Source organism: Cucumis melo, chromosome 4 (assembly GCF_025177605.1).
Source record: "Cucumis melo cultivar AY chromosome 4, USDA_Cmelo_AY_1.0, whole genome shotgun sequence".
Lineage (NCBI taxonomy): Eukaryota > Viridiplantae > Streptophyta > Magnoliopsida > Cucurbitales > Cucurbitaceae > Cucumis > Cucumis melo.
The window spans coordinates 1473646-1536518 of record NC_066860.1 but is presented as its reverse complement, the minus strand read 5'-3'; the positions used below and the strand labels follow the sequence as shown (position 1 = coordinate 1536518).

The window sequence follows — 62873 nt, the reverse complement described above, 5'->3', positions numbered from 1 at the left end:
TGTCTATGGACGCGGTTTTTCGGTCTTAAAAATAGATGGTCGAGGGAGATTTATGTGCGTTCAAGTATCTTAACGTTACATTTACTCTCCGGATAATATTTATTTTTATTTATCGGACATTTTGACATATTTCAAGTTCATAAAACTCAAATGGGGTTTCCGGTCCAATAAAACGAAATTGGTTTTAAGATGAACTCTACGTACGTAATCTTCTATATATATATATATATATATATATATATATATATCATACCAAAATGTCGATTGTCGATCACGTATTTTGTGGTTTTGTTTTAATTTGTGTACTCACTTTTAATTTTCACATTTTTTAAAAGGGAGAGGAAGTTAATTATTAGAAATTAGTTTAATTTAATGAAATGAATGAATTTAATTTAGATTAAAACTAAGAATAATCAATAAGGGGACGTAGAAGAAGTTTGAACAAAAGTAATCAAAATGGAATCTAAAACTGATCTTATCATTTAATTGGTCAAATTTGTCAATCCTTTCTTCTCTCCTTTCATTTTCTGGTGCACGAGTGAAACAATCACTTCAATTTCAATACTCTCTAATAACTTCAATTTTAATTCCTTCTACTTCACAACAAATTAATTAAATAAAACCACCAAAATTAAACTCTCTTTTTTATTCTTCAATTTTCCCTTTTTTCTTTTTCTTTATATAATAATTCGATGATTTCATTTCTCTTGACTACTGAATTTAATCAAATAATGCTCAATCTATGAAAGTACTATTTCAACAAAATTAATTTGATTAATTGGACATGTGGAGGAGATTTAAAATATGCTTAATATATCTGAGAAAAAAAAAACATTGAACATATATCAAAATTTGAATAATACATACATACATATATATATATCCATTACTAGCTTGGGTTATATAATATATAGGCTCGTGAATCCCCTCACGAGGACCTATTTGATTAAATACTTTGGAATACAATATAATATATATATATATATATATTCAGTATATTAATTAATTGAAATTTGGGAGTAACGAAGCCTGGAAATAAATTAATAAATAGAAACTGATATGGTCCCTAGCCTATGTTCATTAATATCCAAATTGCAATCCAAATTCATTGCCTAATCCGATTGATGCTAGTGGTGCAATTTGATCATTAATTACACTAAAAGAAAAGAAAAATCCTAAATAATGTGGGTTTTAATTACTATCACCATCAACCCACACTCCCATGTGTGTATATATATATATGTATGTATGCAAACTTTAGGACAAGGTTTCTAAAAGTTTCCCTTTTGTTTTTCATATTGACATTCAAAAAGGGTTGTTCTTCTAATTTTGATATCAATAGTATATATATATATATTCATATTCATATTCATATATTTCAAAGTACAAGGGTTCCTGATGTTAGCTCGAGGAAGAGAAGATTCTTCATTTTCACTCATGCAGGTATTATAAAATTTCAAATTCATACTTCCATTTCTAGTTTAATATAATTCTTGTCACTAAAAAAAAGAAAAAGAAATAAGAGATATCTTCCGAGGTATATATAATCGTTGGGAGATATATGAAAACATGAAAACTTGTCAAGAGTTAAAACTCCGATGCGTGCAAAACACTGTCAATAGTATAGTTGGGGTTGGAAAACTCGGTGAGAGACCATGGTTTTCGATTCATTATTTTTACTTTTCTAAGAACTAATTAACTAATACTGTCATCAGTACTATTAATAAGGTTGTTTATAATCACACACATCCTCTAATTTTCAAGTTTTTAGAAGATTGTTGCTATCAAAACTCAAATTCTTGAGATGAATTATTTTATGTTTTTATAAATATCAATATATATGATTTTCAACTTTAATAATGCTTTTAAAAAAAATAAAGTTAATTAAATAATTATTGTATTAATTCTAGGGTTTGGCTGGAATAATACTGTAACAAATCCTGATCATCATCCCATTTCTCCTATTTAGTTTCTTGTTGAAAAAAAAGAAGTATATAATAACAATTCTACCAACATCACCATATATTACAAACATGTCCATAACCTAAAAAGGTTTTAGTGACTTGCATTTTACTATATTTAAGGGTGGTTTAGTTATAAAATTGGGTAAGATTAAACAACCATCGAGAGATGAGAGACGGAGATTATATCAATTACCACTTAGCTAAGCTTAATTTGACGATCAATTAACTAAATTATACAATAATTAACCCAAGTAAGAAACATTTTGTTGTAAACTTAAAAAATGTCATGTACTCCATATGATATTTGGCAGAGAAGGTCAGGAAAGAGTTAGGGCTAGAGGTGCAGTCTAAGTTATTGATTGTTGAATTGATCACAAGGCCTATTGACTTGGTAAGAAGGGGTGCCTTAATTAAGTTCCATGTCAGGACTAAGGACAGACACCTCCATTTTTTCTTTTTCTTTTAAAGTAATATATGATAATATTTATTCCCGTCGAAAAATATTGTATCGATTTATACTTTCCACTATGTTTTGTTTGAAAAAACGTTCGTAAGACTTATAATTATACCGATGAGTTGATGTATAACGGTGATTCTTACTTAGCTTGTAAAATTTAGAAGCTTATAAACTAACGTAGGATTAATTTAAATAGAAAAAGAAGCTTTTCCCTAGCTTTGCTTCTTGTATTCATGATCTTGTGTGCGCGCTTAATCTTTTTGATCTCTTTTGTGGTGATGAATATACAATTCGACTTGGGGTTCTATGAGAGTGATATAGAATGTGTCAATTTAGGTTTAGATGTCTGAGTGCGCCCTCCTGATTCCTCTTTATTATCGTAAAATTGATAAAAACTACTGTAAGTTTTATTCGAAGTTGTAAATTATTGATACCCACTTTTTTATTATTATTATATATCTTTTTATACTTCTCATGAACATTGTGTACTTGATTTTTATCCACAAAGCTCCCTATGATCATAAAAATCCAATAGTTTCTTCAAAACTAATAACTAATAGATGTACGTTGGTTTAATTAAACAGAAGACTAAGGAGCAAAGGGTTGTGATGATTCGAAAAGCAGTATCATCAGATTTAAGCAAGGAGATTGAGAAGTACAAAGTAAGAATAATCAAGAACAACAACAACAATGAAGTAGAAGAAATGATGAGAATGATGAACAGATCATCATTAGTAGTTAAAGAAGAAGAAGAAGAAGAAGAAGAAGAAGAAGAAGAAGAAGAAGAAGAAGAAGAAGAAGAAGAAGAAGAAGAAGAAGAAGAAGAAGAAGAAGAAGAAGAAGAAGAAGAAGAAGAAGAAGAAGAAGAAGAAGAAGAAGAAGAAGAAGAAGAATTGGAAGAAGCAAAATGCAGTTGCTGTGGACTAAAAGAAGAGTGCACAAAATCCTACATTTTAGAGGTCCAGAAATCCTTCTCAGGGAATAAATGGGTTTGTGGGCTTTGCTCTGAAGCTGTTAAAGAAAGAGTATTGAAATTTCCAAATACAACCATTGACAAAGCTTTGGAGCTTCATAGAGAGTTTTGTGATAGTTTTAATACTACCACAAGGTTAAACCCTAAACTTTCTTTAACCACTTCCATGAGAAAGATTGCTAGAAAAAGTTTTGAGAGTCGAACCAATAATGATAATTATAATCGTAATTATCATAATAAGCTTTCTCGAAGTGTTAGTTGTGATCCAAGAATTGGTCTCCAAGATTGACGACTAATTTAATTTGTTATTATTATTAATCATTGGTAATTAAGAACTAGCTTTGTTTCGTTTGTAATCAAGAGGTCTACATAGTTAGAGTATGTATTTTGTATGTATTTTAGTTAGATCTTTTGGACTAGTTTTAATTATGAAACAATTGTATTGTTTGTGTTGTAAGTGTATATGTCTATATATATATATGAATGTATATTTTGGTTTTAATAAATAGACGTACACATTGTAAGGATCAAATCTTTATGATTCTAAGATATCTTTTTGTTTGATTTAATTAGGTTAAATATTGTAAATTTAATCTTAATACTTTGAAAATATAATATCTTTAATGCAACAATAATCGAAACTTCCAATCGTTGGATGGGCTTGAAAATAGTTAGAGTTCAGTCTCTTTATATAGTTTTAAACATTTGAATTTAATTCTAAGTTTCCACAACCGTTCAAATTCTTATGAATTGTTTTACAGGTTGACTTATTGACTTTTTTTTCCTTTCAAACCATGCATATTATACTATAAAGCTATAAGCCACATTGGGAAAAGACTGTATTATAGAGAAGTTTTTACTCTTTGATCATAACGCAACAAATAAAAGAAAGTGTGAGAAGACAAAGTCATTGCATGCATCATTGTGACAGAACATGGGTTGGACAAAATGAAACCTCACACCATGCACTAATTGTTTGATAACATCTTGATGAAAAGTTCATTGAAAAACTTCGTCCATTGCACCAATCACCTCCCAAGTTCTACAGTCGAAAGTTAAGAATTTGTTAAAGTGGAATCGTTCTCCAGCCAACCTCGACCATCTCTGTAAGAATCATTCTCCAGCCAACCCAAGTTCTATCGTAACGATTTGACTTGAAAGGAACAATAGAATTTTTAAGGACTCGAGTCGAAATTTGAGATAATATTCTTGCTGGTTTCTGGAGCCGTAGATCTAAGCATTTCTTTAATTATGGTGCTAGCTCTTTAACTTTAAACATTTTAGCATTTGTTTAAATTTTTCGCTAGACTTCTCTCTAACCCTTTTTCTCCTTACTTCTTGTATTATCTTCGTTATTTATTAATGAAGCGAGAGTGATGAGGGTGTTATGATGTCTAAATGCACCCAACTTATCCAAAGTATCTTTTTTTAAAAAAGAAAATCAGTGAAAAGCTTAAATATTTATCTTTAAGCTTATGTTAAGTTTAATTAATTATTTCCTCACTTTCTTAATTTCTTTTGAATACTTCTCTTATTAACTCAAAAACTTAGTGATGGGTTGTAGTAAATATATTTAATGCTATACCCTTCTTGCTTTGCTTAGAGATCAAGGATAAAGTATTGGCATTTTAATTGAATAATATGCATCAGTATATATAGTTTATTTTAGCATACTTTAATCAACAATACTAATCCTAATGGATTAAATTTGATTGATTAAGGGTGTCTTTTCAAATACATTTTCTAAGTATTTGGTTTAAAAATTAAGTCATTTCAAAAAATTGGAGCCTGTATTTTAAACAATTTTAATAAAAAAGATTCAAATAAAAATGATTTTTTTTTCAAGTCAATCAAAAGCTCATAAATTTACAAAATTATTCTAACCCAAAATAGATTTATAAATTTGACTTTGATTTTGAAAACATTCGGTGATTTCATATTCAAAAATTTTCTAGTGAAAGCAGTATTCATGTTGTTGTCTTTGGAAGTTAAGAAAAGAAACTAAATGATTATCAAACGAGACTAATTATATGTTTGGATTACATTTTTAGTTTTCTGAAAAACAGTTTTTTCTTAAAGTCAATCTAAACAGACCCTAACTGTTTCAATTCTAACTTACTCGTTGTCACGAAAAGCCAAGAGCTTATAATAAGTGTAAATATATGAGACAAAAAGAATCCCTTTTATCATCCCTTCCAAAACCAATAATGGTGAGTTAGTTATAGGTTTCTGAGGAAAGTTAATGGGCTGGATATGGGCTTTCTGATGGATTTATTAATAAAAGCCCACTAAAAGAATGGGCCTAAGTGATTAAGAGTGGTCCAATGGCCACTATAACCTATATATAAAGAAAAAAAGAAAAGCACATGATGATTCAAGTTTTAATAGAGAGATATGGTAATAATAATAATTGCAAAGGGTCCCAAACAAAGTTAATGCGAATCTCAAAGTCCTCTTTTTTGTAGCACTTTAACCAAAGTTACTCCCAATTGGTCTCCAATTCCCATTTACCTTGTGAGTTCCACACGTGCAATGCAACCAAAAAAAAAAAAAAAAAGAAAAGAAAAGAAAAAAAAGCACTTTTAGGGTTAAGAAAATTTAAAAAAAAAAGATATATATTCAAGACCCCTTTGTAAATAATGGTCCATGATATATTGCCTCGGACTTGGACTTGGACTTGGACTCGGATTCGGACTTGAATTTGGACCTATATGTCTCTTCTTAAGAAAGAAAAATTATTTGCATGTGAAATGGTGGGGCTATTCACCATGATATTGACATTTTATTTTGAAATATTTATATTTACGTTTCTTTATTTGTTCAATTGTTTAACGTCAAATCTAATGTGTTGGAAGTTATTAATCTCCTATAGAGAAATAAGTTGTCTTTTTTTACTTAAAACATTATTCTTTTATTGTTGAAAATCTTGTCTTTAGAGAACAGAACAAATCTGCTCATGTTATTGTAGCTTTGATGCATTACATCAATCCTTTTATTGGTTGTTTTTTTGGTTTAATTTGAAAGGTCTTTTACGACAATATTCTCTTCTCATTTTCGATGAGGTCGGAAGTGAGGAAGTAGTTGGGTTGGTTGTTTTGTATCATAACTTTTAGTTTTAAGATCTTAAAAAATAAATAGAATAATCTCCTATAGAAAAATAAGTCGTCTTTTTCATGTAAAACGTTATTTTTTGTTCTTGAAAATCTTGCTTTTAAAGAAGAGAACAAATCTACTCATGCTATTGCAGTTTTGATGCATGACATCCTCTTATTTATTGTTCTTTGGTTTGAAAGGTATTTCATAACGGTACCCTCTACTCATTTTTGATGAAGAAGGTGAGGAGATAATCGGGTTGGTTGTTTTGTATCATAACTTTAGTCTTAACATCTTAAAAAAAAAAAAGTTAATTATATATGTTGGCTTTATACTTATCCATTGACACATTGGGTTTTCTAGATTTGGGAATATTAACCTAAATTGAAAAGAAATTTTATCTCCAATTATAATATTAACTAATTAATATGATATTGCATTAGTTTAATTTCTAATATTATCATAAGTTTAGAGTGGAAAAAGCCACTAGTTAATGTCTCTTTTCCTCATATAGTTTTTATTCTATCTATAATCAATTATTGTACTTTGCCACACCAATGAGTTTATAATACACATTGCCACTATATCATAAAATCCCAATTATATATGACTAGATTTGCACTATAATTAATATCAATGGTTTTCGTCATATATATAATTTGTCACTAATTAATTACATTTTAAACTTTGGTTTATATTTATTTCAATGATTATATCGTCATGCATGTTACTAGAAGAGTTTAATGTGTGACATGTGACATATGCCATTTCAATGAATATATAATGGGTTTAATAAGAGTTAGTGACAAATAATCTTGGTAGGGTCTTAAACTAAAGTGACCGACATTGATATATATAGAACTGTGGAATATTAGAATTAAAAATGGCATGGGGTTGTAAAAGGAGAGAGGGAAAAAAAGGGGGGAAAAAAATCATGCAAAGAAGTGCATAAAACCAAAGTTGTTGTCTTTTGTTGATTAAATATTTAAAACCAAAGTGATTATGATAAATCTCCATTATTAATTATTATTTATATGGTAGTTAAAGTGTGTTTAATGGATGATTAACTTAGTTTAATTAATATTTTATATGAAATGGGAGCACTAATTTAGGAACATGAAGCCCTAAATGAGAGAGAAGGGGAGACCCTTAATCAAGGGATTTGGGTTTGCTTAATTAGCCTCACCTCATGCTTACGCCATACCTCACTCTCTTAACATATATATATATATATATATATATATATATATATATATATAGACACTATGAATTTTGGGGTTTGTATTAATTTAGGTTCTTAATTTGGAGAGTTGTTATACCTCAAACTCCCACAAATGTATCAATTTAAGCCATGAACATTCATACATGTATCAATTTAAACCATCGACATTCTAGTAGAAAAATGACCAACGATGACAGTTAAACGCTGTCATGTTTAAAATTCATGACAGTTATTTTCGATCATTGTTCTAAAAGTTGTGGAAAGTCTACTATGATAGTTTGAAAAAATAACTGTCATGTATAAGTGAAATAAAAAAAAAACGTCGGTTTTTTTTTTCCGTAAAAAGCGCGTATTTTGACATTTTATGATATTTTTTTCTTCACTCCAATTTGGGATGGAGTGAACTGTCATAATATATCCCTTTTCTTGTAGTGAGTTATGAGTGTTCCCAAGTAAAACATAACTTGGTTTAAATTGATACATTTATATAAGTTCATGGTCTAAAATTGATAGACTTGTAAGAGTTTAGGGTTTAAATTGATAAGATTATTAGTTTGAGATTCAAATTGATTCAATTCTCGAAGTTTTTGGTTGATATAATTATTATTTTAGTTAAGATCTAAGTTAATACAAACCCCAAAGTTCTAGAGTATAAATTGAAATTTCCTTAGAAAATATTGCTAACAAGAGTCTAACTCAATTGATAGTAAGTACATGCACGAGACATATGTAGAAACCTTCATCTCATATTTGATATCAAAATATTGTAATGATCAAGAGAAAGATTACACCCGAGATCAACTAGAGAAAAGTTTAAATATTAAAATACCATTTAAAGAGAATGATTAGAGATTTTTTTTTAATTAAGCAAAACAATAGTTATATAGGTGATAACATTACAATTGACAACATTGGAAATATGCTAAAATGTTGAAATATTTCCATGGGAATTGAAGTACAATTACAAATAATGGAGCACTAAAACCCTAATTTTGTTTGTATTTGCCATGTAATAATTAATTAGGTACTAGTGGGCTGCTCTAAAGTTTGACACAAAATGATGTTTTCAAATATGTTTAACCTAAGAAGAGGATCAAAAAAAAAAAAAAAAATCACCATTTTCATTACATTATATATTTTATATATTTCTTAAGAAATTTAAAAACAAATCGGGCTATTAGTATCTATTATTATTAATTTTTAATGTTTTACTAGATCGATCTTATAAATACATTGGTCTATTAAATTATATTTGAAAACAACTCGATTAAAAACGTTAATTATAACTTTTTTTTAGGGTTATTAATTATATAATTTATACTTATGATAATAATAAATGAAAAAAAAAAAGCTAATGAATTGTGCATTTGACTAGACATTGAATTGATTAATTCTATAATTCTCTCAAAGCCTCTTCTACACTTTTATAAAAGTTTTGGGGATGAAGAAACTAAAATTGGACGTAAAGAATATAAACTTATAAAATGGAGAAATCTTACCTTAGAAAAGTGGAGATTTTAATTTTGTTGATATATTGACCAATGTGGAAAATAAAATATATATTTTTCATACTACTAAGTACTTGGTAATTATTTGTTTATAGCTTATATTTTGAAATTAATTAAATACTAATTGTAACTAAGCATTAATGAAAGCTGTTATATCATTGATAAATGATTGTTTACTTTTTTTTTTTTTTCAATTTTCTTACGTTCAAGGTTTTAACGATTAATAGCTACTATCAACTATGAGAGCTAAAATTAATGAATATCACTTATAACTACTAATAAATAACTTTTGATTTTTTTGCTGTTACGAGCATTTTCTTTAGTTTTCTCATATTGAAATCCATATCGTTGGTAGCTATTATTGGTCGTAGTTTTCAATTTGAGAAATGTGCTATCAGTTGCTATCATTAATAGCTTCTATCAGTAGTGATAATCACTAGAGTACAAATGTGACATTTAAAAAAGAAAACTACCCGTTGATTTATCAACCTTTGCTATTTTTGTACATATTTTATTCATATGCTATATTCTTATTTTATTTTCTAAATTTTACTATCTGCTATAATTTTTCAATAGTATAATAGACATATTTATATCACATTTTCAGGACTATATTTATTTCATTAAAAAGACTATATATATAGACTTTAAAAGAAACTATATGAACCAAATTGATCTATAACTTTATTCAAACTATTGAGGAACCAATTTTACAACTTAACAAATTCTTTTTTTTTTTTTTCATTCTTTCCTCGTTGAGTTCTGAAAAGTAGAAAGACGCCATTTTCTTTTATTGCAAAAGGACAATCTATACATCAATTATCACTATAGCTATGATCTCCAATTCCACAAAACAATGAGAATAGAAACAAAAGAACAAAAGGGTAAAAATAAATGTCAGAAAAAAGAATTTCATGTTGGTGTTAGTCCAAGCTTTCATTAATTATTTGATTGAATATAGAGAAATTCATTAAACTCCTCCCTAGGTAGCTCACTGATGAGACACTTTTATTCATTCCTCTGAAGAAATACAATATATGTATTCTTCTTTTTAAATAAGTGTGATAGCTACCGAAAAAACTAGAGTTGGATAGAAGCAAAAGAAGTATATCGGTTGGATATCTCAATTAGGGTTGAATCATATGTAACACTCTCATCATACTTTGGATCTAATAAACGATGTATTCAATAAAGAAGAATAATGAAGATTCATATAAGAAAGCTAGAAAGGGGTTCCGATGAATTTTTTCTTTGAGTCAAATGCACCGAAGTGATGTAGTGATGACCGATGAGAATTATTCGCTAAAACATCCAACAAAAATATGTTATTTTAAAATATGATTATGATTGAAAATTAATTTAATTAGTAGAAAAATTAGTAAATATAAAAAAAATGTAATAAAATGAAGAAGAAAAGAGGATGGATGATTGGGTTTGTAAAACCCTAGAAAATGGAGATTATTAAATTAGAAAAGAAAAGAGAGAGAGAAAAAAGAGAAAGAAAAAGGATGCTGGGAATGACAAAGACCATACACTGTATATTCCTTCGAGAAAAGGTCCCATTGTTTAAAAAAAGAAAAAGAAAGGATAGTGCACGACCACTCCCTCTCGCTAAACTTTAGACTATACAAATACCGACGTGTAGATATCTTAAATAGGTCGACACATTCTTAAGTACATTTTCATCACGTTTCATTCTAAAACCATATCATTAATAAATTTAATACACAAGATTAATATAAACTAAATACTTGAATATATATATATATATACATCTCGAACAATATTCATCTTTGTGTCTTCTTTCTCGACGAAAGATACATAAAAGATAATGAAGTATTTGTCTTTCATTTCCTAAGTAAAAGACAACCCACTTTTTCTTTTCTTTCTTTCTGCTTCTCCTTCTCTCCCCACTTTTTCACTTTTTTTTTAAAGGATAATAATAATAAAAAGAACAGTCATATTTTCGTTTCATTCCTCTAATTTTACCATCTGCTCTCTACTGCCCTCTGCAGTGTGTGTACAATATTCTCTGTGAAATCCTCCCTTTTCTCTCTTTTTTTTTTTTTCTTTTTCATCCATCCAATTTCATACATATATTTATAACTTTTTGGTGTGTGGGTATGACTTATGAGAAATGAAATAGCTTAAAGACAATATTGGGACTGTGCATAATATCAGTATATATATGTGAGTATAGGTCAATGTTTTGGATGTATATCTTATTATTTTACTTTTATCGTACATACGTATGTGTGTGTGTGTGTGTATATATATATATATATATATATATAAGAATTCAAGTATTTGAAGAAATATGTGAGAAGAACATGCCATGTGTATCAAATTGAGATCCAACGATTGATATATAAAAATATAGAGAAGTAGGTTTAGATCATACAGTATATAATCTATAAGGTGGTTTTTGGGAACAGTATATAACCTTTTGGTTGTGAGAAGTTTTGTATGTCTTCATCTCAATAAATGGGGTATTGGGTTGAACTCCTACCTGAAATGATTTATATATATATACATACATATATATATATATATATATATATATGTATATATATATATATATATATTACATTTATTATTAATATTAAACTTTTTGTATATATATATATATATATATATAATATTTTGTATTTATATAGTATTATAAATCTGTCGATGTATATTATTTTATATATTATTTCAATTGTGAAATTTGAAATCTAATGGTTAGTACACTTATAACTATATAGGTTAGGGCTTTGTAGAGAAGAAACAAATTTTGTTTTGTTTAGAGTTTATTTAATATTTTATTACTACAAAATTTATAAAGTAATATAATAGAGTTGGATCTAAGTTGAGATTATTCAATATGAATGGATTTGATCAAAATACATGAAAAGAAGGGAGGAAAAAAAAAATTAGTAGAAAGAAAATCACATACACAAGAATCCACAAGAGCAGGAAACATAAAAACAAAAAAAGAAAAAAAGAGTTTGAAAGGACTAAAAAAATTAGGATCGAAACGAGATATTATATTAAACTTACCTTAACTTATTAACTTAAATTTTTTTTTTGTTGAATAAGTGGTATAAAATAGTATCATACTAGGTGGTTTAGAGAGCTTCGACGTTTTAAAGACTCTCCAAATATTATTTCTTTTCAAATTAATAATATTTATTTTCATTGGTAGAGTAAAAAGAATAGGAGTATATGTCGGTTAAAGTCGGTTTTTCGATTAAACCAATTATAATCGATTTACAAACTAAGTCGATCGCTTCTTAATTCGATTTGGTTTTTCGGTCTATCGTGCTTACCCGTAGAAAGGATGAATCCATTTGTAAATAGATGAGAAATGGAGCTGCAAATACGTAAACTTAAAAAGAAAGGGTTGAAGCTTTTCGAATTCGGACCCCTCCCTCCCTCCCTCCCTCCCTCCAATGTTGAGTCAAAAGAAAAGAGAGAAAAATAAATGTGTAATTAAGCCGACAAAATCAGAGCCTTTTTTCCAACATCTGTCCCTGTTTCCCTTTCCTGTTCGCTCCCGTCAACTTTCCAACTAAGACCCTTTTTCGTAATTTTCTACCCCTTTCTTTTTCAAAAACCCTAAACTCTTTCTCTACGACTCGATATATATACATACACACACAAACACACTCTTCCATTCTTACCCAACCAACGCTCTCTCTCTCTCTCTCTCTCTTTAATTCGGTAATTATATCAAATCCTTCAATTATATGTTTTTATCTTTTAGCTACAAACATTATAACCTAAAGTTTTAATTTCTTGTTTGGTTTCTTTACTGTAATTATAATGCGATGCAGGCCGTGTAGAAAGAAGCTTCATTTTCATCACTGTTTTCTTCTCCCAAAGGTCATTCATTCATTCATTCCTCTCCACTCTCTCTTTTTCTTTCCTTTTATTTTTTCTCCCTTTATTAGTTTAATTATTATTCAACATTATTATTGGTTTTTTTTTTCATGCTAATCCAAATTTTGCTTTATTTTTTTACTCCACTATTTTCCATACACATTTTTTAAGTTTGAGATGGGGTTAAATGGATATTGTTTTTATGATATTTTAAGAGTTGTAAATAGATGTAAAATAGAAGGAAAAAAAAAAAAAGTCGTGAGTATAATATAAATAATAATACATTTCAACTTATTTTAGAAATAATGTATATTTTTATTTTTATAATTTTTTTAGAAATTTTTATTTACCTTTACATTTTGATGATATTTTCATTTCTTTTATGGCAATCTCAACATTAATTTTAAATCTTGCCATTTGATAGTATTGTGTCTACTCATATCTTTATATAATTTATTCTAGGAAAAAAAAAACTAAAAAATAATTGTTAGTAAGAAATTAGATGGACTATATAAAGATAATTCTAAAATCCAAAATGCATGTAAGTAAGTGTTAAATCACTCTCAATGATAGGTTAAATCACCGTGTATTATAATTTAAAGCGATAAGTAAAAGTTAATTTTGATATCATATTATTTATTTTTTTAGTAAAATTATTTAAAATATTTATAAATATAACTAAATTTTATTGTTAATTGATAAAGCTAAGATGGAAGATAGTATTGATATTTTGCTATATTTATAAATATTTTTATTTATTTTACTTTATTTGAAAAACTTTTGAACGAAAATTATTATATTACAAAACCTAGATTGATGAACTGGATTGGCCTACTTTATCCTATAAGCAAGGTAGGAAATATTTGTAGGAAATGATAGACTTCTAATGGCCTTTAGATTTGAATTAATCGATATAATTTGAAATTTTGTAATATTCTTTTAAAAATTGGATTTATGATAATTTTTCATTGTTTTAATATTATTATTACTATTATTTAAAAAAAGTTGATTTTAGAAAAAGAAAAAAAAAGTTAAAAATTGGGCGTTTTATATAAGAGTAATTTGGTTGCAGGGCTTGGAAAGATGAGCTTAAAGGTTGAAGAAACTGAAAGCTGATCGGTGGAAACTCAAAAACCCCTGAGCTTCTTCTTCTTCTTCTTCTGCTACTCCCTACTTAATTCTCATGGGGAACACAATACCCAAAAGCTGTCATAATCCCATCTTCTTCTTTCTCTATCTCTTTCTGTTGATACAACATTCATCGTCCTCTCTGCAGCAACGACAACACGACGACCTCCATGAAACCCACCTTCTCTTATCCTTCAAATCCTCCATTTCTAAACAATCAACCTTTATCTCCAACTGGAATCCCTCTCTTCCCACCTGCTTATGGAATGGGGTCACATGCAACAACCCCACCATCTCTAATTTCACTAACATCACTGCCATTAACCTCTCTGCTCAGAATATCACCGGTGTACTTCCCGATTCTCTTTTTCGATTACCTTACATACAATCTCTCGATCTCTCCGACAATCAACTCGTCGGAGAACTCCCTCCGACTATGTTCGCTCTCGCCTCTTCTTCGCTTCTGCATTTGAATTTGAGTAATAATAATTTCACCGGCACACTTCCCACCGGCGGTGTTTCTAGGCTCCGAACATTAGACCTATCCAATAACATGATTTCGGGTTCGATTCCGGAAGATTTTGGATTGTTTTTTGATCGTCTTCAGTTTCTCGATCTGGGTGGGAATGGTTTAATGGGGGAGATTCCGAATTCTGTTGTGAATCTTAGTTCGTTGGAGTTTCTAACGTTGGCGTCTAATAAATTGAGTGGGGAAATTCCGCGGGGATTGGGAGGAATGAAGAAATTGAAGTGGATTTATTTGGGTTATAATAATCTTTCAGGGGAAATTCCTGAAGAACTTGGTGGATTGATTTCTTTGAATCATCTTGATCTTGTGTACAACAAGTTAACAGGGGAAATTCCAGAGTCTTTTGGGAATCTTACTCGACTTCAGTATCTGTTTCTTTATCAAAATGGTCTCACAGGTACAATTCCTCCTTCGATTTTCAGTCTTGTGAATCTGATTTCTCTTGATATTAGTGACAATTCTCTCTCCGGGGAGATTCCAGAGCTTGTAATTCAATTGCAGAATTTGGAGATTCTGCATCTGTTTGGTAATAATTTCACGGGAAAAATTCCGAAGTCTTTGGCTTCTCTGCCTCGACTGCAGATTCTTCAGTTATGGTCCAATGGATTTTCCGGCGTAATTCCGGAGTTACTTGGAAGAAACAACAATCTCACCATTCTCGACGTTTCAACTAATTTCCTTACAGGAAAAATTCCAGACGGGCTGTGTGATTCTAAACGTCTTTTTAAGCTCATCCTCTTCTCCAATTCTCTCACCGGCCAAATCCCACGGAGTCTCTGTTCTTGCCAGAGTTTACAGCGTGTTCGCCTCCAAAACAACCGTCTCTCCGGTGAATTGTCTCCAAAAATATTTACGAAACTGCCACTATTGTACTTTTTAGATATCTCCGACAACCAATTTTCCGGCAGAATCGACAGCAACAAATGGGATTTGCCGTCTCTACAGATGATGAGTTTAGCGAGAAACAAATTCTCGGGGAACTTGCCGGAATTCGTAAGAAACGACAAAATCGAGAGTCTGGATTTCTCGGGAAATGAATTTTCAGGTTCCATCCCTAAGAATATCGGAAGCTTATCAGAACTAATGGAACTTAACTTAAGCAACAACAATCTGGACGGTGGAATCCCAAGTGAAGTATCTTCATGTAAGAAGCTCGTTAGTTTGGACATAAGCCAAAATCAACTAAGCGGCGAAATCCCAGTAGTTCTCACACAAATTCCCGTCCTTAGCTTCCTTGACTTATCAGAAAACAAATTCTCCGGCGAAATCCCACCGGTTTTATCCCAAATTCCATCACTCGTTCAGATAAACATTTCCCACAATCACTTACACGGAACATTACCAGCGACAGGAGCATTTCTGGGTATAAACGCAAGCGCCGTAGCCGGGAATGATCTTTGCAGCAACGAGATAATAAGCACAACCAAATTACCGCCATGCAAAACGCATCATTACAACAACTTATGGTGGTTTATGATGGTATTAGGCGTTGGCGCGTTATTGATTGGGACAGGAGTGTTGATTACAATACGTCGACGTAAAGAACCAAAAAGAGTCATAGTAGAAAACAACGACGGAATATGGGAGGTGAAATTCTTCGATTCCAAAGCTGCAAAATTAATGACGGTGGAGGCGATTGTATCGCCGCCGCCGCCGTCGTTGTCGGAGATTCAATTCGTGGTGGAGAAAGACGAGGAGAAGTGGAGAGTGGAAGGGAGTTTTTGGAATGAGGTTGAGGAATTAGGGAGGGTTAAGCATTTGAACGTTGTGAGGTTGTTGGGGTCGTGCCGGTCGGAAAAAGCTGGGTATTTGGTTCGTGAGTATGTGGAAGGAGGAGTTTTGAGTGAAATGGTTGGGAGGTTAAGCTGGGAACGACGTCGTGATATCGGTATCGGAATTGCGAGGGCTATGCAGTATTTGCATCGCCGGTGTTCTCCGGGAGTAATTGCGTCAAATTTGTCGCCGGAGAGGATTATTGTCGATGAGAAATACCAACCACGGCTCGTTATTGGATTGTCCAAGACCACTATTTCTTCGCACTATTCCGCCCCCGGTACTACAATTAATTACCTTTTACAATAGTTTTTATCCTTTTGGAACAATTAATTATTTGAATCATCAACCAAATTTAAAATTAAAAAAAAAAATTAATTTTGACTAGTTTTTCAAACTTGACTTTTAATTTTGGAAGCACTTTTGAAAAGTAAACAAAACAAAAGAAAGAAACTGATCATGGGTGAGTAGTGTTTAATTAATTATGCATTTTACTTTGATTTTAATATTTTTGGATTGTAATATTACATCTAATAACATTACACTATATATCTTAATTATTTACTTACATGGCAGATTTAGGTTGTACTGTTTAAAGCTTTATATATCCATAATATTTAACATAAAATTTAAAATTAGGATAATTATTATTCTAAACGATGAATATCTATCGTGACATTTTACCTAATCCTTTAGGCCCAACATAAATATAGTTTAGTGATAAGTAAATATATACTATGGTTCTTCACATTTTCTTATTTTCACTACATTTGCTGTATTAGAAAATGTAAATTTAAATATTGACATAGGGTTATAGCATTGTTTAAAAAGAATTGTGTTCAACATATGTTTGCTACATGACGACACTTAGTTATAACATGTAAATACAAAGTTAAATATGTTGGAATAACGAAGATAAATATATGATTTGAAATTGTGGGTCAAAGAGTATTTTGCATGAAGATATATATAATCCAAATCCATGCACATGCAGAATTTATCATATAGGACGAAAGCTTAATACTTACATGTACTTATTGATTAAAATTAAACGTGACAGAGGTTAAGGAATGTCGAGACGTGACAGAGAAAAGTAATGTATACACTTTGGGAGTTATTCTCATCCAATTGCTAACCGGAAAAGAACCACTCCATCGCCAACACCTGGTTGAATGGGCTCGTTACTGCTATTCTAATTCTCGTATCGACACGTGGATTGATGGCTCGATCATCGCTACCGACCCGAAACAGATTGTTGGGTTTATGAACTTTGCTCTCAACTTCACCGCATCCGACCCCATGGCAAGGCCGTCCTCACACCAAGCTTACAAAGCCCTACTCTCTCTTTTTCGGACCACTTGCTCTTCTAAGCTTTGCTACATCTAGCCTTTTTTTTCTCAAGTTAAAATTTGGAATTTTCATTTTTTTTTTGTTTTAAGTTTTTAAGGGTATTATTTACAAATATTGTGACCTAAGAAGCTAATGTTTTTGTTTGGTTATGTAGTATGTTTTTTGACCCTATAGTATAATATTAGTGAAAGAGTGTGTGTAAAGTAAAAGTACTGTAGATATATGTTATAATGTCAATGTTATGATCACTTTAATTATATATAAAATTTACTGTGTTCTCTACCTCAATTTAAGTAATTTCACAATTAAGAAAGTCAAAATGACTTTGATCTCTCAATTAATCCCACTAATATCCCTTTAATATATACATCTTTACTCCGATTAAACTAGTTTAGGTGCATTCTCTAAGATATAGATTCTAACTTTTTTTCACAAACTTGTCTAGAACTAAGCAAGTATTAATTTCAACGGCTAAATTTTGAAAAGTAAGCATATATATACAGATATATATATATATATATATATATATATAGATAGATATAAATATGGTTGGATATTTATTTTATAACGAAAGGAAGTGAAACTTTTGGTGAATATTAAAATATAAAAATGGATTTCATTTAATTGCATCAATTAAAGAAAATTTTTCATAAATATAACAAACTATTAAAATATTTACGGTCTGTGAAACAACGCTAATAAAATTAGATATTTTTTAAATATTCTAAGTTTGTCTTTTTTCTTCTCTTGACTGTGATTTTTTAACCAAATTATAAAGATCATGTAGAAAGAATTTTGAAAAAAAATGGTTTAGATTAAAGTAGCCAAATCTAAACGATTTTATAAAAAAATAAACGATCGTATACCAAAAGAATTAAAAAAAAAAATCATTTAGCCAAATATAAACGATTGTGTACCAAATCAAATTATTATTTATATTTTACATTGAAAAAATTTATTAAGGGGGTTTTCATTTAGCAAACTATCTAAAGTTGCTATGGTAGATTGTTTAATCTTAGATGGATTATGTTGGAGTTCCAATCTTGGGTTTCATGTGAGGAATTATAGTCCATCTACATAAACCACCAACAAGATAAAGAGAATAATTTTCTCCTAGATCTTCATCTCAAATCAAGACTATAAGATGAATAATAGTCCATCTACTTAACTTTTTTTCGATTTAGGGTTTTCAACACCTTTTTGATGTGAAATTGTACTTCAAATATTTTGCTAAAATTCAATACTATTATTTGTAGACTTAATATATATATATACCAACAAAAATTGAGTTCAAATGACACCAATGTAGTTCTAAGTTTAAATCTTTCCGCTCTATATAATTTTACTAAAAAATACTTTATATATATATATATATATATACACTTTTGGGTATCTCATTGACAAATCTATAGAATCTTGGTCATGCCAAAAACTCAATAGAGTAATATATATTCCGAATACATTTCCTCCCAACAAGTTATATTAGAGAGAGAAGAAATAAGTAAGAAACAATTACAAACATATAGAGTTCTTCACTAGGTGATTTTCACACATTATTGTCGTTCTTATACTATACATGTTAACATTAAGAAATTGATTGAAGAAAAAAAAAAGGAAAAAAGAATTAAGCATATATATATAAAGAAAAAGTTGAGAGGATTAAAAGTGAATTAAATTTGGAACGAAATGATATATATTTTGTCTTTTACTTTTACATAAGTCAAACATTGAAAGAAAAAAGAATATACCAAAACACAAATACATAATCCATATAATTATGGATAGATTGTGAGAAGATTTTTTGTTGACAAACTTGGGGAATAAAGTTGATTAAGTTTGTATATATGATGACAGCTTATAATTAAGTAATTAATCATGCATATATATAGTATAAATATGGTTTTAATTAATTAATTAACCTTGAAGAAAATGGAAGGTTTTGAGAAGATGATCAGAAGAGAGTGATTTATAATGAACCACAGCTTTTGAACATAAAACCCACAGAAGGTGTTGGAGTTATTGGAGAGAAAAAAAGGTAATTTAGAGACAGCATGCGGGACATAATTTGCTGACAAAATATAGACAAAATTGTACTACGTACAACAACAACCTTAATTATATGTTTCTTCTTCTTCTTCTTCTTCTTCTTCTTCTTCTTTTTCTTTTTTCTTTTCTAATTAATTAGTTAATTTGAGGTTTAATTTTGCTTAATCACAACACAATTATTAACCCCTTAATATTGTACCTAGGTTTATTAGTTTAATTACACTCCCACTCCCACACACCACTTTTTAGTGTGTACTTAACCCTAGCTAGGATAATTAATTCTACTAGGGTTTTAGACACTAATTAATTAAACTATATATATTAATTTTGAGGTCTCATGATTATTATATAAGATTAAACGTCTTGGACTTATTGGAAAAGTCAATGATATATTAGTAACTCTAGTTTGGTGTTTGTTTATTTTTCTTCTAGTAAACAATGAAAACAAAAACACAAAACACACCATTAAGAAAATAGTGTAATTAAAATTAAAAAGAAAAAAGTAACAAAGATTTCATTCTTGGAGGATGTTCTTCTAATTCATATGGTTGTGTTGATATATGGTTTTCAATGTATATAGATAAACTAATTTTCTATTTCCATTAAATTCTAAAGCTAATTAAAATTAGGCAGAAGAGCACATTAAGGAAAAAGGAAGGCATGCATGCTTTGATTTAGGATTTAATTAGTGTATATAATTTCAATAATGAGAATGCTAAGGAGAAGAAAAGAAGTGAATGGGTTGGTGATGATTGAATTAGGTCAAAGAGCAAAGTTTGAGTTTTTTTTTTTCTTTTGGAATAATAAAAGAAAATTAAAATAAAAAAAAAAACATTCGATTTGTAGTGGAAAGGTAGATGAGTAATATAATTAATTATAACATTATTGTCCCCAATTGTATGAGGGATGGATCATCTTTATAATTTGTCGCATTATTGTCGGAACTTTGGGATGGGGTAAATCAAACCCTTTAACAAAGACAACACATACATATGATATATCATATATATATACACATCTCTTAAGAACCCTTTCCATTTCTCTATTCAAGTTAATGCCTTTTTCTTTGCTTTATACTCTCCCATTTTCAAAACCCTTTCATTCTCTTCTTTCTTTCTATTTCTATATATGCACGTATATCTATACATAAATGTTAAAAAGGCTTTTGAATTTTCTTTTGAACTATATCATTCACAAAGTAATGAGGGATAATGTACCGAGACATCTTAACTAGGCCGATTAACACCTCCTCTAACTAGTAGACTCTCACTATGTCCAAGGCCAAAATATATATTATTAGTAGAACACAAGGTGAGCCAAAGGAAAAAACTTAGAAAAATACAAAAGCAAGTAGAAGTAAGACCGAGAATATAAAAAAGCACTCCCGTTTGGGAAAGAAAGGCTTTTGAATTTTATTTCACCCGTTTTCCTCTAATTTCATCTTCCTTTATAATTATTACATTCTTTGCACTTTCAAAGATTTCTTTTTTCACTATTCAAATGTGTGATAATTGGGAAGCTATCAAAAGTGAAATATATGGCATAGGACATAAAATGAAATCAACAACCAAAATCTATAAACACAACTAAACAAAAATATACGGAGCTTATTAACGATGTGTTAGGTTATTTCTACAAGTAGAGGGAGAACATTTATATTATTAGAGAGTAATATGATCTCATTATACAAATACATGAACGTTAATAGGATCAAATGGTTTTTTAGAAAGATATACAATACGTATGAAACTAATAAGTGCACCGAAGAATCCCAATTACAGCATCCCTATTCTTTAAATATAACAAATAAAAGCAGAGGAGACAATCTAAAATACAAGAGCAGAGAGAGAGAAATATGGTCACCTTTTACTAAACAGTAAGACCTAGATATTAGAGGGTTTAGTTTATAAATGTCACCCCTCTAAATCCCAAAACCCTAAAATCATAATTAACATTAAACATATAATCATCATATAACAAACCAAAAACAGCCCACAGAAACATAATCAAAGGATTTAATGTATGTTTATATATATAACAGTAAGCTACATGTACTGATATCCCAAAAGCACACCCAAAAGCAACTTTTATATATATATAATTTAGTGCTAATTTAATGGATAATATATGAGAAAACAACCAACCAAATGATGCCACACACACACTCATGTTGTAAAAATAAGCTTCTAAGTACATCCAAATTCAACTCTCTTTTTAAGTTGATTATATAGGTTTCTCTATTAATAATTAATTAAACACAAGAAAAAGGAAGATTATAAATATATGGACAAGAAGAAGTTTGGTTGGAACCAAATTTGATAAGAGGTCAAAAGGAAGAACAAAGGCTTTGGTTCTAGCCCTTAATAATGATCTTTTTTTTTTTTTTTTTTTGGCTTAGAACTTTGTGTTATCTTTTGAATTTTCATCGCACACTTTTTCCTCATTTCACCTTAAAAATATATGAATATCTATATATATATATATAGAATGTGTGATGATGGTGGCTGCAAAAAGAAAACTTTTTTTTGGGTCTTATGAGTGGTGGATCAGAAATGGTCATTATGGGGTTCACATAGTTAGAAGATTCTTTCACAAAAGAAAGAGTATAAACACAAAGATATAAAATAGCTGACATTATTTTTCAAGCAAACCCAGCTACATTTTGCTGTCACAATATATATATATATATATATATAATGTCAAGTGCATTTCACCTTAAAAGCCTAAAAAAGAAACTTAAAATTCTTCAATCATAGTCCTTGGAGACCATGCAAAAGGCTCTTTGCCTTTCTTCCCCTTTTCTCATCCCTTCTAAGGGATATAATCAATCAAAAAGCTTATTAACAATCCATTCAAATCAACAACTAGTGGAGAGGTTCTTCACCATTATATATTTTTCCCTTCTTTTCTTTCCCTATTGGTAGTTATAATAATTGTACTACATGTGCATGTCATGTTGATATTGCAATGGTCACAAAATGTTGTCTCATTCTTATAGTTCTCAACTTTATCTTAATCACTAACTAGAATAAAAAGTATCGAGTTATACTACCTTAACGTGTGTTTATTAGAGGGTTAAGTTGATACAATATTAAATTACTATAATATATTGTCTTAAGCTTTTGAATTTATATAATACAAAAATAGGATGTTATGAGTTTGAATGTCTCCGTGAAGTTATTGACCTCCTCAATCTCAAGTATCAAAGTATGTTGATATAATATTAAATACACATAAATTTTTTTTGTAACATTTCTTTCCCATGAAAGTGTTTACTATAAGATAAATGCAAAGATATTGAATCATAGAGTATGGCGTTGAAGGGTTTAAGATTAACAAAAACCATTTTTTTTAATAATATGAGATTGAATCTCTAATCTCGAGATTGAAAGCAAAGATTTAAGTCAATTGATTTTTTTTCTTTTGCATATGCTTTCCCTTTTTCATGAAAATATTTGAATCGGTTATAAGTGATATACGTTTTTTCCCATTTTATGAATTATTTGTTTAAACCCTAATTTATCTATTTGTTTATTATTATTATTTTGCAATTTTATGCTAATTTCAACAATTTTCATTACTGCTTTCAAATATTTAGTGATGAATCTAAAGAATTAGTACTGATATAGTTCATTAACTTTAAAAAAAAAGTAACTAGGGCATAGCTAAAATAATCGTATAATATCGATAAAACTCTACTACGTTTGGTTATTGTTGATGTATAACAAGTGTGGAAGGCCACACCATTTCTCAAATCAGTGATGATATTACAAATTGCCAATTTTGAGACTAATTAATAGTCAACATCTGTTCAAAGTTAAAACTATAGACAAAATCGATAAATCATGACCATTTGATCAAATTAATTATTTCTATCCGATTTAGTATTAGTACTTGGGCTCAAGTACTACTGTTGAGCCCAGAAACAGATTGTAATTGAGCCAAATCCTAGCAAAGCTCAATATTTAATTTGTTGGGCCCAAAGGGCCATATCTGTGAACCATCCAAGCCCAACTTCAAAAAGTCCAACTTCAAGAAGCCCATATGGAAACGTTATTGATGAAAGAGTGAACATACACATATTCCATTTCCTTAGTCAAATCAAGCTTACGCATTTAATAGGGAGAACCAAACGTCTCAAACCACATCCACCTATATCTACATAAACATAAACATAAGTTCAGCTCAACAAAATACATTTTCTCATAAACTTCAAGTAGACATAAGATGTAATTATCTCCTCGTTACAACATATATAGCCCTTTGGTAAGGAATAAAATGGCATTAATGACCAATAACAGTTCAAAAATTCCATCATCAAGTCGAGAGAAACCTCTCCGTAAAATACGACAAATGTCAATGACTAAAAGGGTTAAAGTACGTACTTTGTTAAGGCTCAAATCTTCACTATCCTATTATTTGTTGTATACTAAAACAAACGTGCTTGGTAGAATTTCAAACTATTAATTGTGCGTGATCTTTTAAAATTAGGATGATGCTACATCCAAAGTTTAAAGATCAGTTAAAACTTATTAAAACATTGAATATGACTGATGAGATATAAGATAGAAAGTTTTGGAATACATTAAGACATATCTTCTAAAATTCAAGAATCTCTTAAAGATCACTTTGAAAAACTAAGACTTGTGATTGACAACGGTATAACTCAATTTGTAATCCTCTACGTTGGATCAAAATGATCAAAGGTTGGGATCAAACTACCACCACACATGTTTGAACCTTTAGTTTGCCCTCTAAAAATTATTTAGAACAAACACACTGTGAGTCTTCTTCGATGAAAATTCTTGATATTGTTTTATGAAGTTTGATTAAAGAAAAAACTATACTAACAAAAAGAAAATTAAACTAACAATAAAATTTAAAAAACAAAAGTAGTGCAGGGACTTAAATAATAAAAAAGAAAAGATCTGGGACCAAAATGGTATTGGTATGTTAACCTTCTTTTTTTCTCCCCTTTTTATCTCTTTGGGTTTGCAGTCTTGTAACTAAAGGTTTTTTTTTTTGGACTTTTTTAATTTGGTTCATAGGTTTTGGGATTTGCAAATTAGTACCACTTCACCAAGAATTGTCACATTAGTACCTATCTTAATCAATATTACCAAAAAATAATCAAAAAGAGAAACAAGCTGAGTAGAATATTGAACCACTTTCATTTGATATGTTCAAATGAGATGAGTGTTTGAACAGAGATGTTGAGAGATAAGTTTGGCCAATAAAAATCCAAGATATGAATTAATTAGTGGTGGAAAGGTTAAGAGAAAGTTAATTAAGATATGGGTTTTGAATAGAAAAAGGCAGTATAGTGATGGTGGGGAGTGGGTGGGTGAGAGAAATTCAGCAGACCCACTTCAGAGAGAATAGCTTTAGAGGCAAGAACAGACATTAAAGTCCAAATAAAAAAATCAATGAGTGTTGCTGCTTTCAAACTTCTATTCAGCTTTAGTTTAGCCTCATTTATCATGTCTTGACATGACTGGGCCTTACAATGGAAAGGAAACTGAACTGAAAGAGACTTCTTTGTTCCAAAATTTAAAAGGAATGGTGACTCCATATCAGAAAAAAACAAGTCTTGTGAACTTACAGGCCAAATGGTTTGTGTGTCAGCAAATGACTGTTAAGCTGGGAGGAGAAAAAAAAAAGGGAACTCTGGGGTTTAAGTCAAGAGATTAGAAGGATAGCCATGAAAAGAAGTTATATTGAAAAAGAGGCAAATGACCTTCACTGTCTTCCATTTCCATGGCAAGATGCTCCACCACATTTGTATAAAGAAAAAGAAAAGGATAAGTCTCAGAAAATTCTGATTTTGAAAAAATGAATATCAGTTGAATTTTGTTGAACTCAGTAAACGAGAGACAAAAGTAGAGAGGTAAAGTTTTGCTTTTTTGACTAACCAAATAAAAGAACTTGCTCTCTCCATCACAAGAAACAGCAGAATAAGACAGGATAGTGGGATTATATAGGTGGGTGGGTGAAGTCAGAGATCAAAGTTTTGATCTTTTCTCTTTACAGGCACACCATGAGAATTGAAAGCACAGATAATCAAAATCACCATTTTTCAAGTCAAATGGGACTCTGTCATCATTCTTAGGTTAGAGCCCAAGCTTGAACCAGATAAGGACAATATCTCTATCGGTACAAAGCTTGTTTGATAGAATTCGGACCCGAATGAGATTTGTTGTCATAATATTATATATATATATATGAACTAAACGATTCAATAACTAATTCAACAAACAATTAACAGAAAAGCGGGGAAAGAGAGATTAAGGGCAATATGCTCATTCATTTAGTTTTTGGTTATTTTCATTGTTTTTGAAATCTAAGTTAAACGAAAATTTGATCTAGTCTAATTTGTCATGTTCCTACTTTCTAACTAAGTGTTTCAAACAAAAGACCAGTTCATAAACATGAAACAAATACAGTGAGCGTTTTCTTCTTCATTCAAAACCTTCCACGCCACGGCTTTCTCATAGGATACTGCCCTTCCCATGCTTGATAAGCAGACACCGCCTTGAAGACAAATGAAGCCCTAAAATAACACAAGAAAAACGGATTTAATTAAATGAATGATCCAGCTAAGTCATGCTTGTAGATACAAACTGATGAATTAAGATGTGCCTAATCCAGGGCAAGCATGCTTGTGGATATAAACTAATCAAATCACTCATGGTAAAAATACAAAAAAATTGCAGATCTTTTCCTTGGGGTCTGGGTTTGGAGGCTAATAGACGATCCAAAATTTACTTGTATTAAGCCTCGGGTCTGTTCAACTTTCCCTTATGGCATTTGTGTCTTCAACGTTAATTCAATTATTCAACAACTCTCTTTTGGTTAAGTTAATTGGAGGAGATGAAAATTGTGTGCATAAAGAACCTTGGGCTTTTCCAAGATTCTGAAATTATCTTGGTTAATCCTACCCATTGGGGAAAACATGAAACCGTTTTGTTAAAATTAAAGAGCTTCTATTCCTTTGGCTATCATTGGGTTCGTAGGGAAAGAAGGGATTTGTTGGCCATACCTGCTGCATTATCCGTGGGAACTCTGAAGCTAAAGTTTTCTTTCCATTATCATCGAAAATCTTCTCCAGAGTGATGTCTTGGAGAGCCACCAGGGTTGTCTCAAGCATGTCAAGTCCAGATTGATTTGCAAATGTAAAATTTGGCAATGCCTGGATGTTCACAAGATATTATATAACTTATGTACAAACAGAGAAAAGTGAAGACTTAAGTAAATTACAAATGGAAGCATGCTATTTAACAAAAACCTTAAGCATGGCACCATGTTCATTAGGCCTTAATTCTGTACCTTTTATTTTTTAGATTTTGGAATCTTCCATTTATCTTAATCAAGGTCGGAATCTCTTTCTTTTTTTTTTTTTCACTTTTAAAAACGATCTTACTATTGGCAGAGATATCTCTGATATTTAAAAGAAAGAGGATTTAAACATACCTTCAAAGAGCAGCACATGACTGCATCTGAGTGATGCCAAAGGGATTTAAGAATGGATTCTCTTCCTTCATTTTTCAGTAATTCCATGCCCATATAGCACCTGTGGGGGAGAATAAAAGTAGATTGGAGTCCTTCTATTAGCCCCTTGCCTCATAACATATGTATAAGAGAACAAAGCCGAGGTACGGATGAGTTTAGTTCACAGTAGTAACTATTACTAAATGTTCGAATTTTTTTCTGGATCTCAAGTATGAACACCATTCATATTCAGCCATTATAATGTTCTATCAATTAGGTTGAATTTCCTAGTTCACAAGGTTGTAATTAGGGAAGCAATTGGTTCAATGAAATAATTACTAGTATGCGATGGATTCCAAGATACAAATAATTGGTTTACATTAGAGAAAAAACATGTCTATGTTCTATTAGATATTGATCATTTTTTAATACCGAAGATATTGATTGATATATAGTAACAAAAGATATATCTAATCCACCCTACTACTGTGAATTTTGATAGGCTACCTCCTATTTTGTCATTAAAGTAATTTTGAATTGAATATTGAATATTAACAGCTAAGGGTTTTTCGGAATACCTATAGCTTTGAGAGATCCAACGAGCAAGTGTATGTGCTTCAGGAGCACCAGCTGGTGTCTGAAGGTTAGCATGAGGACCAAAATTTGAAGGGGAAAGAGCCAGTGCCACCCTTTGAACAGATGCTATAATGCTCCTGACATATTGCCGTGCCATTGCTGCGACATTATCTTGAAGGTGAACATCAAATACAAATTGGAATGCAATTGTCATCACAGATTTTGATTTTCCTGATTGACCAGCGCAATCACCAGAAGCTCTATTCCCTGCAGGTCCAACATCAAGAGCCGAAGCAAGATCAAGTGTGCGGTTTGGACTTGAAGCATCCTGCAGAATTAGCAAAAGTACAAATTTTATATCCAAACGAACACAATTGCAGAGAATGAAAAGGAGAAAATAGGAGATTTAATTTTAAGTGTTTACCATCCCAGAATCGAGAGGAATGATGCGGAATCCAGATGGTAGAATAGGTGCATCATCGGAAAAAGAGGCATCAATTGGAGCAAAGATGAGCTCAGCCGAAGTACCAACTGCATTTTCGTCCACACCATTGCAAAGCTGCGAGTAGAGCGCCATAGTTAATAATAGTGGTCAGTGACAAATGACAACATAGATTTGAGATGTACAGCACAAGTATCCATCTAAGCTTTATAATATGAGATTCTAGCTTAAAGCCAGACTTAATAGTTGACATTTATTTATATAATTTAAGAAACTACTGCTTACTTGGAGGAGGAAAATGTCACCAGGCATAAGCATGTCATCCCTATAGTGGCCCACGTTTTCAAATTTAACAACTTCCATAAACTGTTACCAGACCAGAAAAAAATTTAAATCAATATTTTGAAATAACAAAGAAAACCTGGGGTAAGAGGATATGTTATCCACAAAATTGATGCCATGGGAGGTTATTTCTGTTTATAAACAGTTGAAAAGACAGTACTTGCCTCTTCATGCTCAACTGTTTGCGCCAAGGGAAGAATAACCTGACCCCCAAAAGTTCCAGCATGAGACCCTGGTAAACCACATTGGCCGGTCCTAATTGCTGCTGCTGAGTAAGCATCAATACTGCTGTCTGCCCATTCTGATCGGTGTTCTCTCAAGAACCTGATGAGCATTGCTGGAGTAACATTCTACAAAATAGAAAAGATAGCAAGAATAAATAAGAGAAAAGAAGAGCAGGTAAAAATATACAAGAATAAAAGCTTCCAAAGAAATATCTTGTGCTGAGAGTGGTTATGCATAAACTTGGTAAAAAAAACTAGCTAACACAATGTTATTGTCAGTTGGGTGAGGTTTAACCTCAGTCGGATTTTTATTTGACTCTTTCATAAAAGATCACTTGTTTTCCATCAGCCTACAGTGTCCAAGGCATGTCCTAGTTTTGAATCATCAGAAATGGAGCAAAAAATAGAGAAGATGGCACAGATTGAAAAAGAGAATTCTCCAATTTATGATTGATGAAGTGGTAGAACGATTTGATATATTATAATATAGAACCTTCTCAGTTGCTCAACATCAACTACATGTCAGCTTGCTAGCAAAATATTTACCTGTAATAACATTGATGCTTTGGCACAAAGCACAGCGTTGCTCATGGATGGAAAGCCATTAGAATATGAAATATTTGCACCCATCATTGTCTTGCCATGAGACATGTTTACAAGAAGTGTAACATCATCAACGCCATCATTTTCTAACAAAGACCATCCCTCATCTGTAAACCCATTAACTGCTTCGTTGAAACCTCTGCAGAGTAAAACCCGTTGAATACAATTAAGGATCCCACACCGGAAAGTAAAGGGAATGTTTAAAAACAATATGGGCTACTTCCATTGCTACGTGGTTGTAAGATGGAAACCCATGCTTCTCTAATAAGGTACTCTCGAGCCAAAATCATATTTACCTGCTCAATTTCTGACTAAGAGCACGAAGTGCAGCAGGTCTTCTTCCCCAACCAGTAACATTTGGTTGAGAAACTTCTTGCGAAATCTGTCTCAACAAGCGTAATGCCTGATCCAAAATAACAAAATTTTATTGTTATTGGAGATATAATCTTCAAATTTACATGGCTGTTCAATTTCCAGTTTTCCATTCATAGAGCCATCGGATAAATTCAAGACCTGACGCAATAAGATGGAAAAAAAAAAAAAACAGACTTACTGCCATTGTGTTCTTCTGAGCAAGCAGAGTAGATGACTTGTATAATGGCCGCAATACTTCAGGCACGCTACAAGGCTATATTCATGTAAACAATAGGAAAAATTATAAACATGAAAATCAGAGGCTAAGAATAACTGTGCTTTAAATTCAAAGTTTTACATACTTCTAAGTCCATGTGATCGACTATATGGATTATTGATCCACCACCTTCACAAGGTCTTATCAAATAGCCACTTGGTAGCATTTCTGCTCTTACAAAGTTTTGGACTGGAGGCATACTTGGACCATTCTGAGTATTGTTAAGAGATCTTTCACAGACCTAAAATGCATAACACAAGCATATTACTTACAACATTTAGATTAAACCAAAGTAGCAGAAGCAATGTCCAATTTGAGGCATTCACATACCACAAGACTACCATCCTCCAAAACCGATGTGTATCGCAGCAGCCAGAAATCACGAGCAGGTGCCAAAGTGGTAGGTGCATAGAGCTAAATCAAATCAACAAAGTTTTTTTTATTGTCATATTTTCTTACAAAGTATGAAAATTTGATACAAACAATCTAGTATCTAGTAGTAACCCACCTGCATGTACAGAAGCTCAATGGTTCCTCCATTTCCAGTAGATAGGACATTTAGAACATCAACGGCACGGAAATCGCGAAACCAAGAAGGCCAATCTTTAAGAATTTCAGCCACCTTCATGAAACAAACAATATAAATAAGATACACTCATACTCATGCTACATTGGACAAAAAGTTAACTACTTAATGTTTAGAAACACTTACTCTTGTAGGTTCTAGACCCACAAGTCCACATGCACGAGCAGCAACTCCAGTGCATCCATGAGAAATAGCAACGATTCCAATGGAATCCGGACCAGGCTGCTCACAACAGATATCGATAAAAGTCAGAAATTATTGGTTTACATCTCTTTATAAGAAAATGATTGAATTATTAGCAAGATTCAAAAACAAAAACTAATTTTTAAAGACTAATTCTTTAGTTTCAAAACTTTGCTTGAAATATAAACATAAATTTCAAAAACCAAAAAAAAGAAAAAATCAAATTCTATATTCATCTCTATTCCGGGATGCTTTAAAATGTCCTACAAAAAAATCTGCCTTCCAAAAGAAATTGATATTTGTTTTCACATGTTCCCTGTCCTCTTGTAATCATTTAAAAAAAATGCATGATCTTTGCTGAGTAGTCGTATTGAATTTACAACTCCATGGTTCTCAAACTTAATAAATCTTGCTCTTTTGCATTCCTCGAGAAGGGAAAACACAGATCAGAATAGATGTGACATTACCAGATGAAAGTAACAGACAACAGAGCAAAATTTTCAAAAGGTCTCGATGATCGGGTCATCAAGATAATAGACTTTGGTATGTTGCTTAAAAGATTAGCAAAGTTTTTGTCGTTTAATTATTATGGCAGTAAAAAAAGATTCATTTTTAATTACAGATTAAAGAATAAAGCAAAAAGAAGAAGTAACCTTCATCCCAGGCATTTGGACCCACTCCACAGCAGTTCCAGTAGCCTTTGAAAGAAACTCTGCTAAAGTCTCCTCCGCAATGGACAAAAGTCTAGAAATATGCAAACCCAAATTCTCAGAAAGCATATTACAGAATACAAAGAACAACATAAGAAACAAAAGGAGATTGAAGGGAATGGCATCAATGATCAATAAGAAATGTTAATTCTACTAACCCTGCGGGACTGGCATCCTTTGGTGGATGCGGCGGAGTCAAATTCTGTTGACCACTTGTCACCACTGACTCGCAACTTGTATCAGTGGTGGCTAAGGTCGCCTGCAAGATGAACAAATTACTTTCATTTCAGCTGATAATAAATGTTTTTTTCAATTCAAAAGGGGGAAATAGCAAAATGAAACCAGTAATCATCTTCTTCAAATGAGCAATTATTTCAAAGGCATGGAAGAATATTCTTACATTCTGGGTTTGTTGACGAAAATAGCTGTTCTCATACACAAGTTGTGACACTTGTTTCTGCAACCTATCGTTTTCCTCCATTAGGAGTCTATTCATCGCTGTCAGTTTCCTGTTCACAGTTTGAAGGCGTGATGCTTCCTTCCTCTGCTTCTCTCGACATCTATACAGTAAAAAAGAGAAAAAAAAAAAAAACCAATTGAAACCTCTGTTCCAGAAACAAAATTTAGGATGTTGGGATTTTGAAGGAACCCACTATCAAAACCCAGAAAGGAAATGATTAGAAAGAATACCTCCGATTTTGGAACCAAACTTTGATCTGTTTGGGTTCGATGTTGGAGAGAATTGGGCACTCCCTTATAAGCTGTTGGCGGCGCATAGAACTGGGTTTTGGGCATTCATAATAAAGCCTCTCAAGTGCTTCCACTTGCTCCGGTGTGTACCTAACGTACTTCCCATTATCCAAGCTGCTCATCTTGCTAGCAGCGTCCTTGCAGGCAGAGGTCACAGCCATCATCCCCACTTAAAATTCCCATACAAACAAAAAAAAAACACCTCTCAGCTACAAAATTGGAGGACAGAAATATCTCAGTAAAAGAAGAACAAACAAAGAGTCAAAATTACCAGAAAAGTTGCAATGAATCAAACACAACCCCTCTGTTTTTCCCTTCCCCCCTCCCTTCCACCCACCAACTCATATAAAACACAAATTGGCCATAACCGTCCAAAAATCACCCAGAAATGGTCGAAGAAATGCTGGGGGTATGAATTGTGAAATGAATAAACTTAAGTATAAGTAAAAGGTTTGCCAGAAATGATCAATTCATGGAATACTCTGTTGATTTTGCTGCGATTGTCTGTTTGTGTGTTGGTGAAATTTGGTTTGGCAATCTCCCACTATGGACTTCTCTAAATAAGATTTATGGTCTCCCCCTCTCCTCTCCCTTGTGTTTTTCTTTCTTTGTGTTCTCGAGAGAATGAAAATGGCAATCTACCGCGTGCTCAAATAGTAATATAAATTTGAAAAAGTGAGTTTATATCCTATTTCCGTCACCATCATCTATACTTTTAGTTTTTGTCTATTTCCATATTTTTCTATTCTCAAAAATCTTTGCTTTCTCTCTCTCTCTCTCTCTCTCTTTCTTTCTTTCTTTCTTTCTTTCTTATTTTTCTCACCCACTTTTTGTCCACTCCTAAAATTACAATCTTTACACTTTGAGTACAATTCAATTTATATGCCTTCAAATATCATCACTCTCTTCAATCAAATTCAAAATGTCTACATCTTAATTTTGTGAACAAAGAGTAGGGATGAGTATCATTTTTTCCGACCAAACCAACACTCAACCAACAATGTTCAAATTAATTTCAACCCATTGTTCATTGGTTCTTTTAAAATGGGATCGAACCTCATAACTTATTTTTAAAATAAAACACGAAAGTCTATTATAAACACACTCTTAATATCGTAACTTACATCTTGATTTGTTTAGTGGAATTATGTTATGGTTTTGTTTCTATATACTTTGATAGGACATTGCAAATTAGAATAATCACATTTTATTAATTAAATGATTTTAGATGAAACAAATAACTATAAATTGTCGAATAATTAAATTAATACAATACTTTATAAAATTTTGAAGAATAAATAAATTTTTTCCGTTCGCGCAAAATTAAGAAATTATCGTACCATAATACATAACTCATGGATTACTAACTTTAAAAAAATATATACTTATTCGATACAAAATTGAAAATTCATAAATTTAAATAGATATTTTTAAAATTTAAAAAAACTACCTGAGGTCAAAATTTTCAGTTTAGAGGTAATTTCGATAGTTGGAATAATTTTTTTAAATCGTTTTTTTATTGACATTTGAAAAGTATATGAACTTTTTTAAATTTATAAGAAATCATAATAATATTGCAAACCTTTTTTAATGAGATTACATACCGAATATTTGAACAAATAGATCGAATGAATTATTAGAAGGTAATTAAAGTTAGAGAAGAGTAAGAAAAAAATATATCATAAATGTACATCAATCTATATCTATATATATATATATATATATATATATATATATATATGTTTGTAACATTAAAATTTTAATGATTGGAATATGATTCAAAAGAGTTGGGTGATAGGAAAGGTAGGGTTGGCATTTTCAAAGGGAAAGTAGAAAAAAGTTGATAGAATTATTTTTGGTGCCTTGTTGATGGGGATAAATCTATATTATTCATTATCATATCCCTAACCAACCTAAATTTAACTAATTTTCATCATGAAAATTAGGGACCCAATTGCTTATTTCTCGATCAACGTATTTTCTTCTAAAAATTGAAAAAAAAGATATATTTTACGAACGTTCAATGAGATGATTCGATTTCATTTTGTTAACATATTTAGTGCATTTCATGAAGTTGAATTGAATTATGTATCATATGATTCAGTGGATATATATAAGACAAATCAAATATCTTAACTACATCAATGGTTTGATATTGTTTGTTAGAATTTTGATGTCTACTAAATTAGACGGTGATGATCTTAATTAATACAATTAAGATCTAATTCAAAAATTAGCTTTACACATTTTTTTCCATTTCAACGTAAAAACTCTATTTTTCCTTAAAAAAGACTCGTGGTTTTGATATATTCACGGATGTTGTGTTGTGTTTCGTTTCTCCTCTAATTTTTACTACTAATTCACGTGTCATTATTAAAAAAAAATTTGCTTGTAGTGTTATTTATTTTTCAGGTTGGTCTAAAGACGAACACACTCAACTAATCTTTAAAAGAAAGAAAAAAAAAGCGTTTTTTTTTCTAAATAAATTCAAGGATAAGAAGCGTTACACGGTGATCATCGTAAATCAAGTGCGTAAACTCTTAGTCATTTATCGAAATTTTGACTTATTTTTTATAACAACAAGAATAGTAAATTAATAGTGCATAAATTAACCTAAGACTATAAAGTTTATAATTAGATGTATTATTTCACCTAACTTTTTTTGTTGATTTAATCCTAATAATTTATGCAAACAGCAACACCCCCTTGATTAATGGGTCATTAAGCAGACAATGGCAGACCAAACCAAATGCTGCTTTTTTATTCTTAAATTTTTATTTTTCTTTATTCAAAGATTACATAAATTCTTGAATATTAAAAAAAAGAAATAGAAAAAAATGAAATTAATTATCAAATTAAAAAAAAAAATAAAACCATCGCGACCCATAATTTTTGTTGGATGAATTTTACTATATTTTATAAATATTTTCAATATTTTACCATTTTCGATATTAAAAAGTCATTTTCTAATCTTATACCTAAGTTTTTGTGTATGAATTTAAAATTATGTGTTATTTCTTTGTAGGGCCACACCACTTTGCAACTATTAATATTTATTTTATATATATATATATATATATATATTGCACTTCTAAATTTAATATTGATAATGTGGTCAATTATTAATTGTATTTAAGAATTTTTTAATTTTTTACTTTATTTATTAAACTATATATTTTCCAAATCAAAAGAAAGGCAGCTTGATCCATCTGTGGTTTTGGTTTTAAAATAAAATTTTACACAAAAGCTATCTTCTAGTTGTCCTTTTAAATAATAAATTGATTTCTTCTTAATAAATTATTTGCACTAACCCTATTTAATTACTTTTTTTTCTAATTTTTAATTATAAATAAAGAGAGGTGATATGAGGGGGTATTTTAAATTATCTTATTTTAGCAACATATTTAAACAGTGATTGGCGTTTTTTTTAAAAAAAAGGTTTTTAAATAATCATATTAGTGATGGATCACATCACACCGCATTGTTCGTTCTATCAATTTTCCTTAACTAAAAATATCAATTGTCGTAAACGATAAAAGATATAACAAAGTTTCAGATTCTGTTTATAAAAGATTTAAAATTTTAATGTATTTTATAATTATTTTAGTTTATTTTACTGATACAGTTTTTTGAAAAAAACTCAGTTTTTTTTTTTTACATCTTAGTTATCCTAAAATCAAATTTTGAATCACTCAATTGCAATTAAATTTTGTATATAAATAAAAGGTTGGCCTTTCAAGGGTGGTCCAAATTTATACAATAATATATTAAAAAGAAAAGAGAGGAATATACATCATTTAAATATCAATAAAAAAATTAAAAGAATTTGAAAATTGTATCTTTTCAGATTCAATTTCTTGTTTATTGATTCACTTAAAATGATTATATGATTATATATACATACGATAATTTAACCATGTTTGGTAAATTAAATCAAGTAGTAATTTTTGTTTGGATGATGATTATAGATTTATCTGTAATACAATATTTGGATCGTATGATCTAAACATATTTATATTAGATAGTAACACACATATATACCGTTCTTCTTGTAAAGGTCAATAATTATTTTTTTCATTGTAAAAAACAAAAAGAGTAATATACATGAAGGTAATAGAACCCAAAAACTATTTATAATCCGTATAACAAAATAAGAAAAGTGCTTGACATGCAATCATTTTTTCATAAGTTCTATATATGTCCTTACAATTTATTAGTCCCAATCCATCTCGGTAAAATTAAGGCCGAGAGCGAATAACTAGAGGATATTTAGTAATATTTAATTATAATCTCAAGCCAACTCGAGGAAGTTCCCAAGCAAGACGGGAACATATAAGAATATTTAAGGATTCTCAGGGCTATCTCAAACCTATTCCGAGATAAGGTATTCCTAAGATCGTATATCAAAATCTATACGAATGTATATCGCAAGCGTGTGACTGATTTATCGTTTATCGATGATGATAATTTTTTCTATTTTACTCTAATAGAAAAGTAAACAAAATTGTTTTTTTTTTTTTTTTTTTGACATTGGGAATTATTTTTATTTGAAAAGAAAAAAAAAGTAAAATAGTAGGAAAATAAAAAAAAAATGGGAAGAACGTGAAGAGAAAGGGAAGGAAGGAAGGAGAGGGGGGTGGACCACACGTGTGGACCCGAGGGAAAGCACGCGTGACATTTGTTAACTTTATAATCGTGCTCTCAATAGTAATTCAAAAGCAGTGCGCTTTCTTTCTTTCTTTCTTTCTTTCTTTCACATACAAATATATGTGTGTATATATATATATATATATCCCATTTTATTTTCTTTACTTATTTTCACAATACAAAATAAAATTAGAAGAGAGGAGTAGCAGTTGGTAAGGTAAAACCCATTTGAAGATGAGAAGAGAAATACAGAGTGGGATAAAAAGGAGGGGGGGGGGGGGGAAGGAAATGATAGAAGGCGAGAGGGACCCAGGAAGGCGAAGGCGAAGGCGAAGGGGAAGGCGTGTCGCTTCTTTCGGCGTATTAGAGTTTGTGCCAAAACACCCCCAAGGGACATTCTTATGGGTATGTGGGGACATCGTGTTTCCCCCATTTTTACTCTCCCCCTCCCCCTTAATTTAAAAACACACATTAACCATTCCTTTTCCATACATTAAAATCTTCAAACTATCTTCTTAATTAAAAATATTCTGTTCCTTAATTACCTAACAACTTTCACTCTTTCTACCCTTTGTCTCCTCCTTGGGGTTCTCCATATATTCCCTAACCCTAATAAAACTTATCTCTTTTACCCATTAAAACAAAAACAACACTTTCCTTTCTTTTCTTTCTTTCTTTTTTTTTTTTTGGACATATTTACCACTTCTCAACTCAATTTTGAACTAAGCTCCCTTTTACCTTAGGTGGGTCAACAATTTGATTGAGGAACGGAGGGTGCTCGATTTAATTGTGTTTCAAATTTGAATAGTGTTAGAATTATGAATCTATCATATTTTATTTATATCATTAGATTTATAGTTACTGTATTAGGGTTAAACGATAATATTTTGCAATTCAAATTCTTGACAATTTGATTCATCAATGGAATAATACCATTTCGATTACATCAATGAATTATTGAATAGTGAACATGACTTGAACTTGAATTATATCTAATTTCACATTTTCTATCGTCTCGTTGGTGAATTTTTTTCATGAAGAAATAGGTTAAAAGATTAAAAAAAAAATTACTCTATGAAAATAAATTCATGATATAAATTAGATATAGAGATCATATAAGCTTAGTATGGTTTAATCGAATCAAGATCTATTTCATCTTAATCTTAAAAGAAAAAAAAAAGTTAAATTTCATATGATCATTCTCTCCGTAAATACATTAACTCGTATCTTAATCTCAAGTTACGCTTTTTTTTTGTTTAGATTTTGGCATCATGATCAATTTATGTTAGAAAAATATCAGAATTCAAAAATCTTAGGTTATGGTTTTAAAGTATCATTTTTCAACCATTTTTAGATCAAGCACTTTAAACAACAAACCATTGTAGAATAATCATTATTCTTTTTTTAAAAAAATGTATTGCTTTTACAAAAAGAAATCCAATCACTTTCCTCCAAATATCAGGTGACAGGAAAAAGAAAAAAAAAACACCAACAAAAGTGAAATTAAAACATTAACAAATTTTTATTTCCAAATATATAACTCTCTCTTAGAGACTTGGATTAAAAAGGCTATCATAGGGACAATACAAAACAGTTATATTTATACAATATGCTACCAAATTTATTCACCATCTCTACGAGATCTATGATCAAAATTGGTGTAATCGTAATGTTTTTTTCTTAAGTCAATCCAAATGACGTATTGTCATCTACATTTTCGTCCTACCGTTTTCATTCAAATGGGGTCCATTACTACTCATTTTGCTGTCTGTCTTTCATTCCCATGCTTTCTTCAGATTTTGTTCCCTCTGTTTCCTATGTTTATTCAAATCATTGGTGACGTTTTTTTCACAATGTTTTTAATCTTTAGGCTTAGGTTTTGTGGTTTTTGAGTACAATGAAAAAATGGGTTTCAAAATTAAGGAAGAAGAAGACGTGTTTTTTAAGTTTAAAAAAGACTTCAGTCTCTGCCGCGCATGCCGTTAACGACAGCTAACAAAGAAACAACATTAATTCCTGACTCTCTCTTACAAAACCTTAATTTATATGTGTGTGTGTGTGTGTTTGTGATTAGAACCTTCATTTTCAATAATATGGGGGACATGATTTCAATTACCAATGAGTAATAAACAAGATTAATTTCTGTCACAAATTATATAAATTCACAAGAAAGAAGAAAGAGAGAGATTAGACAGAATTGAAATCAGGTTGTGATCAGCAATCTTGAGGTTCAATTTTACTTTTATTATAATGTAAAATAAGAACAAACGAATGTGGCAATGATTATAATATAACCAATTCTTCTTCTGAGTAGTTAAAATAAAAAAATAAATTCAAAGTTACTTGAAGACAAAACAACTGCTTGTAAGCTGTCTAAAATGGTATATTCTAAATCATTGATCTTTAACGTGTTCTTCAGGGTGGTGTAAGTTCATGACAACGACGTTATTTTGAAGATAATAGTGATGATAATATGACTTCTTCCCATACCCAAGTCAAGATCGATCAATCAAACAAACAAACAAACAAAAAAATCAAAATGAATTACTCGTGATGACAAGAGGAACTGATTGATTAACCTTAAGAAAATGACAGCGATTAGGTAAAGATATGATATTGAGAAGAACCTAACAAAGTCAATAAAAGCGGCTATCATTGAATTTGTTGTATTTTGACGAGGGTGATTCCATAAGGAATTTGCGTTCCACTCTCCCATTTGGAATTCCATATATTTGCATTACTTCAGGTTCTAAATCGGTTAAGTGTACAACTTTACAGAACTCTCAAGACACAAATTACAAAACTCAGGACTGAAATGTCATCAGTTTATACATGAATCATGATCGAATTCTATTCTCTCAGGATACTATAACTAACTAACTCATATGGGATATAGAGCCCATGAAGCGAGAAAGAGAGAAAGAAGATAAGCTTGGTTGAATGAAGCACAACCTGATGATGCCTATTTTCCATATGCGTACTCAAGTAGGCGGCGATCGAGGTCAAAATGCCTGCAGAGAAGCCGCTGCAAAAAGAAAGAACCAAGAAGTTAAGAAGAGACTAATTGGATCACAAAAAGAAGCTAACTCAATCTGTTGGTTGAAACATCAATAGAAAACCTCCTCGCTATAGAAGAGTGATCCTCCAACATCATTCATTGAAACTTGAAAGTCTCCGCGTATAGACATTAAGTAGGACATGTATTTGGAATTGATTGGCCAATACTAATTATAATTTCAACATAATAGTTGAGGAATACACATTAAGAATAAATTTAGGTTGCTTCAATTCGGAAGCAATCTCGAGGATGATTTTGATATGCATTAGTTTGTTTAGTTGAATATAACATAACTAGGATGAGAATTCAAACCAGTTTCAAAGAACCTTAATTATTCACAAAGACAACCCTACCAAATTTGGTTGTCCATGACAGATAAAAAAAATTCAGAAGCAGTAAAATATTGTCAGTCTTCTTCAACTTTTATTTATTTATGTAGTAAAAAGATTAAGGCTTAAAAAATTCATGAAATAAATGGTGAATCAGTTTTAACTTTTCTGTCTTCTTTTTTTCCTTTCCTTCTTCTTCTTCCTCTAATTATGACTGAAAATAATGTTTGTTGCCAAAAAACTAAAAAAGATGAAAATGAAATTGCCTGATTGCATCCTAAAAAGGTCTGCTAATTTCGCAAATATATATCGTTAAATGGTAGAAAAGAGAACACAAAGTTTACGTGGAAAAACCTAGAACAGGGAGAAAAAACTACGATAGAGAGTCTCTTTATTATTTTCACACATAATGAAAGTTACAAGAGAAGACAATTTTATAGGCTCTAGCAAGCCCTAATACAAAAAAAATGAATAAATTTAGGGTAAGGTAAAATGTTAAAATACCTCGGGGCTATAAACTATCAACAAAGCCCCTTATATACATACATACGTATATGTGTGTGCGCCATACTTTGAAGTAGTATCTTACTCTTAAAAAAATGTGGGAAAAAGTAGACGTAATATTATATTAACAGGCATTACCTTCGGAAGAAAAGAAATAGCATCAGTATGTACTTTACATGAACTAATGCAAACATGTTATCTTCTCTAATTATCTGAATTTGTAAGCCCAAAAACATTAAAACCCCAAAAAGAAGGTTACCTTGGTTATTGGAGGGTATGCTTTTATTTCAAAATCCAAATCTGGAAGGCGAGCAATCTCAGCTGCATTCTCAAATAAGATATAGGTAGGAAGCTGGTTCATACTTCCTGATAAATTCATTCGGAAGTTATAAGAAATTCTGATAGCAAAGTCTTTACAAAACTGAAAAACAACATTCAAATTTAGAACGAAATCTTAAGACAATTACCACCAAGTGATATTCCAAATTTCTCAGCAACATTTGGAAAGAGCCCAAGATCAACTACTCCAAATGATAGATGTTTGTTTGAATATCTGCTTAAGGAGACGTAAATACAAATCTAAGCTACTTCAAGCAGAAAGTGCAAACATATGGGGAGGAGGGGGAATTAGAACTACAAAAACAATATCGGAGTTTCAGATCCATGAAGCCGATCTAGATGTCTCAAGGGTGAAGATTTCCAGGATTTCATATGTGAAACATGAAAAACTTTTATATTGAATTTCAACAGAAAAGATGACACCAAAGATATAGATTAGAAAAACTACTAATACAGAAGGAATACAACTTCTTATAAACTTTTCTCCCTGAATCCATGAACAAAGTGAAAGGAGAAGTACTCACGTAACTGATAGCTCAGGCAAGCATCTACTAGACCGTATGCAATCAGCTGAGAAAGAAACACGAAACTCAACCTAGCAATTCAGGAAAGCCATTCATTAAAGACTGAATAAAATCAAAGAAAATGTGAGTTCTGCATACATGATAAAATGACATACAGATTATAAGCATTTGAACTTGTCAGTGCATTTACAGTTGCTCAAAGGTTCAAATTTGGATTCACGGATTTGCAGATGTTGATTCTCAATTACTGGAAATAAAGTTAATTCTGAGAACCAAGTCAATAGATTCAAGTAAACATCCCAAGAAAAAAAGAACAGGAACTTGATTTCGATGCTGGGAATATTATGAAAATTTCTACTGTACTAAATTATTCAACAGCTTGATCTTCTTTACATAATCATTAACTTATTACTCTCCTTTTCTTTTCATAACCCTAAAAGTGTCTACGCCACCTTGCAGGCATCTCGAATATTCTCACATGACAAGTGTTTTACGCTACTATGTTTGGTTGCCAAAGTAACTCATAAAATATTCAATCCTAGTAGGTAGCTACCTAAGAAACACAAACAAATTAGTTGGGGTAATAGCTTGTGTAAGACACTTGGACACTCCGCACTTGTTGACATGAGTTGGACACTTGTTAGCACAATAGATATGTGTTAAACCTTAGGTGTACAAAGCCAATATGAGTCTAACATTTGCTAGACATATATCGAGTACATGTTAAGCATATGAAATAGAAAAGTATTAGTATAAGGGAAAAAATAATGCATTTTAAAAGATAAATACATCAAACTCCTCACTAAAGCATACAAGTGCATAAACTTGTTGACTTTGAATTTTCTTCATCGATATATATTTTCTTGAGAATGTACATTTAGACAAATGTGTATTGTTGTGGGCCTGTGTGGCTATGTCCTACATTTTTAAAAAAATGGCATGTCATCTAAGCCGCATGTCACATCAACATCGACATAATGACACATCATTCTTTAAAAATTTAAGACACAGGCACAGATACAACAAGAATACGTTTATTAAAACAAACATTTTTTAAAATATAATAATAATTAAACAAGAAGGAGATTCAAAGTCAATGAGTTTATTCATTTCTACCTTTAAAAAATTAATTTGATATATTTCGCTCCCAAATTTTACTATTTATGTCATATGTGTGTTGGCTTGGTATATGTAAGAAGTGTTTGATGATGTCTACCAAATATTGGTTCCATTTTGACTTTGTACAACTACTGTCGAACACATCTATCACACTAAAAAGTGTGATACATGTATGAGAAGCGTCCAACACGAACACGCTAGCAGAAGTGAAGTGTTCGTGTCTGTTAGCATGTCATTGTATTTGTGTGTTGTGTCATATGAGTTCCATACCCATAGTTGTGCTATTTAGATGAAATGGTACTAAACCTCATTCCTTCTAAGCCCTTTAAGTATTTACATGGCCCCTATTCATCACTAGGCCAACCTATCTCGTCGTGGTTAACAATCATTGACTTATTTAATTGTCTAACATGGCTTCATATATGTAGCGTATAATTTGTAATTATAAAATCCCAAGAGCTATGCTATCTCAAGTTTCATCATGAAACCCTCCCATATTGCTTTGTCTGCCAAAGTAACTTTCCTATATCAAATTTGTACTATCACTCTCTCTCTGTCTACAACTAGAAATAAGTTTAGAGGTAAACTAAGCTTCCTGCCTCGAAATGTTGCAATTCACTCAATCAAGTTGAAAACACCTGCTAGGCTACTATTACTGCGTTCAGTTTGACTTCCACTAGAGAATTGTTACTAGAAAAAATGTGTAGTAACTAAAAAATTTATAGCAATAAAAGTACTAGGTGAAGAGACTGCAGAATGAACCAGCCAGAATCTTGACTTGTTGTTCCCCTCAGTCAGCAAGGATTCCAGCTGCAATGGAGTTAACTTACTGCAGGTACCTACAGAAAGGAATTTAACAGAAAAGAAAAGGCAATTTTTATAAATCACATTGTAAGCATATAATTTACACTATACTCACTGGAGAATAATTTGGTTGTACAAGGCTTTTATAAGATCCCAGGAGAGTTAAAGACAAAAAGAAATTGGACGGTAAAGTTATCTTATTTCAAACCTGATCCTTGGAAGACAGGTTGTTGAGTAAAAACATATATCCCTGGGAAGAAGGAAGAGGAAACAGCATACTATCATATAACAATTGAGTACCCATCAACAACTTTATGAGCATGGACTAAGACAAAAATAACCCTTACCTGTGAACACGATCACATACCAAATTGCAAGGTGATAATCCATCATAGAAGCGAGAGCAACTAGAAAAATCTGAACGAATTGAAACCAGGTGAATGGATCACTGAGCAACAAAGATATTACAAAAGACCCGCTACAGCCAAATAAGACGAGTGAAACTACATGGACAACATCAAACTCTCTACGTGCAGCAGAGCAACGCATAGCTACACGAAATTTTCATCAGAAAAAAATTCCTTAGTCCACGACGAAAGGAGTAACTACCTTAACAAACAACAGTATATCGGCAATGAAGGCCTCCGGCGTCTCTCTTCTCACCGTCTGCCATCATTCAAGAACTAATTACTCATATTTCCCAAAGATCAATCGATATAAAATCTAACCAATCGAAATAAAAACATTATAACCTAAAAATAGAAATTAAAATATTACTATAGGATGTAAATAGAAATTAAAATATTACTATAGGATGTGGAAAATACCTTAAACATGTAGAAAATCAGAAACACCAAAATCGCTTGAAGCTCCTAAAGAGGTGAAGAAACAAGAAAACAATAAATAAAGTTAAGTTGTCCGAATACAAGAGGCACAAACCATACAAACAAGAAAAAAAAATGCCGATAAAGAGTAGTATCAAACTGGAGAAATAAGGATCATTACCCGGCAAAGAAGAAGATGTGTAATGTTGTAGAAGAGAACATTATTTGCCGAGCTTCGAATTACTAAATAGGAAAAGAAGGCTAGAAAATGAGAGAGATAGTACGGCTCTGTCACCATTAAATTCAGCCACTCCCCCGGTCGGAAATTGCTCCACTCCTGCTTCCGATCCACCATGGCAAACTTATAGATCTTTCCGCGATAATAGAATCCAACACCAACGATCACACAGCCCGTGAAATATGCTATCCGTTGAACGTCGACGGGAGGTTCACACTTCCCAGTTTCCGGTCCTCCCTCCCCCCCAAATTGAACGACTTAGATCCAATAGTCGTAGGTGACATTGGGCTGGACTAGAACTCATAACAAACATCCCTCTCGTATTGGCCCAATAATGGGCCGACTAAAGCGGCCCACGTTTTCACCCAATTTCGGATTGGACCGAAACCCAAAAAGACTACCCGCAAACTCGTTCCGTTTCCAGAGTTAAAAAGGTTGAATAATTTTGATTACATTTCAACTCGAGAAACAGGTATTAAATTTGGTCTATTAATTAGCCAGCAGGAACAGTGAGTAATTGTATTTTTTAAAAATACAAGGTAGAATAGGGATTATATATATATATATATATATATATAAGTGAAGGGGGTGACTTAGAAAAGAGTGCAAGGGGATGATTAAAATGGGCATTGGGATCAGAAATTGTTGATTACTAAGGTAGGGAAAAAGAATGAAGGAGAGAACCTAAAAAGAATATAATGATGGGGAAAATAAAAAAGAAAAGGAAAAGGAAAATAGTAATAAAGTTGAAAAATGGGAAGAGAGAGTGGGGGGGTGTTATTGTTAAAATAAAGACCACATGGATTTAGAGACAAGCAACCACCAAGAAAGCAAAAGGCAGAACCGACGTCTCCCACCCCCCCATGTGACTTAGCCGGGAGAGAAGGGGGGAAAAAAATGGGTGTTATGGAGTACAAGTAGAATATTAAAAATAAAAAATAAAAAATAAAAAAAAAATAATAATAAGCCAAATTGCACGTGCCTTACCCCATCCACTCACGTGATTTAACTAAATAGTTCCCCCACGTGGTATCTGCTAACTCAAGCAATATTCAAAACGCACCGTATTGTTTGCGTTTCTTTCTTTTATTTTTAGTTATAGCATCACCTTCACTTCACCGCCAGTTTAGGGGTTTGGACACGAGCGATGCACTGAGTCACATGCTTGGCTGACAAATGGGACCCACAATAGATCACGTGCATATTGGACCCCACAATTCCCACACCTCTCTCCCACTCCCATACCCTCCCCTTCTTCCCTTTCCTTTCTAATCTTTTTTATTTAATTTCACATACTCAGACCTTCCACGTTACTCCCTCCCCTATAAATTAATACTCTCTATTTACTTCCTCTCTTCTTTTTTTTTTTTTTTTTTTTTTAAATCTTTACATATTTCATCGAAACAAAAATCGTAATTAGAAGAAGGTAAAGGATTAAATAGAAAGAGTAATAAATTTGAGGAATAGGGGGGATTGGGAGAAGAGAGCTGGAGGAGGACCTTATCCACTGCGGGAAGAAGAGTGTAGTAATTTGCCTAGGGATTGTTATGAGTCTGTCTGAATGGGCCCCGCTTAACCCAACTTCACTTCCAGATGTCTGCCACGTGTTATCATAGCCGACAGTTTATACAACCACCTTCCCATTCAGGGTAATTTTAACGTCCCCTTTTTTCTTTTCTTTCTACCTTCTCTCTAATCACACACCCATGCATGCAAACCAAACACACAAATCAATTTTTATCATTCTTCACTCTAAAACGACGTCGTCGTTAAACTACCCATCTTCCCCGGGCACGTGCCTCCTTTGACTTTCCATATATTTTCTCTTCCTCAACTTACTCCATATATTTAATCTCTCATTATCATCCCTTTTTCTTTTCCATCTATCTCTGTCAAAATTCGTTGGAGAGAGATTTATAAATCTAAAATCTTTTGATTTTTTTTTTTTTTTTTATATACATATTGATATTGGTGTGTGTTGAGAGCTAAGACTTCGTTTTAGTTGGGTTAGTGTGTTCTAAAATTAAAGAAATTTAAAGAAAAAAGAAAAAAAAAAGTTGTTTTTTTTTTTTTTGTTCTTTTAGTGTTTCTCTCTCATCTTACATAGCCATAACTCATCACACTTCACTCTCCGCCACTCTCTCTCTCACTTTTTTCTCCTTCTCAATCGCTATTTTTCTCACTATTTCCCCAATTCACAAACTCCCCTCTTCGTTTTTGTCCACACTAATGGAAGGACCCGAATATTTCCAGCCCGGTTTTTCCTCTCAATTCTCCACCGAAGACCGTCAGTCCTCCGATGCAAATAAAACCACCGCCGCCGCCGTACCTCCCACTACTGCTGACCATTTCATCGTCGAGGACCTTTTGGACTTTTCAAATGACGATGACGTTGTCTTCACCGATGGAGCTTTTGATAACCAAACCCCTACCTCTACCGACTCCTCCTCTCTTACCTTACTCGATTCATGCAATTCTTACCCCAATACCGGCAATGCCCACAACTATCATTTCGCCGACGCTAATTTCTCCACTGACCTTGGTGTTCCGGTACATTATACTCATCCATCGTTTTCCTCCATTTCTCTCTTTCTATCTCTCTCTTTCCTATCAATTCTCAATTAATTTTGTTCAATTTTGCAGTACGATGACTTGGCCGAGCTGGAATGGCTTTCCAATTTCGTGGAAGATTCTTTCTCCACCGACGATTTGGAGAAGCTGAGTTTGATTTCCGGGATGAATTCCCAGACTGACGTCCATGACGATGACGCCTCAAAAACTCGAGAATTCCAGAGCGGATTCAACCACCGAAACCACTCACCCGCTTTTCGCCACGAAATGTCCGTAGTTCCGGCGAAAGCCGCTCGTAGCAAGCGGTCTAGGGCGGCACCTTGCATATGGAATTCCCGATTATCCGTACTCTCTCCCACAAATTCCTCTTCCGAAACCGACGTTGTCGTCACGCTTACGCCACATCCAAACACCGCCAAGAAAACCACGAAGAAGAAAGAAATTCCGGACGACACGTCGTCCGCCGCCGGTAATAACGGGGAAGGACGTAAATGTCTCCATTGTGCCACCGACAAAACGCCCCAGTGGCGAACGGGGCCAATGGGTCCAAAGACGTTGTGTAATGCTTGTGGGGTCCGGTACAAATCCGGTCGTTTGGTACCGGAATACCGACCGGCGGCGAGCCCGACGTTTGTACTGACGAAACACTCAAATTCTCACAGGAAGGTTATGGAACTCCGGCGACAAAAGGAAATGATGAGAGCACAGCAACAACAACAGTATCTTCATCATGAGAGTATGGGGTTTGATCATGTATCAAACGACGACGATTATTTGATCCATCAACACATAGGCCCACTCTATCAATAGCTTCTTTCCACCTCCATCAAATTTGATTTCCTTTCAAGTTTTTTTCTGACAATTAGAGAAGAAAAAGAAGAAAAAAAGAAAAAACTGTTTTTGAATTTGGTAGCTAATTATAATTTCAAAATTCTGATCTAGAGTTACTTTACCTTGAGTTAATTTTTAGATTCAAATTTCTAACAACTTAAATTTTGAATTTAGCACACTGATAATTACTTTTCTTAAAGTTGTCTCAGCTTCTTTCCATTCCCCTTTTTTTCTCTTTTTTCCTCATCTTCTTCTCTTTATTATATTCATATGAACTCCTAGCGTTTGACAACCGACATTGAGTGAGTAAAAGAAACTCACTCATCGGTTTACTATCCCATCCCTCATTCGTGTCAATTCTCCTATTTCTTATTTTGTTATTCATGCCAACTTTTTTAATTACTCACTCATATAATAGAAGAGAGGGGGATGGTTTATAGAATTGTGTGAAATGTTGGGGGGAATTGAAAAGAAGAGAGAAGGAGGGGAGAAAAAAGAAAAGGTAATGTCTTGAAGTTGGCAAAAGTACAGATAAGAGGGAAATTTTATTACAGCAGTGGATTTTATTGAAAAAAGAAAAAAGAAACTGAGAAACAAAAATGGCAGTAAAATCTCAGCTGATCCAATGGAGGTTGAAATAGAGAATGTTGAGAAGAAAAAGAAAAATCAGAGGTAATAGAGGACTGGCAATGAATTGTACAATGTGCACTGTACTTTTAAAGAAAGAGAGTTTTAGAAACAAAATTTTATGAAAGAAAGAAAGAAACAAATTAAGAGTGTAGGGACAATTATGGTAATTAGTGTTGCCACTGCCAGAAGGGTAAGAAGCAAACAGAATATATTGGTTTATAAATTATTTTGTATCAATCATGGGATAATTGGTAATAATTGATTACTGATTTCAGATTCACTTTTCTTTTTTTAAATTTAATCATCAGTGTACAATAATACTAAGTCCAAAAGTCCAAAACCTTAGGATTAATCTTTTGGGTGGTCACAGTCACATCACATGCCTCTCTTTCTGCACAAAAATACTTTTATAATTATTATCAATATAATAATTATTACTATATTGATTATGAAAAGAAATATAATCTGACTGCAAAGTTAAACTTAGAATTCAAAACTTAAGCTCTCGTCATTAATAATCCAAGATAATAAAAAAGGAGAGAAAGTGGGAGAGCATTAACATGGTTTAATGAATATGATTAATACTGGAACGAGGAGGGAGCTGTATAAAGCAGAAAATAATGAAAATAATACAAATATTCATAATGAATAAAGCTGCATCCTGAAATCAAGACATTAAAAACAGAGAAAGATCAAGCAAGTGGGAATCAAAACATTTTGAAATTAAATGAGATTCATTTTCAAGATGTCTCTTCTTCCCCAACTCACTTTTCTTCTGACAATCAGTTATCTTTCCAGAAATATAAACCCTAAAGTTCCTCCTTCCTGTCTTCTATTTCTGTACCAAGCAAAATAAAGGGCAGAACCAAGGCAAAACTTGAAGGTTCCTAAAAGGGTTTTCTTTCATTAAATTGTGGTAAAGAATTGGATTTAGGAATTCACAATTGGAAGCAATCAAAGAGAGGATATGGAAGGGGTGGGCACATGAATGTGTAATGGTATTATGTGGACATGGTAGCGACATGGTCAAAGAAAGTTGATGAGATATGGGGGAACAATCCAACGACACCGTTTCCACTTCCCATTCACAATCTCACGTGCTAAAGATACTTCAATACATATATTTAATTACTTTATTATATAAATATAATATGGTAATATTCGCACATTCAACTAAAGATACCTAATACCTACGTGCGCACTACTAATTTATCATATAAGACTACATTTCTTTAGCAACCTGCAAAGTGGCTTAGAGTAGCAGAAAATTCAAACTAAAGGCTTGCCAAAAATCAAAGAGAAGTGCAGAAGAAAGGAATAAAACGAAGAAATTTGTAGTTTCCCGTTGCTTGGAAGTAGTGTAATGATGATAACAGTGACAGCAATAAGTCTAATTCACTAGGGAGCAATATTGTGTTTGGAAATATTAAATCAGATAACAAAGATTATGAGAAAATGAGTAATGAATTTGGGGAAGGGGAACACGTTCTGGACTGGGGTTGTCTCATCAGTTATAATCTCAACCAAAACAAAAAAGACAGAGATCGAGGAATCTCGATTAACAGAGTATTTGATTCGCCTTCCTTTCGTGTATCCCACACATCAATCAGAGGATCCTCTTAAATTCCATCTCTCATCGCGGCACACAGAGACCCAATTCTGAAACACAGTGTGAAAAATCAGAATTACTTTAGTATTCATTTCAGGTGGAGGAGCTAGTTCAAAGTTCAAACAAATGCTACCCTCAAAAGTGCTGATTGAAAATCAACCAAACCGAGGGCTACATCAATAGACAAAAGTAAAAGAGCATCTAAAAGGGAAGGCCAAACATATGGCAGAAAATATTTCGATCATTTGATTCAAGAGATGAAGCATCCATCCGTTTTCAAATAACATCATTAGTCAGCCTTTTAATTTCACCAATCCCTCTCTCTTATAGTTGTCAATGCAACATATGCTAAACCTACTAAATATAAAGTTGGATTAAGGATAAAGTAAAACCTCCTCAGAACAGATGGAGTTACAGAATAATTTTATACACACACATACAACAACAAAATGTGGACTACATGAATATAATTGTTCTCTACTTTCTCAAAAGCTTTGTCTATTACCCTACCCATAAGAGCTACTACAATATCTCAAAATCTAATTAAATACATTAGCTTCAGGAACCAGAATTACATTTGGTGTAGGTTCAAAAGTGACACATATAATAGCAATGGAGTTTAAATATTTTGACAACCACTTGGGAAACTTTGAGAAAAATTGTAAACATAAAATTAGTGTCAGTCATAATAACTAATACTATTGAAACATATTGGATTGACATAAGAGACTTCTTCTCCGTACAGGAATTAGTTAGACCTTCAACTATTGAACTGTGAAGAATGTAGCTCTAGTAGCAAAATCCAGAATGATTTTCATGGATCAATGATTAAATTCCCAAGAGTTACTCCCATGCATTAAAAAAACAGGACCTATATTACTAACTTCACTTCTAGTTTGCGAAATTAAAAAAACAAACAATTACATCAGTCTTTAATCTTAGAATTGTTAATTAGCATAACTCAACTTCATACAGCTCACAAAATGTCACTCTCTTGATCTCGCCAGAGTAAAAATTAAGACTTTTAAGGGCAGATTGACAATTGGCAGCACTACACGAATTTATAAAATGTACATAACATAACCAAAAGTTCTATGAACAAACCATCCATTGAAATTTATTCGAATCCTATAATAATCGAGTACTGACAGCAAAATAAAAAGTAGAATTCTTAGAATGCGACAATTATTTCCCAATTTGACCAGGAAGTATCTATTTTCATCAGTAATATGTCGACTCAATTACAATTTTAGTTGCTGTTTTTTATTCAGTTAGTTAACTTGAAACCCAGGAACTAAAATAATGAAACCCAATCAAACCTAAGAAACAACCGGACATCAGACTTCTAATAAGATGCAGAAGAAAATCAAGAGTAGACACTCAATAAACTGATACTGAAAAAGCCCAAACAGTAAACGAACGGAACAAGCATAAAATTGAATTGACATTCAAACTTAAAACGAGACAATACATTTAGGCAGAATCATAACTTCCATATAAACAACCCATCCACAATAGAAAATGCAATCATATACGAGAGTAAAAAAGTTGCTTACAGATAATAAATTATAAAGAATGGAGAAATCAAACTCCTGGGTTTGCACTGCAGAGCATACCCTGTGACAATGACCTCGAGGACAAAGAATCGATTCCAAGACAGGAGGTTAGTCGAGCCGAAGAGACTGCGGAATGAAGAGGAAGCAGAGATTGAAGGGAACCCAACTGCGGAATCGACCTGAAGAATAAAAAGCTCTCTGTTAGCAATCTAAGAAATGTAAATTAGAAAGAAAAAGAAAAAAAGGTTCAATAGTGTTGCGTACCTGGAAAGTGTAGGTGAAGAACAGAGGGTGAAGGAAGCGGCGGGTCTGGGTTTAATGGAGGGTTTGGTGATGGTGGATTTAATCAGGGAAATGGTTGGAGTTGCCAGAGATCGAAAGCGGGAAGCCATTGAAAGGTTTTGAGAATTAGGGTTTTTCAGATACCGTCTTGCGAAGTTTGGCAAGTTCGTTCTTTTTTCTATCTTCCCCTTGCTTTCTTTGCAATTACCCATTCACAAATCACCATTGATTACTTATTTTTCCCAACCTAAATTACTAATATATACTTTATTTATTTATTTATTAAATAATAAGTACAAAGATTAACCTTTTTTTCCCTCCATTTTTCAAATGGAAAACTAAATTAATGTTAAATTAATTTATTTTTTAAGTAGTATTATGGTGAGTTTGACGCTCGAGGTAGATGGCTCAGCTTGACTCTAACATTTTAAAATTTTACGAATTCGGACGATTTTTTTCTGTATGGAATGTAAGACTCCTAAGTTGATCGTGAACCTTTTGGCTTAGAGTCACATGTGAACTTTGAACCTTGTTAGAAGCAACTCATAATAATGTATACTCTACAAATTAATAGATAAACATAATAGTTAATATATTGAATTCCACGTCATAAATATCAACCTAGCTACTCAAATGTTTCTATATTTATTTGTTTCTCTTTCAAGTTATAAAGCATTTAACTAGGTATATCCCAGATGTTTCTTATGTATATATGGCTTAAAAAGTAAAATTTTATCCTTTGTATTGCTGATTTAAGTGAAATTATTGAGCTGAAGAAGGCTTTTTTTTTTTTTTTTTTTTAAGTATTAGTCTGCTAAATAAATGATCAATTTCCAACAAAATTAAACTACAACAACTACCAGTCATCCAACTTCAAAGGTCATGCAAACGTTTTGAAAAATTGGTACATTAGCAACTAAAAAACATTACGTTACATCCTGAACATGTCAGCTCCAATGTCACTCCTACTTCCCCAAACTACTAGCAGCTAACAGCAGCAATACATACCTAAACAAATGTTTCAGGCGTAACTATACCAACCTACACCATTTCTTCCTTATCCAGCAGCTACAACTTGTTCACCATGTGCATGAACCCGTCTCATGAAGATGAATGCTGGCGGATAAAATTGTTGATTCATCATTTACGTTTTGAATACATTAAACCAATTGTGTGTGGTTGCATGAATCCGACTAGAGTAGGCGGAGTTTCCCAGTTACTGCATCAATGGCTTCCTTTGGCCCTATTTAAATTAGACAGAGAACATGTATATTGTTAAGAATATGAATTAATAGTTAAATTTGAGTGGTACATTAACGTAATATCAGAGCAAGACGTTGTGCGTTTTGTACTCCTATAATGTTGTTCTCTCCGATAAATATTGATCATTCATTTAGTGGGTCTTGAGCTATTGAGAAATGTTAAGAACGTGAATTTATTGTTAAATTTACCATAACTCAAAGCAAACCAAGTGGATTAAGTGTTGTACAATTAAATTAACAAAAGAAAGACAACCGAAGAAAATCAACCAGGCAACCGTGGAATTCTATCATAGGGTAAAGAAGCATTACCAGGTCCAATGGCAAGAACAGTCTTCGATCCAGCCGAAACCTGCACATCATTGAACTGATTTCAGAATGCCAGTTGACAAGTTCCGGAGAACTAAATGTACTTGGTGAAATGTTTACAAACATGTTTCTTGAGGTGTCCAATTATAGGCACTTTGAAGTTCATCAAAATGATTATTGCATACAAATTTGGGCTTGGAAAAAATCGCTTCTTCAAAGAGCCAAGTGAACCTTTCCATCAACTACAAAACCGAGGGTTTTGCAGCCACCCTATACAATGCTGAACCACTAACAGCTATTTTTTTCGCTTAGGAGATCCCATAACATTAACTTTCTGATGGCTAACGAATAAAACAATGTAATGCCAACGTATGACAGCATAACATGTGTAGAATTGTTTGACTATGCCAAAATATAGACATTAATAAAACATGTCAAGCATTATTGCACCCAGTTACCACACCATTACTCATGCATTAATCAAAATGCTTGTAAATTCATCCGAGCAGACAAGTGGAGAACAAAGTTTGTACCTGTGTGCGTCCAGCATCAGCAACAACAAAAGTAGGAAGGCCAATATTCTCAGCTGCATCCTTCAGTTTATTCCTGATTTAAGAAAAGAAGTAGATTTAACAAAAAAAAAAGTGTAATTTTATTAAACAACACTTCCCCTGTGCTCTCATTCCTCCTCCCAGTCCTCAACCCACAAACCTACAAAGTCTTTCCAAAAACCGTAAGGTTTTGGTTTCACATGTTTATTACCGATTACATTTTTGGAGAAAGGAATCACCTGCTTACATTTCGTGTTGATTCTTGCATGTTACAACTATTTTCGGCTGCCCACATAGTTCCCACTGTCTCAAAAGGTTTCGGTGGCTGCACTAGATATTAGAAATGGGCATAGATCCAGAAAAGAGAAAAGGATGAAGAATTAGCCGTGTATATGGTTTGATCAAAGCAGATATTCATAAATAGTATAGTACAAGGAATACCTTTGCATTAGTTCTGCATACAAGCCAGTAGCGGCATCTTCACAATTTGACAGAAAAACATGCAAAAATATTTAGCTTCAATGGCAGGAAGATGTGAAGTGAGAAACCAACCAATGTAATTAGAAACAAAAATAAAATGCGCGTGAAACAAGTATGGAATTCAGCATCTTAAATCTTACGAGCACATTGAGATGCAATTTTTCCAGAACCCATCTTCAGATCTTGCCTAACGACAAGGACCTTCAATTGAAAAGTAAGAATGTCAGATGATTCTTCACAGCAAGACGCATTGTACAAGTTACATGACACAAGGACTTGGTGTGATTGTCAATTTGTCAGTGTAGTTCCCTTTCTATGCTTAGGGAAGGAAATCTACATAAGCCATACTACAACATTTCAAGATTTTTGGAACTACACAAATATGCTACACATAACCAAGTTTGCAAAGGAAATGTTGGATCGTCTTAAATTTATTATTTGGCACTTCAAATCACCAAGTAAGAGGGCTCACTAGGAATGCCCCCTAAATCTAAGTTACTTCCGTATTTGTCCTATATAAGTTATTTAGGATTTTGGCCCTAGGGATTTCGGCTCTCTCTTTGTCACACTGTAATGAATCTTTGTGTTGATTCTCTACTACGTTTTTTTTCTTATCTTGATGTCATAACAGTAAAGATAACTTGTCTAACTGCTAAATCATATTTCACCCGGCCCTTTTGATCCTCAGACTAATTGATTCCCCTTTTAGGTTCTGTCCTGACAGACTACAGTGATACTTGATGGCAACAGCAAAGACGGGGTAAGCACAGAACCTAAAACTCTGCTTAACGATTAGGCAAATCGGCACGAAAGCTAATTTTGTTCGCAATATAATTATACAACTACCTCAAATAGGCCCTAAACTATTCTATCTTACAAGCAATTCACGCCTCAAAATTGAGCCATAGAAAACCATATCCAATGACATTAAACACGAAACCTCGCGTACCCTTTAATTGTAGACAGTTGAGGCTAAACTAAAAACTTCTTATTTCGTTCTTTCATTTCATTCTAATTTAGTGATCATAATCTATTTCAAACATGTAGAGAAACCATCTCCAACTCAAAAGAAATCCAGAAATTCAAGTAAAGTCGAACACTAACCAATTTGAGCTCTTGATCACCGTTATTTGAGGCTGGAGAAAGCTGTTGGTACTTGGACGGCAGGAAATAGCCCTTCTTAGCATTACCTTTACTGGGTTTTGATAAATCCAAAAACAACCCAAGAATGAAACCAATTACGAGGCCTGGAATGAAGTTCTCGGGTTTGAAACTCACCGACAGCCATTCTTTTTCTGGCTTCACTTGCTGCTTCTAACAATACAGAAAAGAGAAAACGAGAAAAATTAATTCAAACATCATCGAGAGGGTGTAAAGAAGCAAGAATGAATGCAACCCATGGAATTGAATACCTTTCTGGAAGACTTAGAAGCACCCAACATGAGCCTTCTTAGAAAAACAAAGAGAGCGGAAGAATTAGAGTTATGGGTAAAGCGCGGTTGTTGCGTTTCAATACCAATATCTTATCTTGTGGGTGTTCTTTGCTTCGAATGGCAAAAATGGGAGTTTTAATCCAATTCAATCGAGGGGGAAAGTGGTGAATTGGGCGTCCAATTATCAAAGGGCAAGCCCAGCGAGTTTGAAGAAGAAGAAGAAGAAGAAGAAGAAAAATTATTAACAAAGGCCATTTGCACATTGAAGGTCCAATTCTGGTGGTCCGCTGTTTGGGCCATATATATTACATATACAACAATTTTATATCATAGAAGTTGCGTTCATATACGTGATAGATCGAACATAATTTAGTAGACATGACGTTGGCATGTAGAATTACAAACATAACAAAATCCATAGGTGATATACTTATTAGTGATATCGTTTCATTAGTGGACTTCGAAAACTATATCTACATTTTGCTACATTAACAAATTTTATTGCATTGTTAATACTTTGAACTCGATTGTTATAGTTGCAATGAGTTTTTTTTATATATGTAACAAATGTAGAGGTGTGAATGACATTTACGATCTTATATTACAGTCTTAATTGACAAATTATAGTTAATATAAGAATAAACAACACATTTTCTACTTTTTGGTTCAAAGTTCATTCACACAGTACAATCATATTCGTTAGTAATGAAGACGAAGTATCGAGTGTTGGTGAATGTTGGCCGGAAGACATAAGGATGACAAGAGAAAGGAGAATTTGGAAGTTTATGTATGTTTTTTTTATTGTTCTTATGACTTTAAGTATAATTTCTATTTAGTCTCGTTGTTTTAACATATTATTTTTTGTTCTTAAATTTTGAATTTGGTTTTAGTTTAGTCTTTACATTTCAATATATTTCAACTCCACACTGATAGATTACCTCAAATTTGTCCATAGGTTTTGAAATTTACATTTGTAATCTCATTTTGTTTTCAATTAATACCTATTTTTAGTTATTGACATTAACGTTTCTCCGTCAATTTTAAACTATTATGAAGTGAAATTATAAATAGTGATAAAAAATTTGTAAAAATTATTATATTTATTTTTAAAAAATTACCGTAAATGAGAAAACGATTGAAATTATTTAAAAATATAACAAAAAAATTTCATATGTACACCGAAAAATGCCCGTCAATTTTAAATCAATAAATATAAATTAACACTAAAAACAACAAAAAAAAAAAAACGATTTATTAGTAAAATGAGTTTAAAAATGGATAATTTAAAACTATAGAATCAAGAAATGCAAAATTCCAATAACAATAATAATAATAAAATTATAAAATTTTAAAATTAAAAAAAATAATAAATTGAAACTCAACCCAAAACTTTAATTTTTCAAAAACATAAAAATCAAACTTAAAAAAATTTATGCAACAAATGAAAACTGAACTCTGAAAATATACTATAGAAAATAGAAATTGTAGGTAAAAATAAAACTATAAAAAATATAGCAAAAAAGTTAAAAAAAAAAAAAAAAAAAAAACTTAAATGAACTAAAAAAATTGGATGATTTTATTATAATTTATAAATAGTTTCAATTTATTTATTATATTTGAAAATATTCGTTTTAGAAATAGTAAAATAGAGACATGTTTTAGTGTCTCTTCGGTCTTCAGTGATAATGTTGGGCCTTAAATGGGCCCCCAAAATTTGTTCGGCCTCAACGCCAAAACAACAACAACAACAACAATAATAATAATAGATAACAAATAAATAAATATTATTATTAATATTATTATTATATTTATAATATACTAATAAACATCCATTTCTAGAAAAGTTATTTGTTTTGTTGTGCCCTATGCTATGCCCTATACTATATATTACTAACACAACAAGTCAAATCAACCCTTTCCCTCCCCATCTTTAGATTCCTATCATTCTCAATTTCCAATTTTGGATCTTTTCCCTTTTTCAAATACTATTTCTAAAACATTTTTAATCTACAAATATATATATATATATATATATATATATATGTTCATTAAATTTTAAAAAGAAAATATTTATTAAAAAGAAAAAAGAAAAGAAAAAGCCTTCACCCCTTTGTTAATTAATAAATTAGGATGGATTTTGTAGATTAATTACTTTCAAATAATTATAATATCTATTACTCATAAGATCACACCTTATAAAAGCATTATTAACTTATTTTAAATTAATTGTACGTATATATATATAATAATTTTTTTAGTTAGGTTAATCTCTAAATTTTAAAGAAAATTATCGAGTTTCGATTTTTTTTAATTAATATTATTATTCATTTACAATTTTGAACTCGACAATTCACTAATTGATGTTTGATCGCCTCTCTTGCACCATCCTATCGTATTGTAGTCATTAATGATAGAAACAAACTTTAAAAATCTCATTCTTTCTTCTTCCCCTTTCCTTCTCATTGTTCTTTCTTCTTCCTCCTCCCCCTATTCTTTCTTCTCTCTCGGTGGGTGGTTGCAAATGAACGATGAGACGTAGGATGAAGTTCTTGGCATCGGACGGGGAGATGAAGCTTTGGACGTTGTTCTTTTATTGTTCATTCATCCGGTTGACGACATGGGTTAATTCTAAATGTGATGAAGATGGGGAGAAGAAGAGATAAAGATGGAAATGGTTCTTGGAACAAGTCCCAATGAATAAATGTGCATATATATGCACACCAATGATATATATATAATCGTTTATATTATATAAACGAGAATAGTTACTATGGTGAAACTATTTGTAGTTGAGTACCATATATTTGCCTGAATATATTTCCAAATAAACAATGAAATATTTTACATAAAATCAATAATCAACATGGAAAACAATATAGAAAATAAAATCACATTAAATGTCATTTTCTGTCTCCAAATGAAAATGCTAAATGTCTTTTCTCGTGCCAACAGAGTAAATCTATGAATTAGAAGCATCAAACTGGTTAAAAGGAAGCAAATCCAATGATACTATAGAGTAAAGTCGTACATAAAATAAAAAAAAATTCAAGAGTCTAACCTATACAATTGAAATACATATTTTTTAGATTAAAAAAAAAAAAAAAGATCTCAAAGATTGAGATATTCAATCTCTTCCATATTGGAGAATCTTCATGACATGTGCCCTATATAACATGTGCGTATATATAACGACTGATAATTTTAGACCATAAGATATTATATATGATGTGTGCATTCATCTACCTATATGTTTTGCTTTTTTAATAATAATAATAAAATAAAAAACTTAACTCTTATGTTATGTCGGTGATATATAATTAAATTTATCCCTATCTATTAGCTTAACTTCTTGAGTCGAAACACGGTCAAATTAATATTTAATATTATTAATGATTAGCGGGTCGGTCGTTTAATATAATATAATATAACTCTTCAAGTAGGATTATTAAATATAAAATTTGTAATCAATTATGTTTTTAAATATATATTATAAGTGAAGCTGATTGGAGAAAGTTGTGATGATACCCACGTGGTTTAGAGTTCATATTATTTCCAAACCTCATTGAGAAAATAATTATTATTATTATAATTTCTCTCTTTTAAGGATATATTTTAGTTCTCTAAAATTGGGTTGTTAACAATTTAATTAGACTTAATATGTAATTACATATGTTAATGAGGGATGTAGAAGTTTATTAGAATGATTATTGCCCTTTGATAGGATTATTCCCAATGTTTAATTAGAATTATTTTTTATAGAGAAATTATAAAAAATAGAACATTTGATAAAATATTAAAATATTTACTCTTTAGAGAACGATCGAGTGTAATTTTTTTTCGTGCATGCAAAAAACCAAACTCTACTTTATTCATGAAAGTTTTATAGTTTAAATCGTTTTATTAACTAAAAAGTACAAATTTTATGTAATAATTATTTCTTTTTCCTTAGGAACTCAAACATTTTTTTTAATACAATAATAAGAATAATTCTAACCCTCCTACCTTTAAAATAGAAAGTTGTGTCAACTATTCTTGAGCAATGCTTGTTTTGATATTATATACTAATTTTCGTTGGACAATTAATATCAATATTATACACACGCTTCATTTTTGTAATTTTCAAATTAGTTTATTTGTGTCCACTTAATTTGAAATACGTGCATTACTAAGAACGATTGGTTTGAAATTCGCGTTCACTTTGAATTAAAATAATCACTAGTTAAGAAGCAATTTTTCATCTTATTAACATTTTGATGTTAATTAATAAAACATGTATCATGCATAATGTTTAATTTCTTTTATATTCAAGTTAACCTAAACTCAACCATATACATACTTTTGGGAAAAAGGGGTTGGAATGCTCTCTCACAAGTTGTTGAATTTATTAAATAAAACACACAAACAAAAGGGAGCTGGGAGCGCAAGCTTTTGATATATATATTGTGTGTGTATGTGTATATATATATATATATATATATCAATGACTTTTTGAGTTTGCCCTTAAATGCAGTCAAGTTGATCTTAAAATGACACACCAATGATATGGCCAACTTGGGTGAATAAATTAAATTATTATGTCCCCCACCCTCTTGGAACATATATATAGCTATATTATATCATATTGTTTATGTTGAGACCACCTAAAATAAATCGAAGTCGAAAATATTAAATCGAAACGTGTAGGATTTGTTTGGAGAGTAGTTTAGAATTTAATTAGGGTTATTGGAAATTGAAAGAAGTATTGAAAAGCGTATGTAATAAAGACGAAAAGAAAATCATAAATGAAATTCTGAAGTAGGGTTAGACTTACGATTGCTGGAATAGAATTAGTTTTATATATTACAGATTGAACTTAAAACGCATTATAATATATGTGAATTAATAATATAATGATGACCAACAAAAAATCTAGAGTGAAATTTGTTTTGTTTTGTTTTTTTTTTTCTTAATATAGGTAACTTTAATTTCACCTTTTAACGACGCTAATTGTCTCGTGAAAATATAAATTTGCTATAAACTTTATTTGGAAATAATATATCTCAAACTTTGAAGTTATATCAATTAAAACTATAAAATAATGAATGTATCCATGAAAATCCTAAACACTTTCGTAAATGTGCTACTTAACAAAATATCAATTACATTATCTCAATACTCGATAAACATCATGTACGTAAATGCTTTGTAATTTTATCAAGTAAATGCCGTTAAAGTTACATAAAATAATCACTTTAATTTACACTCTTAGTTACGAATTTTCTTTAAAGGAATGTTCATATAGGACAAATTCTAATCGTACATTTAGTTGATTCAACATTTGGATACATCTATACACGAATTTGAATCGACCTAAATAGATGAATTTTAAAGACGACGCAATTTAAAAGCTATTAGGTCAAAAGATAATTTTAATAAAAGGTTTACTCAAACTTTCAATAACAACAACCGAACCCCTAAATTTATAGACGTTTTAAAGTTAATCTTCAAATTTACGATAAACGTAAAAATTATACCAATTACAAATTAAACAAAAAACATAAATCATCAAACTTATATCATCCGTACAATTCGTATACAATCACGTAAATTTAAGAGTTAAAATTTTAAAATTCGAATAAGTTGGTTAGAAAGCTATAATTAATTACAACTACTATCCAATTTTAGAGGCGAACTTTACCATTATTTGCTCAAAAAAGGATGTGCAATGCAAATGAATGATGATAGGTGAAAGGACCAGAAGAGAAGAGGTATTTGATTGGACAATATTTTCAAAGGCATCACCGTCTAAATAATAGGAAGTGGAGCCCCCTTTTTGCAAATAATTGAGGGCTTACCTTTTCTTCTTATTTTCATCCGTACTTTTTGAACATATATATGTATATATGTGTGTGTGTGTGTGTGTGTATCTATATATATCAAATTTTGGAGATGTTGTATGTAAAATGGGAATTATTTATTTATGTGGTTGAACGTTGAAGACGGGGTTTTGTTGTTGCATGGCATCTCCGTCCATCACCATCTTAGGCCATGGCTACAACCATAGCTACTACTTCTCCCCTCTTTTTTTGTCTCCATCAACTTCTAACTTCACATTCAATTCCATTGGCTACAACTATAAAAACAAAACAATCCATTTTTACTTTTTAAATTCCACGTAACAATACAAACTCTCGTATTAAAAATCACCGAAAGTCACTCGATCGTCACACAATCGTAGATAACGTTTAAACGAAAACATAACTAATATATATATATTAGACTCACGCATTAACCCTATTAAACCCTAAATTTTAAAAATAAAACTCGTGAATCTATTAAACCCTAAATCTTAAAGTCTTTGTTAAACATAGAGTTCAAATTACGTGGTATAAAACAAATGAGTTTTAATATTAGTAAAATAATCAAAATATTTATAAAATATAACAAAATTTCACATCTCTCACCGACATACTTGTATCGATATCTATCAAATCCATTATTGTTAAAATTTAAGATTTTTTATTTTTTATATTTTGAAAATTAGTATAAATATTT

At 31.5% G+C, this 62873-nt stretch overlaps 6 protein-coding genes across 9 annotated transcripts; 2 read left to right on the top strand and 4 right to left on the bottom strand.

The window, feature by feature from the left end:
* Window positions 1–12887: 12887 nt before the first annotated feature.
* LOC103503607 (leucine-rich repeat receptor-like serine/threonine-protein kinase SKM1) lies at window positions 12888–18149 on the top strand. Its single transcript, XM_008467850.3, has 4 exons — window positions 12888–12922; window positions 13036–13084; window positions 14154–16791; window positions 17572–18149. Exons 3-4 carry the CDS (start codon window positions 14265–14267, stop codon window positions 17895–17897), a joined length of 2853 nt encoding a protein of 950 aa, XP_008466072.2. The 5' UTR covers window positions 12888–12922; window positions 13036–13084; window positions 14154–14264; the 3' UTR covers window positions 17898–18149.
* An 8042-nt stretch (window positions 18150–26191) lies between these two features.
* On the bottom strand, window positions 26192–33092 carry LOC103503606 (homeobox-leucine zipper protein ATHB-8). Its single transcript, XM_051083535.1, has 18 exons — window positions 32383–33092; window positions 32093–32252; window positions 31851–31951; window positions 31636–31726; window positions 30926–31021; window positions 30722–30835; window positions 30544–30627; window positions 30299–30454; window positions 30136–30210; window positions 29879–29985; window positions 29526–29721; window positions 28920–29105; window positions 28699–28779; window positions 28396–28530; window positions 27974–28299; window positions 27378–27477; window positions 26947–27096; window positions 26192–26457 (listed from the first exon to the last, which is right to left on the bottom strand). Exons 1-18 carry the CDS (start codon window positions 32604–32606, stop codon window positions 26311–26313), a joined length of 2529 nt encoding a protein of 842 aa, XP_050939492.1. The 5' UTR covers window positions 32607–33092; the 3' UTR covers window positions 26192–26310.
* A 6712-nt stretch (window positions 33093–39804) lies between these two features.
* Window positions 39805–45080, bottom strand: LOC103503605 (uncharacterized). 2 transcript variants are annotated; one of them, XM_008467847.3, is made up of 10 exons: window positions 44772–45080; window positions 44594–44638; window positions 44376–44432; window positions 44114–44183; window positions 43975–44016; window positions 43725–43801; window positions 41844–41914; window positions 41448–41533; window positions 41240–41346; window positions 39805–40114 (listed from the first exon to the last, which is right to left on the bottom strand). In XM_008467847.3, the coding sequence occupies exons 1-10, from the start codon at window positions 44943–44945 to the stop codon at window positions 40052–40054; spliced, it is 792 nt and encodes a 263-aa protein (XP_008466069.2). In that variant the 5' UTR covers window positions 44946–45080; the 3' UTR covers window positions 39805–40051. The 2 variants fall into 2 exon arrangements, with proteins under 2 accessions (XP_008466069.2, XP_050939490.1); XM_051083533.1 differs by lacking the exon at window positions 43975–44016 and having other exon boundaries at window positions 44772–45079.
* Window positions 45081–46276: 1196 nt separating this feature from the next.
* LOC103503604 (GATA transcription factor 9-like) lies at window positions 46277–48979 on the top strand. The gene is made up of 2 exons (XM_008467846.3): window positions 46277–47378; window positions 47472–48979. The coding sequence occupies exons 1-2, from the start codon at window positions 47058–47060 to the stop codon at window positions 48207–48209; spliced, it is 1059 nt and encodes a 352-aa protein (XP_008466068.2). The 5' UTR covers window positions 46277–47057; the 3' UTR covers window positions 48210–48979.
* Window positions 48980–50178: 1199 nt separating this feature from the next.
* LOC103503603 (protein NONRESPONDING TO OXYLIPINS 2, mitochondrial) lies at window positions 50179–52614 on the bottom strand. Of its 2 annotated transcripts, XM_008467845.3 has the most exons (3): window positions 52290–52608; window positions 52086–52204; window positions 50179–50519 (listed from the first exon to the last, which is right to left on the bottom strand). In XM_008467845.3, the coding sequence occupies exons 1-3, from the start codon at window positions 52517–52519 to the stop codon at window positions 50494–50496; spliced, it is 375 nt and encodes a 124-aa protein (XP_008466067.1). In that variant the 5' UTR covers window positions 52520–52608; the 3' UTR covers window positions 50179–50493. The 2 variants fall into 2 exon arrangements, with proteins under 2 accessions (XP_008466067.1, XP_050939489.1); XM_051083532.1 differs by having other exon boundaries at window positions 50179–52204; window positions 52290–52614.
* Window positions 52615–53198: 584 nt separating this feature from the next.
* On the bottom strand, window positions 53199–56599 carry LOC103503602 (uncharacterized). Of its 2 annotated transcripts, none has more exons than XM_008467843.3 (8): window positions 56319–56599; window positions 56011–56220; window positions 55047–55107; window positions 54868–54904; window positions 54674–54751; window positions 54409–54481; window positions 53879–53918; window positions 53199–53550 (listed from the first exon to the last, which is right to left on the bottom strand). In XM_008467843.3, the coding sequence occupies exons 1-8, from the start codon at window positions 56346–56348 to the stop codon at window positions 53501–53503; spliced, it is 579 nt and encodes a 192-aa protein (XP_008466065.1). In that variant the 5' UTR covers window positions 56349–56599; the 3' UTR covers window positions 53199–53500. The 2 variants fall into 2 exon arrangements, with proteins under 2 accessions (XP_008466065.1, XP_050939488.1); XM_051083531.1 differs by having other exon boundaries at window positions 56011–56214; window positions 56319–56545.
* Window positions 56600–62873: the final 6274 nt, after the last annotated feature.

What these genes read in the sequence shown, in the direction of transcription:
- LOC103503607 (XM_008467850.3), top strand. Translation starts at nt 14,265, where the DNA reads ATGGGGAACACAATACCCAAAAGCTGTCATAATCCCATCTTCTTCTTT. An exon ending in TTCGCACTATTCCGCCCCCG is followed by an intron (nt 16,792 to 17,571) that starts GTACTACAATTA and finishes TAAACGTGACAG; the next exon opens with AGGTTAAGGAATGTCGAGAC.
- LOC103503605 (XM_008467847.3), bottom strand. Translation starts at nt 44,945, where the DNA reads ATGGTGGATCGGAAGCAGGAGTGGAGCAATTTCCGACCGGGGGAGTGG. An exon ending in ATATACTGTTGTTTGTTAAG is followed by an intron (nt 44,184 to 44,375) that starts GTAGTTACTCCT and finishes CAATTCGTTCAG; the next exon opens with ATTTTTCTAGTTGCTCTCGC. An exon ending in ACAAGTCAAGATTCTGGCTG is followed by an intron (nt 41,915 to 43,724) that starts GTTCATTCTGCA and finishes CTGAATTGCTAG; the next exon opens with GTTGAGTTTCGTGTTTCTTT.
- LOC103503602 (XM_008467843.3), bottom strand. Translation starts at nt 56,348, where the DNA reads ATGTTGGGTGCTTCTAAGTCTTCCAGAAAG. An exon ending in CTTCTAAGTCTTCCAGAAAG is followed by an intron (nt 56,221 to 56,318) that starts GTATTCAATTCC and finishes CTGTATTGTTAG; the next exon opens with AAGCAGCAAGTGAAGCCAGA. An exon ending in CTGATGCTGGACGCACACAG is followed by an intron (nt 53,919 to 54,408) that starts GTACAAACTTTG and finishes AATGATGTGCAG; the next exon opens with GTTTCGGCTGGATCGAAGAC.
- LOC103503603 (XM_051083532.1), bottom strand. Translation starts at nt 52,519, where the DNA reads ATGGGTAATTGCAAAGAAAGCAAGGGGAAGATAGAAAAAAGAACGAAC. An exon ending in TCTTCACCTACACTTTCCAG is followed by an intron (nt 52,205 to 52,289) that starts GTACGCAACACT and finishes TTTATTCTTCAG; the next exon opens with GTCGATTCCGCAGTTGGGTT.
- LOC103503606 (XM_051083535.1), bottom strand. Translation starts at nt 32,606, where the DNA reads ATGATGGCTGTGACCTCTGCCTGCAAGGACGCTGCTAGCAAGATGAGC. An exon ending in AAGGATGCCAGTCCCGCAGG is followed by an intron (nt 31,727 to 31,850) that starts GTTAGTAGAATT and finishes GCATATTTCTAG; the next exon opens with ACTTTTGTCCATTGCGGAGG. An exon ending in TCATGTGCTGCTCTTTGAAG is followed by an intron (nt 27,097 to 27,377) that starts GTATGTTTAAAT and finishes GTGAACATCCAG; the next exon opens with GCATTGCCAAATTTTACATT.
- LOC103503604 (XM_008467846.3), top strand. Translation starts at nt 47,058, where the DNA reads ATGGAAGGACCCGAATATTTCCAGCCCGGTTTTTCCTCTCAATTCTCC. An exon ending in CCACTGACCTTGGTGTTCCG is followed by an intron (nt 47,379 to 47,471) that starts GTACATTATACT and finishes TCAATTTTGCAG; the next exon opens with TACGATGACTTGGCCGAGCT.